General features: G+C 45.6%; 1 protein-coding gene across 3 annotated transcripts; it reads right to left on the bottom strand.

Moving 5' to 3' along the window:
* Positions 1-1,188: 1,188 nt before the first annotated feature.
* Positions 1,189-37,496, bottom strand: WDR89 (WD repeat domain 89). 3 transcript variants are annotated; one of them, XM_088471318.1, is made up of 2 exons: positions 37,373-37,496; positions 1,189-3,071 (listed from the first exon to the last, which is right to left on the bottom strand). In XM_088471318.1, the coding sequence occupies exon 2, from the start codon at positions 3,016-3,018 to the stop codon at positions 1,861-1,863; it is 1,158 nt and encodes a 385-aa protein (XP_088327444.1). In that variant the 5' UTR covers positions 3,019-3,071; positions 37,373-37,496; the 3' UTR covers positions 1,189-1,860. The 3 variants fall into 3 exon arrangements, with proteins under 3 accessions (XP_088327444.1, XP_088327446.1, XP_088327445.1); XM_088471320.1 differs by lacking the exon at positions 37,373-37,496 and adding an exon at positions 9,436-9,583; XM_088471319.1 differs by lacking the exon at positions 37,373-37,496 and adding an exon at positions 9,329-9,401.
* Between the last annotated feature and the right edge of the window lie 34,593 nt (positions 37,497-72,089).

Here is a 72,089-nt window from a genome sequence, read left to right on the forward strand (position 1 = left end):
TAACCGTAATAGGCCGCGCCATGGACAAACACTGCCGGCAAAGGCCCTCCGCGCTACCCTCCCCCTCCGCTAACGGTACTTTGCACGTGGTACACTGTAGCCGGAGGGGAAAATCACTTTCAGACATGATGGCACCACGTATGTGACCTCTCTCACCAATTAAGTATTAAATAGGCGAGAGACCACCCTGCAGCACCGCACCGCAAGGGCTTTAGCAGAAAGAACAGGGACAGTAATAAAGCTGACAGTTTAGAGAAGAAAAGTTACAGGCAGCGCTAGCACAGTCACATACAATGCAGAGAAATAACAATTCCTGCACTAACAGCGCTCACTCAACTACACAGACACAGGGCCTGGTAGGACACAGCGCTGCATACACAGACCTGAGCCACAGCGGAGGAGAGGTATGCGGGGGGACCCAGACCACGATGCTTCCTTCCAGACTTCCAGCAGCGTTCACCATGCGTTGCAGAGAAGATGGCCGCCGAGGAGCAGAGAGAAGCTGGCCTGGGGGAGGAGCGCTGACACAGGACCAGTCAGCACAGTGCAGAGAGGGCTGTGTGCAGCGGGGGAGGCGCCGGCTGTGAGACAGGGAAGGCGCGCTCCCCTGGCATGCATTTAACCCCTGGGACGCCGCAGCGCTACCGCTCTGCTGCGGTCCGCTGTCCCAGGGGGTAGTGGAAGCGCAGGTTGGTCGCCTGGCTCCACGCTGCAGCCAGTCCCCAGGGAGCCCCCTGCCTGGGAACTTAGGACCATGTGATCAGCGGGGACCCACCGCGGGACCCCGCTGCTTACCTCTGTCCCCCTTGAATCCGGCCATGGTCCGGAGCATCTGGGGTCACCGCTAGCTGTGACCCCAGACGCCCACTAGCATCCCCGGATCAGTACCGGCGTTCTGGTACCGGCGGGGTGTAGGGAAGACAGCATGGACGTCAGGACTGACTGTCCATGCTGTTCATCCAGATGTGCAGCCACAGCTGCATGAAGAAAAAGCTTCAGGGGCTCTTCTAGCCCCCACTCCAACAGGTGCACCCGACTCCGGCCGGGCACCAAACTAAACTGAGGTGCCTTGGCCCGGGGGCGGGGTATAGGAGGGGGACCTAGTGCATCCTGGGAGGCTGAAAGCTTAACTCTTTGGTGCCCTGCGACTGACGTCACACCTATACCCCAAGGTATCCTGTGGATACCCTATGGACCCTGAAGTAGAAAAAATGTTTATGCTATTTAGTATAGAGCACTAACCTATCATCTATGTTACAAAAATAAATGATCAAGTTAATGTTTCTCCTTCAAGTTATCATTGCAAGACCACTGTGTTGCGAATGTTTGCAGAGCATATCTTTGAACAGAGTATATCTTTGAACGTATACGCACTTGCAGAGCATATCACGCATTCGCACGCTTTGGGACCACTAAGGGGGATGCTTAGATGTATGCACCTCTGTCGCATTTCCACTTACAACTGAAGAGGCACAAATGGGGCGTTAATATGTAGACCATGTTTATGGACGTGTCAATGGAACTGCGCACTATGCAGAGTTGTGCAGAAGCGTAAATACACCTATTTTCAATTAGCCTTTTTTATTTTACAAGTGTGCACTTGTCCCTTGCAAGCAATGCAGGACTAATTAAGGCCAACATGCACTCAATTCTGCATTGGTACCTGGTTTTGGCAGGTGAACAAGACCTATGCAACAGCCACTTCTCACATTATGGTACCTCTTTCTCCATGCAATCATCTCATCTAGGTTTTAAGAAAACAAAACCCCATTTAAACTGTGTATAGTTTTGAATATATTGCCTTTTTAAATAAAACACTTGATGATGATAGCCCACTTAAAAAAAACTATTCTGGAAATCTCAGACAGTCTTTTTTTTCTTGGACGAGTAAGATTTGGTGTTGTGCACTCGAACACTCTGCTGCAAGGATGAAGACATTTTCATGTGGTCTTGCTTTTTTGGTGAGGAGTCCTTGACTTTCGGTTTCCATAACAGTAGCTGTGCATCTTCCCCACCAGTTAGCAAAGAGTCATCATCTACACTCCAGTAGAATGAACGCACAGTCGCAGTGTGACCACCATGTAGAGTTTTCAAATGTGTCACCTTATCAGAATCACAGTTTAGCAGGTCAATGTCACCGGTGTGAGAACCTCCAACAAGGAACAACACATCCCTTTTCTCATGGTAAAAGCCCCCAATAAAATAGTCAATGTTACAAGCACTGTTTTCCCTCATATCCTCCACTTTACAAAGAGTAATGGGTTCCTCTGTGTCCACCTGTGCAAGGTCCCACCAACTAAGGCCTTCATCATGCGTCAAGCAATACATCTGCTTATAATCCTTTCCTGCCCATCCAATAACATTTACAGAGGAGTCAGAATTGCAAGTGGAAGCTAATGCATCGTCTTCGTTATCTTTGTTTAGGTCAAACACATTAACAAGGCCGTCCGTGGAACCAGATGCTACCAGGCTTGGATTGGTTGGATGAAACCGCACTTGAGTGATGTCATCATAGTGAGTCTCTGAGTAAACTCCAAGAGGTTCTTTAGATTTTGTGTCCGAACTGTATCTTACATCCCAGAAGACCAAAAATGAGTCGTCTTCTACTTTTTCGGTGCCAGCACAGACAACAAGGTCATTACAGCTAATATCAAAGCTAATGAAAACATTCGATGGGTAGCCATTATATACCTGCACAGCTCCAGTGCCCATCACTCGGGCATCCCAAAGTTTTACTGTAGCATCACTGCATGCAGAAAACAACAGGTTGTTATTTGAGTGAGAGAACCGAACACCACTCAGCACAGCAGGATGTGCATTAAATTCTCTAAGGCAGGTCATAGTTTCCTTGGTGTATAATTTAATTGATTTATCGGAACACAGTACTGCAACTGTTTGATGGTTTTGCTCCTCCACCGATTTTGATTCATCAATGTCAAGTATGTAAGTTGTGCTGTCCAATACAGATGAACGTTTAGCTATGTGAAGATGCGAAAGCTGTAGTTCTAGTCCTTCCATGGTGAAACAAAAAAGTTTTTCTCTTCCTCTTTCTCAGAGCAGAGCAGTCAGACCTAAAATAGAATAAAAACCATTAGAAAGTATTGTGGTTTGTGTATAAAAGAAAACTCTCTCAAGAAAGCCAATTGGAGAGCATTATTATGAAATTACATTTTATAATGTCAGTGACGTGCAAGTTTCTACAGGCATGAGTACCCAGTTCATTGTTTAAAGCGAAACCCTCGCCTCTCTATGAACCAGGGGGGGTGGGGAGGTGTTAGCCATCTGTCCCTCCAAAACTAGCGTTTTAGTAAAAGTGTCAAATGCTAAATCAGCTCGTCTCACACACCTATATACGATCATTACTGACAATTATTTCAGAAATGGAACAATTGTGTTTTAACGTAAACGATTCTACTGCAACACAATATACGCACACTGAGCAGAAAAAGCATAATTTAGACCTATTTGTTGAGTGCTGCAGCTGATAAAATAAAAGCCAAAATGTAAGCAAACAAATATTACTCCCTGGAATCCCACTGTTAGTGTACAAAGATCAACAAGTAAACCTGCAAGTGCACAAATTTGCTGTAATCAGAAGACAGAGACTCCCCTTGAGTGCAGTGAAAAATATATATTGAATAATAGCTTAATGTGAGTTGTGAAATTAGGTTCATACATGAAATCACACAATTATATAATTATACCTGCAATGAAAAACTAGATTAGTAGTGTAGTTCACAATATGCCACATTTTTCCTTAGCATCAATTACTGGGGAATTAATCCAACAAAACTTTACTCTGAATTAGCCTATGCATACAGGCCAAGAACAAAAAGTACACTACATTATGAGTATATCAAATAAACCATGTTCTCTGCAAAAGCTTCCAAAGTGCACATTTGTGGATTAGTTGATTTCATGCTTAGTATCAGGTCTATAAAAATAATATAAATGGGTAATATATATATCAATTACAACCACCAATGGAACCAATGATGGCTCATCCACTGTAGGTGCTCTTTTCATAATTTTTGTAAACTCAGCAAGTTTCCTCCCTATGTTTTTTTTTTTTTAGTTATAGGTAGGCGTTAATGGCTCTGTGCACACAATTTAGTTTCTGGAAGGAGGGGAGGTTAAGTCAGACATGTTCCTTCCACACTTTGGTGTTTGTCTTTGATGTCTCGCCATAGCGATCAATGACCTTTATGCGGGTTTTCACCTCCTCCGAACAGACCAGAGGAGAAACCTAATTAACTCGTGTCCGGGTCCTTATTAAGAGTGCCACTATAAAACAAACAATGGCAGAGAAGAAGTGATTAAAACATTGACTGTTCAGGGACTGATTCAATTCTGCAAAAAGATTGGAATTGCCACAATAAAAGTCATGCACATCAGGTCTAATTTTTATGAAGTGTGCTCCCGCGATCCTCATAGTTCAATTGTAAACAGCAATTTGCACCAATGTTGCGCGTTAATTCTACGATGTGGGACCTGGGAGAAGTGCATGAAAGAATAGAGGAATCACTCCGATACCCCAAAAAATGGCAAATTAGATAGCAGACAGCTATAAGCGAAGTGGATGTAGGGGAAGGTGGGGCTAGTTGCTACAGAGACAAGTTGTAAAAATGAATCTAAAACCATGCCCACGTAACTCCACGGCTCGTGCGACTGGAAACAAGTTTGAACATGTTACCGTCAGTGTTCAGCGAAACAACGCTAACCCAGACGAGTTTATGTAATTGGTACCTAGACAAACTTGTTTTTTTTTGTTCCAAAGTAATATTTTTCACCTGGATTTGAATTTGTATCTTGGATTGTTAAAGGTAAGGGTCACAGACCATTAGTGTATTTATTATCATTGTTATAATCATGAATTGAAGCACGGAAATCGAACTATGGCCATTTTGGTTATCTGACGTCACTTGGGGCAATTTGTTACTCACTGACACTCCCATTAAAGATCAGCTAGAACTAGAGGCAAATTTAAGAAAAAAAAAAAAGGCAAAACTACAGAAAGTTAAGAAATCTTTACTCTGGAAAGAAAAACGGGTGTTTTTTTGCTGCCCGGTCAAAACCGGCAAGTGTGAAATAGGCCTTACAGTCTGTTGAAACCTGGCCAGGAGTGGGTCCAGTGTATTGCATGTCAAGGGTGGGCTCATAAACTAAAAGGTGATGCAGTAGCGTTTACTTGCACTAATTGCAAATCAGAAATCGTGAGTGATGTCTGTCATTGTCATCAGACTATATGCCAAATATAGGCCAAATGTGATTTTGTGATAAATGTACACATTTTCTAATGTATGCTTTTTATACTAAGATTTTTTTAATAGATTATTTTAGAAGTAACAATTTGCCCCAGCCGGGAGTAACAACTTACCCCTGTCGGGGAAAGATTGTTACAATTATTTTTGCTCTGAAAAATATGTTTTTCATTGTTAATATTAATTATTGGATGTAAATAGAAGAATACCATTTTGTTTGTAAATGTTTCTGTTTGGTTGTGATTAAACATTTTTGAGATATATGAATCTCTGTAATTTTATAACAACTAGCCCCACCTTTCCCCTACAGTACTTAAAAGGTGTGAAATAGTTGATTTTTAAATATTTTAAAAATTGTAAAAAAAAAAAAGGATACCCAGTAAGTTTTTTTCAGCAAAAGAAAGTTTCTCAGTATAAATATGTCTGTAAAGTGATTCTTCTGTGTTTTTCTCCAAGTTTGTAAGTGGATAGAAAAAACAAAAACACACTTTTGCTCCTATATAAAAGCTGACACAGCACTTTCCCATCAATACAACACATCAACTGACATGGCCATCATTTAAACCATTTATGAGTTTTAAAACTTTTTTTTAAAGAAAAATCCCCTGATTATTGACATGTTTTTATTGGCCAAATTAATATTTAAACCCCTCCATATGCATGATTATTAATTTGGAGGCGTTTTCCAGAGGTTCTGCACTGTATCCTGACATTTTTACCTTAAAGTAAGGACTTTCCCCACCTACTCTCCAGCTCAGGAGAGTAAGAAAAACAAACAAACAACATGTTTTCGCTCTGAAAATTGTCAGGGAGTTTGGAATTGAATTGCGAAAAATTGCAGAGATTACTTTTAGCTGCAATTTAATTTTGATTGGCCAAATACACGGCACATGGTGCTGAATTGAATCGGCCCCCTGAAGTGGGTCCAAAACCTGATAATGTATGAAATTTTGTGCACTGCTTCCAATAAATGATTTAATAAAGAAGGAAGTTAAAATTACAAGTGTTAGATTTGCAATCTAATGCTTGCATTAACAAAAAAAAAAAAAAAAGAAAAAAAGGTAAAATGAAAAAAATAAAAAAAAAGAAAAGTTAACTAAAAATGAATATAAATCCATTGCTATGATACCCCCTTAAACAGTGATGCCCGTTTGCCCTTACGGTAAATTCTGCCTAGTCAATAAATCTACTAAAGCTAGGCAATAATATTTGAAATGTATCACAGTTTACAGTTGAACTCTATGTTTATTACAGCTCTTAAATACCTGTTAGATTATATTCACTAAGTGTGCTTGATTAGCAGCTTTTTCATGTGAAATATGAGTAACGCAACCTTAGGAAACGGCCGGGCTCAGAGCCAGAGCCAGGTCAGCACTGGGTGACACTGAATCTAATGATAGACTCTCACAGTATGCATTACATATAACATTTCAGGTCTTTCTTTATCTGTTCTGCCTATCTAGTCTGAAGATTTCTGTGCCGTGCAGGTGACTAGAAGTGTATTCATCTATCAGGACTGATCTACAACTGATCTAAGAATAAGGAATATTAGCCATAATGTTCTCATTTGTGCCAATTCACTCATTGCAATTAACTGGACACAATGTCAAGTAAAAAAGTATTTTTACCCAGTGAAACAGGATCAAATAGTTTCTGTAGATGTATGAATAGAGATAAAAAAACAGGATGCAAAAGCAGGCTGTGTGTGACATTCAGATTTGTAAACCTGTGGCCAGGCAGATTAAGGATAATCCACATGTAGTGTGGAGATTAAACAGATATCCTATATTCCTAACTAAAGGAGAATTAACTATTACAACTGGAGAAGGTAGCATGGATTTCCATATATATATATATATATATATATATATATCTATATATATATATATATATATATATATATATATAGACACACACACATACATATATACATACAGTCAGGTGCATAAATATTGGGACATAGACAGAATGTTTCTATTTTGTCCTCTATTCACCACCACAATGGCTTTGAAATGAAACAAACAAGATGTGATTTAACTGCAGCCTTTCAGATTTAATTTGAGGGTAATTACATCCAAATCAGGTGAACGGTGTAGGTAGTGTTCCCTCTAGCTCCGGCGGCAGGCAGGGCGCCGGAGCTAGAGAGGGCAATGTTGTGCGCGCGCATCCGAAAAGGGGGCATGGTTATGAAAAGGGGGCGTGTCTATAAGACGCGTCCCCTTTTCGGCATACTTGGGGGCGTGCCCGACGCTTACGGACATGCCGGGCAGCCCCCAAGCGCTGCAGTAAGGGAGAATAGATGTCGGGCGCATGCGCCCGGCGTCTATTCTCCGGCGGTGACCGGGTCACCGCATGTTTGTCCACCCTTGGGACACTGCGTCCTGCGGGTGAGAACGACTCCCGCAGGCTGTTAGGGCAGGGCACTTTTTGCCCTCCTCCTGGAGGGCAGGGTGCTTTTTGCCCTCTAGAAGGAGGGCAGAGCGCCGAGCCCCGCTAAAACAGCCAAGCGGGAACGCTAGGTGTAGGAATTACAACGGTTTCTATATGTGCCTCCCACTTTTTAAGGGGCCAAAAGTAATGGGACTATCAACTCAAAAGCTATTTCATGGACAGGTGTGGGCTATTCCCTCGTTATTTCATTATCAATTAAGCAGGTAAAGGTCTGGAGTTGATTCTAGGTGTGACATTTGCATTTGGAATCAGTTGCTGTCGACTCTCAATATGAGATCTAAAGAGCTGTCACTATCAGTGAAGCAAGCCATCATTAGGCTGAAAAATCAAAACAAACCCATCAGAGAGATAGCAAAAACATTAGGTGTGGCCAAATCAACTGTTTGGAACATTCTTAAAAAGAACGCACCGGAGAGCTCAGCAACACCAAAAGACCTGGAAGACCACGGAAAACAACTGTGGTAGATGACAGAAGAATTATTTCCCTGGTGAAGAAAGACCCCTTCACAACATTTGGCCAAATCAAGAACACTCTCCAGGAGGTAGGTGTATATGTGTCAAAGTCAACAATCAAGAGAAGACTTCACAAGAGTGAATATAGAGGGTTCACCACAAGATGTAAACCATTGGTGAGCCACAAAACCAGGAAGACCAGATTAGAGTTTGCCAAACAACATCTAAAAAAGCCATTATAGTTCTGGAACAACATCCTATGGACAGATGAGACAAAGATCAACTTGTACCAGAGTGATGGGAAGAGAAGAGTATGGAGAAGGAAAGGAACTGCTCATGATCCAAAACATACCACCTCATCAGTGAAGCATGGTGGTGGTAGTGTCATGGCATAGGCATGTATGGCTGCCAATGGAACTGGTTCCCTTGTATTTATTGATGATGTGACTACTGACAAAAGTAGCAGAATGAATTCTGAAGTGTTTCGGGCAATATTATATGCTCATATTCAGTCAAATGCTTCAGAACTCATTGAACGGCGCTTCACAGTGCAGATGGACAATGACCCGAAGCATACTGCAAAAGCAACCAAAGAGTTTTTTAAGGCTAAAAAGTGGAATGTTATGCAATGGCCAAGTCAATCCCCTGACCTGAATCCGATTGAGCATGCATTTCACTTGATGAAGACAAAACTGAAGGGAAAATGCCCCAAGAACAAGCAGGAACTGAAGACATTTGCAGTAGAGGCGAGGCAGAGCATCACCGGGGATGAAACCCAGCGTCTGGTGATGTCAATGCGTTCCAGACTTCAGGCTGTAATTGCCTGCAAAGGATTTGCAACAAAGTATTAAAAAGTGAAAGTTAGATTTAGGATTGTTTAGTTTGTCCCATTACTTTTGGCCCCTTAAAAAGTGGGAGGCACATATAGAAACTGTTGTAATTCCTACACCATTCACCTGATTTGGATGTAATTACCATCAAATTAAATCTGAAAGTCTGCAGTTAAAGCACATCTTGTTTGTTTCATTTCAAAGCCATTGTGGTGGTGAATAGAGGCCAAGATATGAAAATTCTGTCAATGTCCCAATATTTATGCGCGCGTGTGTGTGTGTGTGTATTATATATATATACACATACACACATATATACACACACACACTTACTGGAATTTTGAGAAGCACGTTCTGAACAAGTATTTAACTTCCAAACGGCAGGCGCCATGTTCTTCCTTAATGGAACAGGAAATGGTTTGCAAGCTTCGTAGACAGACCTGTAAGATCTATTTGATTATCAGAGACAGGAAATAGCATATCTTCCTAATAAAAGCACACTTGGAATTCTCAAATGAAGGTGAATGATTCAGAGAGGCTTTTGTCATTTCCGTACAAATTCTTCTCTTAGAGGTCAGTCTGCACACAGTGAGTTTTTGGGTATATTCTAAAGAAAAATAAAATAAAGAGAAAATAAAAAAAATTTTCACCGTCTCATTTATAAAAGCAGGGATATCACATTACTTTCTAGTCTATACCAGTCTGATTTTTCCAATTCCAGTCAAGTTAATACAGATTTATGAGCTTTTGGGGTTTCCCCGAGAATGAAAAAAAAAAAAAAAAGCACCGATATCTACTTCCATATTACAAATACCCTTATTCATGCTTATTGAGCATAATGGACATTTCAAGAATGTGTGTCCTTTGACATGTACAGTGACATTATAGGGGTCAATTCAATTACCCGCGGCCTACCACTGGAAAGGCTGTGATGCCTTTGCGAGATATGTCTCAGTAGTTGATTTCTCAGCTTGTCTCCTATGGATGTGTGTGCAGAAAACAGGCTACAGTACACTGGGATCCAGTGATCATCAAGCAGTATGGTTCAGAATAAAGACAGATGCTGACTCACCCCATACAAAAACAAAGGTGTTAGATTTTAGGAAGGCTGACTTTCCAGGGATAGGAAGATGTGTAAGCGAATCTTTGGCAGAGTGAAGGAACTTGTAAGGAGTGTAGGAGAGGTGGGAAAATTTAAAAAGTGCAATATTAAAGGCAACAGACCTTTGTCTCAAAATGGTTAGGAAAACCACAAGGAAAAGAGGTTTGGAAAAGAGGTAGCAAGTATTGTGAATGCAAAAAAGATGGCCTTTAGGAAATACAAGCAGACGCAAAATAATGAAGACAAAGTTGTATCTTGTAAAACAGAAGGAAGCTAAGAAAGTAATCAGATGTGCAAAGGCAAAAGCTGAGGAGAAAATGGCAGAGTCAGTGAGTAAAGGGGGCAAATTTTTTTTTTTTTAAGTATATAAGCGAAAGGAGAAAAACAAAAAGGTGGAATAAAAAGACTAAAGACAGAAAGAGGGAAGGAGAGGGAGACAATGTATTAGCTGATCTTAATTATTTTTGTTCAGTATTCACTACTGAAAGAGAGGGCAAGGGACCACAGTTAAGTTGCAGGTGTAATCAGAAAAATTAGGTAGGAACAAGCACATTTACAGAAGAGAAAAGCCTAATGAAAGTCTCAAAACTGAAAGTGGATAAATCAATGGGGTCAGATGGGATACATCGAAGGATACTAAAAGAGCTTAATGGGGTGCTGGTAACACCATTAACAGAATTATTCAACCAGTCACTAGCTACTGGAGTAATTCCAGAGGACTGGAAAAGAGCAAACATTGTCCCACTGCACAAAAGTGGAAGCAAGGAAGAGCAAGCAACTACCGACCAGTGTGCCTTACATCAGTAGTAGGGAAATTGATGGAAATACTCTTAAAAGAATGAGTCGTAGATTATCTCAAATCTAGAAATTTGCAGGACCCCAAACAGCATGTATTTACTGGGGGGAGATCATGTCAAATAAATCTTGACTTTTTTGACTGGGTGATTAAGGAAATAAATAAAGGGGGGGCCATAGATATAGCTTATCTAGACTTTAGTAAGGGTTTTGACACTGTTCCACATCGCAGACTGTTAAAACGGGATTTTGGTACTTACCGATAAATCCCTTTCTCCGATTCCACAGGGGACACTGGAGGACTTCAAGAGACAGTGGGATATAGATGGTGCTGAGAGGAGCTTAGGCACTTTAAAATTTAAATGAAGTGTGACTAGCTTCTCCCCTCTATACCCCCCTATAGGCCAGTATTAGAACCGTGCCCGAGGGGAGCTGAGAAAAAAGATTGACAGAAGAGGAGGCGAAAGTACACAAAACAACTGAAAGTTGAAAACAAAAGGAAAGTAGAATGAAACGAGACGACAAACATGTCTCTAACATTCATAACATCACCCTAGACAAACATGTCGCCAACAGGCATAACAGGTGTGGAAGGAAGAACAGCGCTGGATGGGCATCCAGTGTCCCCTATGGAATCGGAGAAAGTGATTTATTGGTAAGTACAAAAATCCTGTTTTCTTCTTCATCCACTAGGGGACACTGGAGGACTTCAAGACAGTGGGGACGTCCCAGAGGTCCCATCACAGGTGGGAAAGCACTGAGAACCCTGCAAGACAGACAGACCATATTGCGCTGTAGAGGTCGCAAAGGTGTCAAGTATGCCGGCCCGACCAGGTAGCTGCTCGGCATAGAGATTCCATAGAAACACCTCCAGCAGCCGCCCACGAGGCACCCACTGAGCGAGTGGAATGTGCGGTAATGGAAGATGGAGGTTCTCTAGACGAGGCCATATAAGCCTGTCGGATGGTCAGACGAATCCATCAAGCCAGTGTGTTTGGAAGCTGGCCAACCCGGACGAGCAACATCATACAAAACAAAGAGTATCCATCTTGCAAATGGCTGCCGTCCTGTCTACATATATACGAAGAGCTCTAACCACATCCAAGGATCTAGAAGAAGGAGAATCCTGTAGAAGAACCAGAACTACAATAGGTTGATCGATGTGGGAGGCCGAAACCACATTAGGCAGAAAATCAATTTCTGGTGCGAAGCTCAGCTCTATCCTCATGAAATACCAAATATGGTGGACGACATGATAAAGCTCCCAGCTCCGACACTTCTGCTGGCTCTGGCTTCCGCCAGGAGGGTGTCACCTTCCATGAAAGATATTTCAATTCTACTGACTCCAAAGGCTCGAACAGAGAAGACTGTGAAACACAGGACGAAGTCCAAGTCCCATGGAGCTGTAGGAGGAACAAAGGGTGGTTTCAATCTAACCACACCCTGCAGAAAAGTCTGCACGTCCGGTAATAAGGCCAATTTCTTTTGGAAGAAACAGCGCGCTGAAATTTGTACCTTCAGAGATCCCAATTGAAGGCCAGCTGAGAGACTTGCTTGCAGAAAAAGCAGATATCGGGGAAGACTGAACTCCGTAGGATGCAAAACTCTAAGTTCACACCAGGATATATATGCCTTCCAAATACGATGGTAATGCTTAGAAGTAATTTCCTTCCTGGCTCTAAGCATCGTAGGAATCACCTTAGAAGGTATCACTTTATATCTTAGGATGGCCCTTTCAACAACCACACCGTCAAACGTAGCTGCTTTAAGTTTGGATAGACTAAAGGAGACCCTGTAGGAGTGGATCCTCTCTGAGTGGTAAGGGCCACGGATTGTCTACCAACAGGAGTTCAATGTTGGAGTACCAAGCTCTGAGAGGCCAGTCCGGAGCTATCAGCAGGACCTTGGCCTGTTCCCTCCTGATGCGTTGAAGGATTCGAGTGAGAAGGGGAAATGGAGAAAATAGATAAATGACGTGGAACCGCCATGGTGTTGACAGTGCATCCACAGCCACCGCTTGTGGATCCCTTGTTCGAGAGCAATAAAGGGGCAGTTGATGGTTCTGCCTGGATGCCATGAGGTCAACCTGCGGACAACCCCGCCATTGGACCAGCTGCTGAAACACCTGTGGATGTACAGCCTGACGACTGAGGTAATCTGCCTCCCAATTTTCGATGCCCGGTATGAAGATTGCTGAAATCGACCTTGTGTAGCTTTCCGCCCAGATAAGAATCCAGCTGACTTCCTTCATGGCTGCTCGACTACTGGTGCCTCCTTGTTTATGTATGCCACTGCTGTGGCGTTGTCGGACTGGACTCTGACTGCTCTGCCCCTCAGAAGGTGACCTGCTGTCTGTATTGCGTAGAAAACGGCTCTTAATTCCAATATGTTGATTGGAAGACTCAATTCCTGTGCTGTTCAGCGTCCCTGGAAGTGATGCTCTAGAATTACTGCCCCCCAGTCTCTTAGACTCGCATCCGTGGTAAGAAGCGTCCAATCCCACTTTCCGAATCTCTTTCCCTCCGTAAAGGTGAACTGAGTTTAACCACCACAGTAGGGATATCCAAGTGTTGGGTTGTAACCTGACTCGTTTGTGAAGAAACAGGTGAGATCCCGCCATTGCGATAGGAGATCTAGCTGAAAAGGTCTGGAGTGAAAACTAGCCTCAAAGGCTGCCACCATCTTCCCCAGAAGTCGGATACAGGAATGAACCGAAACCTGCCAACGTCGAAGTACCAACCACACTATCTCCTGAATGGAAGTTATCTTGTCCTGGGGAAGGAACACATGTTGAGACACTGTGTCCATGATCATTCCTAGAAATTGCAATCTCTGTGTCGTTTGCAGATGCGACTTGGGAAAATTCAGGATCCATCCATGAATGAGGAGGTTGTTCGTCACTGTGATGTCCTGTAATAGTTGATCCTTGGAATTCGCCTTCAGCAGTAGGTCGTCCAGGTACGGAATAATAAGTGATCCCTTGTTTCCGAAGGAGACTCATCACAGCCTTAACCTCTGTGAATACCCGTGGGGCTGAAGATAACTTGAAAGGCAAGGTCTGAAACTGGAAATGTGAATTCCGAATCTCAGGAAAGCCTGGTGAGGTGGCCAAATAGGAATGTGAAGGTATCCGTCCTTGATATCTAGAGATACCATGAACTCCCCCTCCTCCAAGCCTGCAATTACTGACTGAAGAGACTCCATCTTGAACTTGAAAATCTGTAAATATGGATTGAAATCCTTTAAGTTTAGAATGGGTCTGACCAAGCTGTCCGCCTTCGGAAAGACAAAAAGACTGGAGTAAAATCCTTTTTCACTTCTGATGACTGGGGACTTGGATTACCACTTTCATTGACAGAAGCCTGTCTATTGCTTTAGGTAAGACCACACCTCCTTCGTTGGAAACTAGCAAACCTGTGGTAAAAAAACAATTCGGGGGTTGAAGTTGGAAATCGAGCTTGTAGCCCCAAATAATAATCTTGGACCCAAGCGTCCGCACAGGTTTCCGTCCAGACCTCGCTGAAGTCCCGAAGATGCGCTCCCACTCTGGGGTCCCCCAGGTGAGAGGGAAGCCAGTCATTCACTGGGTTAAGAAGTGGACTTAACCTCCTGTAGACTCGAACCTGTGGTGGCTGCAGTTCTATCCTGAACTCTGGTACCATGGGACATTGATGATCCTCCTCTGAAACGACTGTGTGAACGACCCGGGACCCGAAAGGACCGAAACGAAGGTCCCGGGTAAGATTGTCTAGGTGGAGGAGCTGCAGTCGGTAGAAAAGTGGATTTACCTCCAGTAGCCTGAGATATCCATTTATCTAGTTCTGCCTCAAATTGTGCATTTCCAGTGAAAGGAAGTGCTTCCACAGCCTTTTTAGATTCTGCGTCAGCCTGCCAAGTTTTGAGCCACAGCACCCGGCATGCTGAAATTGCCAGAACTAAAGTTCTGGAGGCAATAGAACAAACATCCTTAGACGCTTCTCCAAGGTAAGCTGCCGCTTCTCCTATATGTTCTGCTAATGGAATGAGTTCCTCCATTGGCAGCTAATCTTTCATTCCGTCCGCCAACTGCTTAGCCCAAACTTCGATAGCCTTGTTAGTCCAGCAGCTAACGATCACTGGACGAAAAGTCACCCCTGCAGCGGTGTAAATTGACTTAAAAGAGTGCTCTCCAGTCTCTAAAAGGAAATGTCCTTTAAAGACTTGACTCCAGGAACAGGGAGCGTAGTCTTTTTTGACAGTCGCGATACAGATTAATCTACTGTAGGGGGAGTTTCACAAGCCTATTAGCCTAATATTTTTCTATTATCTGCAGGAAAAGGGTAAAAAGATAATAAACACTGGGACATCGAAACTTTTTATCTGGATGTTCCCAGGCTGTCGTTTGAAGGGAATCCAGCTCTTCCGATATTGGGAAAGCCGTAGCTTGTCTTTGTTTCTTAAGAAAGACAGACTCTTTTGCAGGACCTGAGTCTTCTTCCTGTATTTGCAATACCTGTCGTATTGCAGCAATCAAGGCTTCTATTCCCTCTGATACCGGTTCAGGATCAGACTCCAGAGGCACTTTAGGCGAATCTGGGGCATACTCGCCCTCTTCTAATTCCGGCATATCATTTTCCTCTGGGTCGTCCCAATGGAGGACTGAGGGTAACAGTGTCTTTTTAGAGACTTGCGGAGCGGACATCATTGTCATGGCTTTTTAAATTCCCTCCATAGAAACAGCTAGGGATCTCATCCAAGCTGGTTCCTCTGTAGCAGCTGACCTGTAAGCCTCTCTTTCTCTGCAAGAAGCCTCCAGTTCAGCCAAGAGAGAGGACATAACAGATTAAACCTGCGTCCAAGACGGTGGTTCTGACATCTCTGCAGATTGCTGTTCGGTATAACAACTGTCACACAATCTGGAGGTAGACTACTGTCCCTGTGTAAATTTTGCTCCACACTTTTTGCAGGTAAAATATGAGATATGGTAAGAACTTACCCTTGTTATCTCTATTTCTACGAAGTCCATAGGGTTCCACAGGATACCTTGGGGTATAGGTGTGACGTCAGTCGCAGGGCACCAAAGAGTTAAGCTTTCAGCCTCCCAGGATGCACTAGGTCCCCCTCCTATACCCCGCCCCCGGGCCAAGGTACCTCAGTTAGTTACCAAGCCATAGGCCGGAGGAGGAGAAGGAAGAGAGAGAACAAAGATCTGGACACATACAAGAATCACATTCTCACCAGAGGGAGACGGAAAACCGGTGACCAGAGCAAAGCCCATCTGCAGCACAGGTGCGACGGGGCGGGAGTCCTGTGGAACCCTATGGACTTCGTAGAAATAGAGATAACAAGGGTAAGTTCTTACCATATCTCATATTTTCTACTTCAGGGTCCATAGAGTATCCACAGGATACCTTGGGGATGTCCCAAAGCAGTATCCTTTAAGGGTGGGGACGCTCCTGTGCAGAAAGGAGAATCCGCCGCCCGAAGGAAGCATCCTGAGAGGCGAAGGTGTCAAACCTGTAATACCTCACGAAGGTATGGACAGAAGACCACGTAGCAGCCTTGCAGATCTGAACTGCCGAGGCACCACGTCGAGCTGCCCACGAAGGACCCACAGACCTAGTGGAATGAGCCTTCAGAGAAGGAGGGACCGGTAGGCCTTCATGAAGATAAGCTTCAGAAATAGCCATACGGATCCAGGCTGCCAAAGTTTGCTTTGAAGCAGGCCAACCCTTTTTACGGAAGCCAAAGAGGACAAACAAAGCGTCCGACTTCCTAAACGAAGAAGTGCGGTCAACATAAGTCCTTAAGGCCCGCACAACATCCAAAGAGGCCTCACCCACGGAAAGACCCGGTGAGTTAAAGGCCGGAACAACTATTTCCTCGTTAATATGAAACTGGGAAACAACTTTGGGAAGAAACTCGGGCCGAGTGCGGAGCACTGCCCTGTTCCCATAAAAAACCAAGAAAGGGGGTCTACAAGAAAGAGCCCCTAACTCAGAAACACGTCTGGCCGAAGCAATGGCCAGAAGGAAAACAGTCTTAGCTGTTAGCCATTTGAGATCCACTGAGCCCAGTGGTTCAAACGGCGGTCCTTGGAGAGCCCTCAGGACCACAGCCAAATCCCAAGGCGCCACAGGTGGAACAAAGGGCGGCTGAATGCGGAGAACACCCTGCATAAAGGTGCGCACATCCGGGATTGTAGCAATCCTACGGTGAAACCAGATAGATAGGGCCGAAACCTGTACCTTCAAAGAAGCAAGGCGAAGCCCATGATCTAGTCCCGCTTGCAGGAAGGCGAGAATCCGAGACAGACGAAACTCCCGCGGTGCATAACCTCTCGGTCGACACCACTGGAAGAACGTATGCCACACGCGATGGTATATCCTCGCGGAAGACGGTTTCCGAGCTCGTAACATGGTACGCACCACAGAGCTGGAAAACCCCCGGGACCTCAGCATGGCCGTCTCAACAGCCACGCCGTCAAAGACAGCCGAGTCAGGTCCGGGTGAAGGCAAGGACCCTGAGACAGAAGGTCCGGTCGTAGCGGCAACCGCAGAGGAATGTCCACGGACAGACCCTGAAGGTCTGAGAACCAGTGCCGTCTGGGCCACGCGGGAGCTATCAACAGGAGCGTCCCTCCTTCCTGTTTGAATTTCCGGATTACCCGTGGAAGAAGGGAGACCGGAGGGAACAGGTATGCGAACCGGAACGTCCACCGGACGGACAGAGCATCCACCAGAGACGCCCCTTCGTCTCTTGTGCGAGACCCGTACACCGGCAACTTGTTGTTGTGCCGGGACGCCATGAGGTCGATTTCTGGAAGACCCCACCTGTCCACCAGTAGTTGAAAAACGTCCGGGTGCAGGGACCATTCCCCCGGATGAACGTCCTGGCGACTTAGAAAGTCCGCCTCCCAATTGAGCACTCCCGGGATGAAGACCGCTGATATGGCCGGAAGATTGCGCTCCGCCCAAACCAGGATCCGAGAGACCTCTACGAGAGCCGCCCGACTGCGAGTTCCTCCTTGCCTGTTTATGTAGGCCACGGTGGTAGCATTGTCCGACTGGACCTGCACCGGGCGACCCTGGAGAAACCGCTGTGCCTGCTGGAGAGCATTGAAGACCGCACGGAGTTCCAAGATATTTATTGGAAGCTCCGCTTCTGTCGGCGTCCACCTGCCCTGGAACAAGTGTGGACCCGAAACTGCTCCCCAGCCCCGAAGACTGGCGTCCGTTGTCAACAGGACCCAATTTGGAACCCAGAACGGACGTCCCTTGTTGAGGTGGGTCGTCTGTAACCACCACGTAAGGGACAGGCGAACCTCCTGGGTGAGCACAATCGTCTGGGACTTCAGAGACTGAGTCAGCCCGTTCCACTTGGACAGGATCAGGTGCTGCAGAGGTCTGGAGTGAAACTGGGCGTATTCCACCATGTCGAACACCGACACCATGGAGCCCAGTAACCTCATCGCCGAGTGTAAGGACACCCGGCGGCTGTGCAGACAACTGCGCACCCTTGACTGTAAAGCAGAGATCTTGTCCTCCGTCACGAAGATCCTTTGCTGTCCCGAGTCCAATAAGGCTCCAAGATGCAGAATCCTCCGAGACGGGATTAGAGTGGACTTCTGCCAGTTGATTAGCCAGCCGTGCCGTTGCAGCAGTGCAATGGTCAGATCCAAGTGGCGTAACAGGAGCTCTGGAGATCCTGCCACCAATAACAGGTCGTCCAAATACGGCAACATGCGGACTCCCTGCAGCCGCAGAGAAACCGCCATGACCGCCATCACCTTGGTGAAAACACGTGGTGCTGTTGCCAGGCCAAAAGGTAACGCCCGAAACTGGAAGTGGTCGCTGCTGATTGCAAACCTGAGGAACTGTTGATGGCGCCAAAGAATAGGGACATGCAGGTAAGCGTCCTGTATGTCCAATGACACCAAGTAGTCCCCAGGTTCCAGCGCCAGAATGATGGACCGTAGGGTCTCCATCCGAAACTTCGGGACCCGCAAAGACTTGTTGAGTGCTTTGAGGTTGAGAATCGGACGATATGACCCATTGGGTTTCTGTACCAAAAATAGATTTGAATAGAAACCCTGGCCCCTCTGGGAGAATGGAACCGCCACTATAACTCCAGCCTGGAGCATAGTGTGCAATACCTTCCGCAGCTCCGTAGCCTTGTTCCGGTCTGATGGGAGACCCGTGGTGAAGAAGCGAGCCGGGGGTCTGTGCCGGAAGGAGAGGGCGTATCCGTGGGAAACCACCTCCAGAACCCAAGTGTCTGTCGTAGTGGTCGACCAACACTGGGCGAACTGTAGCAGGCGGCCTCCCACCCTGGGATCCCCCAAAGGGAGGCCCGGACCGTCAGGCCGCAGGCTTGTCATCTGGCTTGGGGGCCGGACGTCTGGTACTCCATGCCTGCTTCCGGGGCTTGACCGATTTCTTAGGGCCAGCCTGTCGAGGAAACGACTGTGGTTTGGGCCTGCCCTGGGCCCTAGATGACCGAAAGGACGATGGTCCCGAACCAGAAGGAGCAGCGGCCGACGGGAGACAGGCAGATTTGGCTGCCGCCAGCGTGGCCACAATCTTATCCAGATCCGGACCGAAGAGAACTTCTCCGGTAAACGGCAACGCTTCCAGACCTTTCTTGGAATCTGCGTCCGCCTTCCAGGATCGCAGCCACAAGGTGCGACGAGCAGCTACCGCTGCTGAAGAAATTCTAGACACCAGAGTACTAATGTCTAGAGCCGCCTCGTTGATGTAGGTGGCCGAATCACGGAGATTGCCAATCAACTCCGCCTGATCGGCCGGACAGTCGGATTCAAAAGAAGCCTCTAATGAATCCGCCCAGCGCTCCATCGCTCTGGCAACCCAGCAAATGGCCATAGCCGGCCGTGCTGCCCCCCCTGCAAGGGAATAAGCGGACTTCAGGCAGATTTCTACCTTGCGGTCCGTAGCATCCTTAAGGGAGGACATGGATGGCATCGGCAATGTGGCACTACGGACAAGACGGGTCACGTGAGAATCCACCTGTGGAGGGGATTCCCACTTCGCAAAATAATTATCCGCGAACGGATAAGCCACCGCCAGACGTCTCTGCGGCTGGTATCTTTTGCCAGGTTGTTTCCACGCCTCCTCTAAATGGTCCACCAACTGACCCGAAAGAGGAAAGACTGTGGCATCGCCCTTCACATCTTTGAAAAAGGCATACTTAGATTTAGCCGCTGGGGGAACTTCGTCCTCAATCACCAAGGCTGTGCGGACCGCCCGAATAAGTCCAGGAATATATACTTTGGACTTAGCATCAGCGTCCTTAGTATGGAGAGGTTCCTGATCGTAAGGATCTAGAATCTCCCCATCATCAGACGTCCCTTCGTCATCCTCATAAGGAGCGGACAGAGACGCCACCGGCCTTTTATGAGACCGCATCACAGACTCCCCTTGCAACACATCCGACAAGTGCTGTACAGAACTCGTCAGGGAGTTAACCCACGCTGGCTCCTGAGAACCCGGGAGCGGGGAAATAGGGAGACTGTGGGGTACCACCAATTGTCGTGGGAACCCCTGCATGGGTGACGACACCACAGACTGCTGGGACAAACCCATCGGAGTAAACGCGGGCTGCGGAGCTAACTGGCCCACTAAAGCTGTTAACGCCTGAGCGAAACAAGCCCAGGGCGGCTCCTGTACCGGTGCTGTAACCGGAATAGGCCGCGCCATGGACAAACACTGCCGGCAAAGGCCCTCCGCGCTACCCTCCCCCTCCGCTAACGGTACTTTGCACGTGGTACACTGTAGCCGGAGGGGAAAATCACTTTCAGACATGATGGCACCACGTATGTGACCTCTCTCACCAATTAAGTATTAAATAGGCGAGAGACCACCCTGCAGCACCGCAAGGGCTTTAGCAGAAAGAACAGGGACAGTAATAAAGCTGACAGTTTAGAGAAGAAAAGATTACAGGCAGCAGCGCTAGCACAGTCACATACAATGCAGAAAAATAACAATTCCTGCACTAACAGCGCTGATCACTCAACTACACAGACACAGGGCCTGGTAGGACACAGCGCTGCATACACAGACCTGACCACAGCGGAGGAGAGGTATGCGGGGGGACCCAGACCACGATGCTTCCGTCCAGCGCTTCCAGCAGCGTTCACCATGCGTTCTGGAGAAGATGGCCGCCGAGGAGCAGAGAGGAGGCTGGCCTGGGGGAGGAGCGCTGCCACAGGACCAGTCGGCAGCATGCAGAGAGGGCTGTGTGCAGCGGGGGAGGCGCCGGCTGTGAGACAGGGAAGGCGCGCTCCCCTGGCATGCATTTAACCCCTGGGACGCCGCAGCGCTACCGCTCTGCTGCGGTCCGCTGTCCCAGGGGGTAGTGGAAGCGCAGGTTGGTCGCCTGGCTCCACGCTGCAGCCAGTCCCCAGGGAGCCCCCTGCCTGGGGACTTAGGACCATGTGATCAGCGGGGACCCACCGCGGGACCCCGCTGCTTACCTCTGTCCCCCTTGAATCCGGCCATGGTCCGGAGCATCTGGGGTCACCGCTAGCTGTGACCCCAGACGCCCACCAGCATCCCTGGATCAGTACCGGCGTTCTGGTATCGGCGGGGTGTAGGGAAGACAGCATGGACGTCAGGACTGACTGTCCATGCTGTTCATCCAGTTGTGCAGCCACAGCTGCATGAAGAATAAGCTTCAGGGGCTCTTCTAGCCCCCACTCCAACAGGTGCACCTGACTCCGGCCGGGCACCAAACTAAACTGAGGTGCCTTGGCCCGGGGGCGGGGTATAGGAGGGGGACCTAGTGCATCCTGGGAGGCTGAAAGCTTAACTCTTTGGTGCCCTGCGACTGACGTCACACCTATACCCCAAGGTATCCTGTGGATACCCTATGGACCCTGAAGTAGAAATAACTTTTGCGAAGCCTTTGACCTGCCAGTCATGCTACATACAAACCCCACACAAACCACAATGAGGTGAAGTGAAAGGGGAGTAAACATAAACAGAATATACTGGGATACAGAGAGCCAGGAGATATGCACACTTGCCTAAAACAGAGCTCCTAGTAGTGCTTAAATGCCAGGCAAAGGTTTTAATGAGCATGTAACATCAGTGTTATGCTCCAATAGCTCTCTCCTCTACAGCAGCCTAAACCCCTTATTGTCCGTCTAGGCTGTCCAACGCTGCTGCCCTGAAATGGCCGCCCGCACACTGAAACGCTGGGGCTGTTGAGAAGCAGAAGGAGGAAGTCGGAGCTAAGCTCTGCCCCCTGTATGTAGCGCCGTTTTCGTTTTGAAAACTGGCGCTTCCCAGTATATGTATAGATATATACTGCCTTGTGTGCAGTATAATGCTGAGCCACCTGATCAGCGTAGCCCTTAGAGAAGCACTGGCTGCCCTGCTAGTCAGGGAGCCCAGTGTATACAGGAAGCCGCCTAACGGAGCATTAAGCTGGTCTCCCTGCTAGTCAGGGAGCCAGCCGTACATAGCCTGTGATATCGTTAAGCTGGCTGCTAGCATGAGCTGTACTATGCTAGGCTGGCTACCCTGCTAATCAGGGAGCTAGCGTGTACTCACTGTGGCTACTGCTGCCGGCGCGGCTTTGACTGTGGGCTGTCCGCGCTTCAAGCAGCAGCATGAGGTACCCCCCCTTAAGACGGAGGTCTCAGTAGTCAGGGACCCCAGGCTAAGTGCATGCACTTGCGAGTGGGTCCCCTCTTGCAGCATCCCTCGTAGCAGACAGGCAGTTGCAGTTACTGCCTGTCTGTCCTCAGTGTTCGAATAGGAATTTTTCTTTATTAAACTATATTAGCCCTTAAGAGTAGGAGAAGCCTTTTTCTGTAACCAGCTCCTCTTGGGCACAAACTAATACTGGCCTATAGGGGTGTATAGAGGGGAGGAGCTGGTCACACTTCATTTAAAATTTAAAGTGCCTAAGCTCCACTCAGCACCGTCTATACCCCACTGTCTTGAAGTCCTCCAGTGTCCCCTAGTGGATGAAGGAGAAATAAACTGGAAAGCATGGGATTGGATACAAAGATAGTTGAATTAATAAGATCATGGCTGCAGGATAGGAAACAGTGTTGTAGTAAACGGAGTGCAGTCTCAAGAGGGAAATGTTACCAGTGGAGTATCTCAGGGATCTGTACTTGGACCAGTACTTTTTAATATCTTTATTTGTGACATTGCAAATGGTATTGAAGGGAAACTATGCCTTTTTGCAGATTACACAAAGGTAGGCAACAGGGTAGACACACCAGGAGGGGTAAAACAAATGATTGATGTTCTAGGTAGACTAGAGGAATGGTCAAGAACGTGGCAACTACAGTTTAATGGCAAAAAATGCAAGATCATACATTTGGGTCTCAAAAATCCAAAGGCTAAATATAATATTAATGGCACTATACTGGAAACTACTGAAGAGGAAAGGGATCTAGGAGTCACTATTTCAGGTGACTTAAAGGCAAGCAAACATTGTAACAAAGCAATGAGGAAGGCAAGTCAGATGCTTGGTTGCATAGGGAGAGGAATCAGTAGCAGAAAGAAAGAAGTGATAATAACACTGTATAGGTCATTGGTATGTCCTCATCTCGAATACTGTGTTCAGTTCTGGAGGCCTTATCTCCAGAAGGATATTAATACATTAGAGACTGCACAAAGAAAGGCAACTAAAATGGTGCAAGGTCTACACTACAAAATGTACCATGGAATACTAAAAGATCTTAATATGTATAGTTTGGAGCAGAGAAGGGATAGGGGGGTCATGATAGAAATGTTCAAATATATAAAGGGTTTTAGCAAGGTAAAGGAAGGAGACATTCTTCAAAGAAAGAGAAGTATTAGAACAAGAGAACAGAAACTGGAGGGTGGTAGGTTCAGGGGAAATTTGAGGAAAAATTACTTCACAGAAAGGGTAGTGGACAAGTGGAATAGCCTCCCATCAGAGGTGGTAGAGGCTAAGACAGTAGATCAATTTAAACATGCATGGGATAGACATAAGGATAACCTTCAGAAGAAGTAAGGATCAACAAGGGTTGAGGTAACAATACGTTTAAAAATGGGGCAGACTAGATGGGCCAAGTGGTTCTTATCTGCCGTCAAATTCTATGTTTCTATGTTACAGTAACTGCCCTTATGCAAGTATAGTTGAATATGTTCCATAGTTACATATTGGATAGTGCCTGATATAAATGACATATTTGACAAATGGGGCAGGTTCAGTTACCCACAGGTTGTGTCGTGTGTTCTTTTCTTTCTAATAAAGTTCCTGGAGCTATTCAATTAGATACCCACAAGCAATCCCGAGGCAGCAGTTAATGCTCATCTCTGCTTGTACCCTCTGTAGGTGAGAAATAATGTTTTGTGGTCTGTGCGGTCATGTTCCACCATTAAACAAGAAAAAATGAAGAAATTTCTAGAGAAATCAGTGTGATGATCATCAAGTAATGCAGATATAGGTGTAAGAAAACTCTAGTATATGAGATATATATATAATATTATAGTATACAATATTAGTCTACTTACATCCACTGAATTTACAGCAGAGGAGTGATTCCCCATATACAGTACTTCCGATGCAACAATGTGTATGCAAAAACTCTTCTGCGTAATTTGTTCAGCAATGCTCAAGGACACAAAGGATTAAAACGGTGCAATAGCAGTATCAGAGAAGTGTTTCAAAAGCCAATATCTACAGTGTATATATTATAAAATTACTTTATGGTCCTGCTGAAGTAGATATTAGAAGTGTGTTCATGTACCCTGTTGCCGGAGACCCGGCCCACGTGGATAAAATGCTGGCTGCGGCTTTGAAGGGGTTAAACCTCGTACCGCGTCACCATCTTTAAACAGACCAATTGGGGTGCCAATGTGCCATTTTTTCAATGCTTGCCAACGTCCAGCACCATGGGATTTTTTTTCTATTACTGTATGTGGAATGAAGGAGTGTGTTAATTCCCGATGCACTGTACCGTTGGGACTGTGGGCCTGATTCAGACCCGGTCGCAAGCGCTGACCGCTCGCAACCGGGTCGATGGTAGCCCACAGCGCATGCGCACAACGGAGCCGGCTCCTTCGTGCGCATGCACGAGACCCGGCTAGCGACGGGCAATCCGTCGCTCCGGGTCTCGCACCAAAGGGGGCGAGCTGTTGATGTTGAGTGACAGCTCACCCCCTTTGGTTGGCGGGCCGGGGGGGGTGGCTGCCCAAACGGAGGCGTTCCCATGAGAACGCCTGCCGTTTGGGGGCGGCCCCACTGACATCACAAGTGATGTCAGTGGAGAGCTTCCGGCTCCGTTAGAGCCGAAAGCTCTCTGGGGCTTGCGATGAACGAGACCCTACCACAAGGGTCTCGTCGCAAGCCCGATGGTCGCGATGGTCTTGACCATCGCGACCATCATCATGGCCGCTCGCTATAGCTGTGGGTGGTTACCCACAGCTATGTGAGCGGCCAAGAGGCCGCTCCAAAAAAAAAAGCCCGGCCCTGATTCAGAGTGAGCGCTCCGTCAGAGCAAGCGGCTCTGAATCAGGCCCTGTATGCAAAGTGCCGATGCAGCAGAGCTCCAGAAGTAAGCAGTTCCAGGTGCCTGTGTAGGAGCCTGGGAGAAGTGGTTCCAGGTGCCAGAGTAAAAGCCTGGATGGAGAGAGCGGTTCCAGGTGATGGTGGTAGAAGTAATGATGATGGCAACGTTACTGATGGAGAGAGGGAATCCCTAGGAGTGGTGAAGTAAGCCCACTGAGGGACCAGTGACCACCCTCTATACGAGTGGAGTGTGGTCATCCGGTCACAGCTTAATTTTGTAAAACAATTATTTTCAGTTCTGTATACCTGTGCTTATTATGCATTATTAGAAACATCTTCACTGAATGTTATTGGCAATGGTTACATAGACAATTCGAATCTCCACATTAAAAAATATTAAATAAAATGTGTTAGCCTAAATAGGATCTGTACTTCTGTCTAAAATCAACCATCTAATGTCACTTACTAAGGGGTAGATTTACTAAGACGTCTTAAAAGGTAAAAAAAAAAAAAAAGGTGCTGTAAATTGCAACCAGATTCTAGTTGCCATTTTCTAGAATGTTCTAGATAATTTATAGATAGATTTATGTAATATCTAATGGAGCATACACACGGTCAGATTTGTCAGATCTGTCAGATGAACGATTTTACCAAAGATTTGAACGATTTTTGACTGCATTAAAATGAATGGAATCATCCAAGTCTGACTGCAAATACATCAGATGTCAGATATCATTATCTGACCATCGGGAATGCACATCTTTTGGAAGACACACTCATGAACAAAATTTGTACTAAACCTTAGCAACAATTTGGATATTTGCTTTCATGGTCTAACCGGATCAATGGCAATTACTGATTAGTTGATCTGGCTCAGTGCAAATACTGCTTGAAAATCTATTGTGAATAAAACTAAATTTCCTATGTTTGAATATTAAGGTGGGTGGGGGTGTTTGAATTATTTCTCTTGCCTGTAGCTCCCGTCTAAAGTGACCAGATGTAAATTTTATTGTTTTGGGCACCCATCAATTATCACCAATTTCTGCTCACACGGCATTTCAGCAGCTAATCCTATGCATTTTGGGCATGAGATCACGGCCGTCGCGGCCAGTGCGGGGCTAGTTACGCAAACAATTGAATAGCTCCTGACCGTTTGGACAGGAGCTATGGGTGCTCAAAAAACAACTGAATCGCCCCCTAGAAGTTATTATTTTTTTCTTTATTTCTGACTTTTGGGCCCCTTAGCAATGCTGCTGGATATAGCTGAATTACTTTTATAACTTTTTGTATACCACTTGTATGTAGTGTTCGATCTAGGTCGACGGACTTCGAGAAAGGGGGCGCGCTCGAAAAAGACATGCCCCTTTTTCATCACTCTTGTTGGCGTGCCTGGCACTTATGGACATGCCGGGCTACCCCCAAGCTCTCCCTTTTCTGTGAAGAGATGCCGGGCACATGCGCCCGGCATCTATTCACCAGCGGTGGTCGCAATACCGCAAATTTTCCCCACCCGCGGGACACTGCAGCTGCAGATGGCACCTAGCAGGCCGTTTTAGCAGGGGCAGGGTGCATTCTGCCCTTTTGAAATCGGACAGGGTGCGGTGCCCCGCTAAAACAGCCTAGAGGGAACGCTGGACAGGATAGATATTGCGCTGTAATAGCACGCTCAGTACTCAATGAAAAAACACATTTAGGCCTTAACAATGCAAGTTAAGATATTGCAGAATATCACTATTGTGTTACTGTATTATTATTATTATTATGTTACTTCTATAGCACCTGCATTTTCCGTTGCGCTTTACAATTGGGAACAAAATTGTAATAAAACAAGACTGGGTAATGACAAAAAGGCAAGAGGCCCTGCTTGCAATCTATAGAGAAATATGCATTGACACACAAAAATAAGTGCTACCTATTGCATATTGGCCCAACCAGATTGCAGAGGTTATTAGTAGACTGTATGATCCAGTCACATAGGAATGTTGGACTAAGGTCAAAAGGATGTGAAAAAGGAAGAAAATATGTAAAATTATGTGTGGACTGTATAGAGGGGGATGTAATTGGGTATGATAGCTTATGGAGGTGAGGTGTGTGGTTCTGGCTTATGATAAGCTGCCTGAAGAGCTGAGTTTTCAGGGAATGCTTGAAGGATTTGAGACTAGAGGAAAATCCTATTGTGTGATGGAGGGCTTTCCACAGAGTTGGTGTAGCCCGAAAAAAGCCCTGTAACCTATAATGGGAGCAGGTAATGAGTGTGAAATGCTGATTTTAAGCTGGGTACACACCTAAAAGATATATCTGCAGATGATGGTTGTTCAATCACACTGAACAACCATCATCTGTCATCTGGCCAGGGAGTGTATCGCACCACACTCCCCGTGACCTCTGCAGCAAGTGTACGGGCGGTCGGCTGACTGCCCCGTACACACAGCACGATGCCCCAACATAACTGCAGATATATTGGGTATCGGCTGTGCAGCACAGCCGACGCGATATCGTTCACAGACAGGTCGCTGGTACATACTTGCCGACACACACAAGATATATTTGTCAATCAATTAAATGGCCAATATATCTGCCTGTGTGTACCCAGCATAACAGGTCGAGTTGGGAGAGATTTTGAGATAAGCGAAACGATGTTGATGTAGCTTGCTTAATAGCCTTAGGTGTAAATATTTGTATTTTATATTGAAATCTGTAGAATACAGGTACAGATGTGTCTCCATACATGTAGCCTCAATACTCCATGCAGCACGACTTGCCTGGTGTGAGTGAGTCGTCAGGTCCTGTGCTATTCTGGGCATCTGTTTTTTCCTGAAAATGCATCCAAGTCGCAATGCAATGTAATTGATATGCAACACTTGTATATCTGTATGCACCTGAAACTTTATATGAACCACAGCGGAACTTAGAATGAAAAAACCTGCAGCCGCTACATTGACCCGGTCACTGCCGGTGAATAGATGCTATGCGCATGCGCCCGGCATCTATTCTACCTGTCAGCAGCGCTTGGGGGCTGCCCGGCGTGTCCGTAAGTGCCGGGCACGCCCCAAAGAGTGACGAAAAGGGGCACGAATCTTATAGACATGCCCCCTTTTCAATGACCACGCCCCCTTTTTGGATGCGCAACGCGTGCCGAGCTAGAGTGAACACTACTGATTATTGTGCAGCTCATACATCAATGTGTCTGAACCTGCGGTTGAACTGCCGTAGTCTTCTTTGTTTGGTCACAGAGAGTGGAAGATCTTCGTACGTTTCACCATGGCGGATGAGGAAGACGTGTCTGTGTCAGAGTGGTGGAAGCACTTCAAAGAGGGTAATACGCGAGTGACCGACGAATCGCGTTCTGGGAGACCGTCCACCACGGTTACAGATGTTAATATTGCCAAAGCTGTGGCGATGTTGCAAAATAACAGATTAACTTTACAGGAACTTTCGGCTTCACTTGGCATCTCATTCAAATGGGTTCAGCATATTGTGACAAAGGAACTGAAAATGCATTGTGTGTGTGCCAGGTGGGTACCCAGAAATCTCAAAGAAGAGCAGATGCGATGAGGAGTTGAATCATGCAAGAACACCATTCAAATGTTGGAGAGTATACCCGATTTCTAACATCGATTGTGACGTTTGGCCAATCGTGGATTCGTCATTATGATCCGGAATTCAAACAGTCCAGTGCATGGAACCACACAAATTCACCTCCGCCCAAAAAATTCTGTGCGATTCCTTTGGCGTGTAAAGTCATGCTTTTGTTCTTTGATGCACACGGTATGATCCTTCAGCACCGGGTTCCCCGTGGACAGACAAATAATGGTGACTACTATGCAAACGTCCTGAAAACCCATTTGCGTGGAGCTATGAGTAAGAAAAGACCAAATTTGCTGAAGAAACAGTGGTTATTGCTCCAAGACATTGTCCGACCACATGTTACTGCTGTTGCATTGGCAGCACTGACTGACATTAATGGGACAGCACTGGAACACCATCCATATAGCCTGGACTTAGCACCCTGTGATTTCTGGGCATTGCCAACCCTGAAAAAACAACTGCGCGGAAAGAAGTTCTCAGATGATGAAGTGAAAAATGACACAGCTGCAACACTAACGGTGATGTCACAAAACAGCCTACTGCACGTCTTTGTATCATTGAAACGCTGCAAAAGATGTATTGAATGTGAAGGACGCTACTCTGAAAAAGAATAATGTTCAGATCCCGTGGAGTCATCCGATTCTGAATAAAAAAATCTGTCATATTACTTTTCAATCAGCCCACTTATTTAATATGATTTGGAAATAGGTTGAAATTGGGAAATAAAAAAACAGTTTAGAGTCAAGTATGGTACCTAGGCAGCGGAGCTCGTGGCGTAGGGCTGATAGTCAAGTTATCAACAGTAATATCAGAGATATCAGGTTGGTAACTACTATTGGCCTGTGGAAATATTATTAATTTTGTTTTGGAAAGATTAAGTTTGAGCAGGCGAGATAACATCCAAGATGAAATAGAGGAAAGATTCAGTAACACGGGGACCTGGTGACAAAGCTTCCCGACTAACTATGAATTTCAAACTCGGTCCTCATGACCCCACACAGGTAACATTTCCCAGGTCACCCAGCAGGTGCACAGGTGTACTCATTACTCACTGACACATTTTAAAAGATCCACAGATGGAGATATTTATTTCACTTGTGACTGTGTGAGGGTTTGGGGTCCCGAGGACAGAGTTTGGGAACCTGGGCACTAGACGATATGTTGTCCGTTCCGGCGGATCAGACCGACATATCGCGCACATCCTCTAGTGAGTACCCGCTATGTTGCTGACGATGTGCGCTCCCGAGGGTCATCAGCGACATCCACCATCAGCCCTGCATGCAGGGCCTACGAGGAATGGCATTAGCTAAGGCCATGCTGCCGAATGCAGCATAGCCCCCGCTGTCGCTCCGATGCTGCCCGCATCGGCAAGTGTGTATGGAAACTCCCTTATCAGGTTTGAAAACGGACTGTACTTTTTACAGCTTACCAGTATCCCATAACCAACCTACTAAAGAACCAATACAACAAAGTGGGGACATCTTTTATCCAGAGGAGTGGAGCCGGCTCAGGGAGAACCACAGTTAATAGCTCCAGTGATTGTATTAAGGAGATTGCTTAAACTTTTTATTTTTATTTTTTTAAATACGGTACCTTGTTGCAATCAAGTTTTTCTGTTACTGACAAATTGCTGTTGGAGGAATTGTGTATTAGAAGGCACCCTAGCCCACATATGGTTGTTTTATTCTAAATGTAAGGAATACTGGATTGAAGAACATACGTTAATTCATTATGCTAACAGTCACCGTCTCCCCTTGTCTCCCCTTTACTCTCTTAATTAGTGCCATCCCAAAATTCCTAAACACTCAAGTCTTGATCCACAAAATTTTTAATCCAGCCAACTGATTAGCACAGGGATGGCCAAAACGTTGATCATGATCAACCCGGGATACACAACCGATCGATTGCGATGGATGTCAGGGAGCAGCCAGCAGCAGCCGATAAGAGTCAGGGAGATATTAATTGGCTGCTGCACCCAGGGCCGGCACAATGTGCTTAGCCAGACCTGCGCCGCAGGGAAGCACCGGGCTGGAGAGGCGCAGACGCTTCCTACTCTATTTGCCGGGCGCCTGCTGAGATTTTGTTACCTTTGTGCTGAGCGCGAGGAGCAGTAGGGCAGCGGCGGGTGCAAGAGCGGGGATTCAGGTAAGTACAGTGTTGTGTGTGTGTCTTTATGTGTGCACTACTACTAGGGGCACCACTATGTGGTGTAATGTGAATCAGGGGCACTATCTGCGGTGTAATGTGAATAAGATTGTGCTACTGTGTGGCATAATTTGAATTGGGGATACTATGTGTGATTTCGTCAGGACAGACCCTACGCCCCTTGCTGCGAGGTCACACCCTCTTTTTGCATGCCCATGTGCCCTTTTTCGAGCTCGGTAGATCATTAAATATTTTTTAGCTTTAAAAGTACATCACCAAATCCAAAAGTCTGGCCACCCCTGGTTTAGCGGCTCAATGGAAAAAACTAGACCCCTAACACAGCCCTTGTCATTGCATATGGGCAAACCACAACTTACATTACAAGCATCCTTCTCAAATACATTTCAAGCATTGTCTTCTTTGATCGGCTTTCATTAGTCCTTCGGACACAATGAAACAGTTTGATTATAAAGCTGGCCATACACGCTACAATTATCGGGGCGATCCGCCAGATATCTGCGGATCTCCCCGATAACTGTAGCGTGTGTGCGGGCGACCGAGGGTTAAATATTGCTCGGTCGGGCATGCCGGATTGTCCAGCATGCCCGTCTGATGCGATATTTAAGGGTAAACTGTCGGCCGCATCAGGCAGTGTATGCCCAGCAGCGGCCGACAGACATTTCCTGTGTTCCTTCCCATTGAAGGAACAGGGAAACGTCTCCTCTCCCGGGCCGGAGCGCAGGTGTAGGGCAGATACACTGTGAGAAATCTCACAGTGTATGCCGGCGACATCTGCGGCTGGCAGCTGCCAGATAAAATGTGTGTCAGTCTGACAGACATTTTATCTGGACGTGTATGCCCAGCTTAAGGGATAAATTTACTAAAGAGAGATTAATTTTAGAAGTGGACATGTTGCCCATAGCAACCAAACAGATTCTACTTAACATTTAATTAGCACCTTCTGGAAGATATTAGCTAGAATCTGATAGGTTGCGATGGGCAACATCTCCACTTTTAAAAACTTTCACTTTAGTAAATTTACCCCTAAAGCTGGCCATACACCTACACGACCAGCATAAGATCCGATTCATCATACGATTTCCCTATGATTCCCTGGAGCTCCCTGGCAGTCCTGGCAGCATGATTGTTGTTTTTCCTAGCACAGGGTCTGTCATAAGATCGATCCTGTGCCTCACAGGCTCATAAGGGAAACAGTCATTGAAATGACTTGAATTGCTGCACGATGGATCGCATGAACAAAATAAACGGCACAATCTGCACACGATACGATTTCCCTATGATTCCCTGGAGCACCCTGGCAGTCCCGGCAGCATGTTTGTTGTTTTTCTTAGCACAGGATCTGTTGTAAGATCGATCCTGTGTCTCACAGGCTCATAAGGGAAACAGTCATTGAAATGACTTGAATTGCTGCACATCTGATCATAAGATCCAATTATAGGAGCTGCGGGAGCGTGCATCGGATCTTATCTTACTAAAATAAGACACGATTTTCACAAGATCCATCTAATGACTCATTGAAAATCGGGCAATCGGCCCAAAATCGTGTAGGTGTATGGCCAGCATAAGAGTGCGACTAGTACCACCTTGCTCTTCGTTCCCTCCTCTCCCTTTTGATCCTCTTGCTCACACTCAAACAAGTTCTTTGCCACCACTTCTATCTTTCTGCTACCTTGCAGACTTTCCCTTTACACACTTGGATTTTAAATCTTCCAAATCACTGACTACTTCATGTTATATTCCCTGGCTTCACTAGTACCTATTATCTACCCCTTTCACACTGCCATTAAATAACCCGGGTTACTACACATGAACGAACAGCAACCCGGGTTACTGCACAGGGCCCAGTTGAAATAAACTGCGGCGAGCAACCCTGCATTTACACGAGTTCAACCCAGCTCGCGGTGCGGTGTGAACGGTGTGAATGCAGTAAAGCATCCTGAGACCATTCATGTGTGGGGTTGCTTCTCAGCCAAGGGAGTGGGCTCACTCACAATTTTGCCTAAGAACACAGCCATGAATAAAGAATGGTACCAAAACATCCTCCAAGAGCAACTTCTCCCAACCATCCAAGAACAGTTTGGTGAGAACAATGTCTTTTCCAGCATGATGGAGCACCTTGCCATAAAGCAAAAGTGATAACTAAGTGGCTCGGGGAACAAAACATTGAAATTTTGGATCCATGGCCAGGAAACTCCCCAGACCTTCATCCCATTGAGAACTTGTGGTCAATCCTCAAGAGGTGGGTGGACAAACAAAAACCCACAAATTCTGACAAACTCCAAGCATTGATTAGGCAAGAATGGGCGGCCATCAGTCAGTATGTGGCCCAGAAGTTGATTGACAGCATGCCAGGGAGAATTGCAGAGGTCTTGAAAAAGAAGGGTCAACACTGCAAATATTGTCTTTTTGCATAAACTTAATGTAATTGTAAAAAAAAGCCTTTGACTCTTATGAAATGCTTGTAATTTTACTTCAGTATACCATAGTAACATCTGACAAAAAGGTCTAAAAACACTGAAGCAGAAAACTTTGTGAAAACCAATACTTGTGCCATTCTCCAAACTTTTGGCCATGGCTGTATAGCACAATGATGAATGTGGGAATAAAAGAAATACTCATTAGACAGCGGACTTCTAACATATGTTTGGCTAATCTAATCTTGAAGTGAAATTTGTACTGTAATAGCACGCTTAGATTTTATGTGGGTAATGACACTATGGGGGAGGGAGGGCGATTCAATTATTTTTTGGAAATTTAGCTGCATTAATTATGGATTTCGCCCCCCTGACGTGGAAGCAGTAATCTGCCTTAAGAACGGTTCCCGGGCTGGTCAGCGGGTTCACTGTAACAGCGCTGTGCGCAGAACGGGAGAAGCTGCTTAACGTGGCTAATCTTGTGCATTCTCACGCGAAATAGGGTCGGTCACAGGAATTCACTGAATAGCACTTAGCCAGTAGCTAAATTCCCACATAAGAGGTAAATTTCCCCGAGTGTAATATAATCAGTGGCATGGGAGACAACATACCAGCACACTAGCACTTGGCAGCCACCAGCATTGTCTATTCCACCTTGTATCCCATAAAGGTATGCAGAACACACTGGTGATTTTGGGTCAAAGTATTCTACTGCAATGTGTGCAGCCGAACACTGCAGGGAACTGAATACAGGCATATATTATAAACTCGGGGGTTTGAAAAAGGTATCGGTCTATTGATACACATTTCAATTTTGTTAATAAATAAGCCCATCATGGAAAATTATATTATCAGGCTCATACAAATCACAGCTATAAAATGAAATTGTGAAATCCTATTGGTCCTATTATACATCATCTCTGGAGCAGCAGCGCTACCTGCTGGATACATGGAGCATGACACTCATAACTACATTTTAGGCATTGTTGGGGCCAAGGCAGATGCTAGATTTGGGGGGGAATATTTGCATCATGCACACTATTTGCTCTTTTAGATGGTCCCTCATATAGTTACACAGGGAGAATAAGAATTTATTATCTTTTCAGATTACATTTCTATTAGTGACTAAACAAATACAAAAAAAGGACAAGAAATCAGAGAGGCAAGCTGGATGCATAAACCATTTAATATAATGATTATTCCATAGGCCATGCTAGAAAACATTAACCTATACTGCAATTGTACACAAATATCCACAGTAATTCCTCAAAATGCATTATTTTATCAATGGGATCCAGTCATATGGTCAACACTGACCATGTCGCCATTCATAATGTCAACACCACTATGCCGATATTAGAATGTCAACATTCACCATGTAGTCAGTGACGCCATGTGAAATACCGACATTCTCAGAATGCCAAGTTAGACACTAGTGGGAGGAATTAGGGTTAGGGACAGAAAACTTAGGGAGGAATTCAATTCAGTACTCGCTTCCTCCCGGCACTATCAACAGCGCACTGAGTTGGATTCTGCCCTTACTCATACACCTGCACCGGAACTGCACGTCATGTGACCACTGGGACCCAGGAGATGGCGCTGGAACTACCAGGACCAAGTTAGTGACTGCCGGACAGGACCGGATTAAGCTCTGTGGGGGACCCTGGGCAACAAGCATGTGGGGGCCCCTATCAAGAAAAGAGATAAGAGAGATATACATACATACACATATAGTAGTTGTGCCCCTTCTGCAATGCCCCCTGTAGTTGTGCCCCTTCTGCTATGATCCCAGTAGTTGTGCCCCTTCTGCAATGCCCCCTGTAGTTGTGCCCCTTCTGCAATGCCCCCAGTAGTTGTGCCCCTTCTGCAATGCCCCCAGTAGTTGTGCCCCTTCTGCAATGCTCCCTGCAGTTGTGCCTTCTTCAATGCCCCCAGTAGTTGTGCCCCCTGTAGTCGTGCACCATAAAGTAGTGCCCACAGTACTAGCTCCCCCTCCCCGCCCACACCCGTGAAAAAAAAATACCTGTCATCGCTCCACGCAGTCAGGGCACCCAGGTCCCGCAGTCGCTGCTGCTGCATCTAACTGGATCCAGTAAAGGCGCACAGGCTCCTCTCATCGCGGGTGACGTCATGACGTCACCCGTGCAATGCATCACTGGGAACGCTGGCATCTGAAGTGATCAGAGGATTCAGAGGCCAGCGTTCCCAGTTACCTTCCAGTAAGTTGGTCACGATCTACATGCAGGAGCTCTGCGAGCTTCCAGTAGACCGCTACCAACCTTTTTAGCCGGACCTGACCTGACCTGGGGCATGTGGCCGGGGGGCGGGGATAGTATGTGGGGCCTGCTATGGTTGGGGGCCACGGGACAACCGCCCCTGACGCCCTGCCTTTAATCCGGCCCTGCCGCTGGACCACCTAGGACGTTATGTCGTCAATCTATCTTGTCGACATGTCATCCGTGTAGACATGAGGGGGGGTATTCATGAAGGCTTGGACAGAAAAAAATTGTCAGAAGAAAAATACCAATCAGCTCCTAACTGCCATGTTACAGGCTGTTTGAATAATAAGTTAGGAGCTGCTTGGTTGGTACTTTATCTCTCTCCAATCTTTCATGAATATCAACTACCCAACCCCCCCACGGTCAATGTTAACGTTGCAACTATAGCAGAGCCGGTCCTAGCCAAATTAGTGTCCTAGGCAAGATTTTGGGTGGTGCCCCCCCATAGGATCCTAAAAAAGTGTGTGGCCTCACAGGAGGGGAGTGGTCTCACTGTGCTGTGGCCCCTTCCCCATTGTGCTGCGCTCCCAGCACCCCTCACCCAGCACAGTACCCCTCACAGCACCCCTCTCCCATCACAGGACCCATCTCCCAGCACAGTACCCGCGCTAACCACTAGCCATCATCCCCGCAAACCGCCACTGCCCGCTCACTGTTTGCTGCTGCCAGGCCAGATTGGAGCTGTCAGATGACCTCCGAACATGGACGCTGCACAGTGACAGTAGCAGCTGCCATAGTATCTGCCCAGCCAGCAGGAGGTGCCCCGGCCGTACATGCCCTAAACAGCTGCCGGCCCTAGGCGGGCTTGGGTGCCCTTAGGCATTTGCTTAGTTTGTCTATGCCTAGGGCCAGCTCTGAACTATAGCGACAGTTAGGCAAAGTGGGAGATTTTAGGGTTAGGGATAGAATACTTACTGGAACACAGCACCTCATAACACCTGCGCCAAAACTGCACATTACATGACCGCCAGGACCTACAAGACGACACTGGAGCCGCCAGGACCACGTAACTGGCTGCTGGACAACTAGAGACGTTAGGTCGACATTCTATCTTTAAATGATGAATGTCGGTATGGTCACTATCAACATTCAAACCAGGTTGACCTGGTGAACATCGGGATGATAACTGTCACCCTAACATACCACACTCTTACTAAATAAATGTTTAATGCACTGACTGCACTGACTGCACACATCCCAGGAACACAATGCACCTAACTTCTGAGAGTCATTTCCATAGATGTGATCTGCTGGCTCCTAGGAGCAGACCCCTGTAATATACGTTATTTTACCTACTGCAGAATCACTTCAACATCACAAAGAAAGTGTAAAAATGAAGGGGACATAAGAAATGTCTGAATAAAACACCATGGACCTGCCTCGATGAGAACAGGATAAGGTTTAACCCCACTACATACAGTACTATGTTCCTGTGTATAAAACTATGTTTCTCCCTGTCAACATATTCTAAATGTGTGGACAAATATTGTAGAAGGAACCTATAGATGCTCTATGTACCCTGATGCAGAACACTCACCGCCTCACAGGACACACAGGTGAAAGCCGTCACCGGCTAACGAGACACAAAAGTTTGCACAGCTCAAACCACACGTGAATAGCGACGGCAGCCATGTTTCCTTGCTGCGCAGGCGCACTACGCCCTGTCGTTAGGGTAACGCCTCCCGCAACCTTCTTCATTGATCAATAACGGGAGGGAGGGAGGCGGCCGGCGGCCCCGCCCACATACGAGTGACGGCGGCCGTGTTCGTTCTTGCCTTGTACTAGTGACGATAATTCTGTAGTTACCGGCAGTAGAGCAGTACAAGCAGCTATGGCGGGCGTGGCACTGGCAGTCACTGTGTGTGTGCACGGTCTGACATAACTCACTACAGATATATGATGGCTGCCAATTGTAGCTTCATGCAAATGTTAATCAGAGTTCCGATAAAAAAAAAAAGTACACTTTCATAGAAAGAGACCACGGCAACAATACATGTAAAACGCCCCTAAATGCAATATATAGTGGCCCTTCTGTAAGGGGGCCCACACACTGGACGATGTTTTGCACGATTTCAGCACATCGGAACAACAAATCGTGCAAAATATGTGCAAATCGTGAGTGCCCGCTGACAATAGCGACGCCGATGTGTGTACTTGCGGGTCGTCCGTCGTATCTTCAGATCTTACCTACAGCACTTTTTAGCACCATATCGTGTCCTGGAGTGCCAGGGAGAGTTCAAGGGAAATGGTTGATGACATTGCATCTTTTGCGAGTCGTCCAGTGTGTGGGCACCTTAATGTCATGCGAGTTGCAAGCTAGGGCATGATTCTGAGGAGTTAGCTCGTAGATTTAAAGCTGCAATAATTTGAAAGGTAAAACCAACCTTATTGCCACTTTAAATCCATGGGCTAACTTGCCGTGATCGCACCCAAAACACAGGCTATTAAATTAGGGCCTTACCATCCATTCGGGCGCTAGAACGTTTTTAGGTTGGGAAGAGCCAAGATATAGTTTCATTTTGGCGCCCTTATAGATATACAATACCCCCAACTGACCCGATTCCAGCAGGACAGTCCCCTATGTCGGGTACTGTCCCACCCGCGTGTTCCGCGGGAGGTTAGGGACACTCAGGCACCGCTGCAGCTCTGCTAAGCAGAGAGCAGTGGTGCCGTGAAGCCAAGTAGATGCCGCAATTTAGTGCAGGGAGAGGGCTGTGGGCAACCCAGCAGCTGATGGAGTGGTCACAGGGCTGGCTGTGACAGGTAGACACAAGGGGGAAGATAGGACAAACGGAGCTGAGGGGAGGAACAACTGAAGTTGGAAGGTGAGAGGGGCACAGGTCTGGTACCAGCCCACAGTAACTAGCCCTACAATGGCCGGAGCCAGGTGCAGTGGAGGAGGAGGGCACCGGGAATGGGCAGAGAAGGTTTGTGGGGAGGGAAGAGGTGGAGCAGCCAGCAAGGTGATCATTTCTCTCCGCCCGGACACTGCCAATGGTAATCCATCCCAGACAGCGGCCGTACTGTGCCCCGCAATAAAATATTAAGGGGGGGAGGGAGCGTTCCGGTGCCTATGCATCAACTTACCATTAAAAAAATACTAACATAATGACAATTATACATGTAAGGGTTTGTATGAGAAGACATATCTTGTGATGTTTGACTTTCAGAATATCAGTGTGATTTTACATACACATATAGATTACTTATTGACATGTACAGGTTGAGTCTCCCGTAACCAACATGCTTAGGACCAGAACTATTTTGGATATCTGATTTTTCTGTGTTTTGAAATAATTGTATACCATAATGAGATATCTTGGGAATATATAGTAAGAAATCTGCTTACAAAGAACGTCTCATGACACCGTTCAGTTATGTCAGATGGCTTTTTACTCTTCTTCATAAATGTTATATATCACACTTGCACATCTGTGATGGCTACCTAACACTATCTATGCCACTCTCTGGCCCCTCTATCGTCCAAGCAGGTTTTTTTTCTAAGTGGTATTATATGTCGTACAGCATAATTTAAAGAGTTAGGGTGTGTATCCACTACTAGATCCCGGCACGATGACGACATCGTTATCGTACCGTCGTTTCCCTAGAGGTGCAGTGCCTACAACGACTGGTACATCAATCATCCCCGAACATGGTCAACCTGACGACGTCATCAGGTTTACCAGCATGTTCGGGCGATGATAGATGTCAAAAATGATCAGTGGGAGCATGCATTGCTGGTAGTTTTTCTCATTTAAATGCCTGATTTGCTGCCGATTACTGAGCGATTGCACGATTACGATGTCGTAATCGTGCAATCTCTCAGTAAGGTCGCGTAGTGGATATGCACCTTTAGACAGGAGATCTTACTAGCTTTATCCTCTGCGATCAGTGAGGGATGATGATATGACTGATTTTCCCCTTCTCAACTTGCAGGTAAAAGATCTATTTATTGGCACCAGTCATCTGATATAGAAATACCAGTGCTGTTTGAATATACTGGTTTTCTAGGTAAAAGATCTATTGGCACCAGTCATCTGATATAGAAATACCAGTGCTGTTTGAATATACTGATTCTCTAGGTAAAAGATCTATTGGCACCAGTCATCTGATATAGAAATACCAGTGCTATTTGAATATACTGATTTTCTATGTAAAAGATCTATTGGCACCAGTCATCTGATATAGAAATACCAGTGCTATTTGAATATACTGATTTTCTATGTAAAAGATCTATTGGCATCAGTCATCTGATATAGAAATACCAGTGCTGTTTGAATATACTGGTTTTCTAGGTATATTGTCATTAATTAATATCTTCATAATCCAGAGTGACTTAAGTTCTGAATAATATATTAACTCCTAGATACATGGGATGCTGTTTAGGGTCCGTTTGTTTTAGAATTTTATGACTTGCATTTTGTGTTGGAGGTTACAGGGGGGTGGTGTGCAAACAGTTTATACACGTGTGCTTCAATATATATTTAGTAGGGTACAGGCTGCAGGCCTGTTACAAGGCTGCATAGGTTTTTATTTCAAAGTGGTAATACATGCACAGCATAATTTAAAGAGTTATGCTGCATACATACGGGACAATTATCCTCAACGATAACGATATCGTTGAACGATATATCATTCATTTTTAGGCAGTGAACGATCAACCAACAATGTGCGTTCCCGCACGGACGATAAAGATATCTTTCATCGTCCATACATGCAGGCCAACTTGGACAATATCGTCAATTTTCCCTATTCAGAAATGTGGCAGGATGACTCACTGAAAGATATCTTTGAACGATCTATGAACAATATCTTTGAAAGATATCTTTCAAGTCGTTGGTGGTACAGATCATACCGTGTGTATGCACCTTTAGACAGGAGGAACACAGGAGTTAAAATAGAACTTTTTACAACTTTGAAACCATTTAAAAGGATCTTCTGAGCTTCTGGATACCCTGCAACTCAGCCACCAGCTTTCATTATAACCTGGACACACCTTTATCCAACACCCTGCTTAAGCATTGCAAGCAACTACCAGTTAGTTTGCTGCACTTTATTTTTGTATGTATGTTTAAATCATTCCTGTATCACTGTCAATTTATCTCTATGCCACTGTAGTATCTACCATTGTTTAACACAAGTATCTTTAAGAATGCTTTATCCTAAATTTAAAGTACTGCAACGTTAACAACTCCAAACTAATTTTGTTTATTATACTGTATACTATTGTAGTTGTGCCTTTAAATCTACCAGCACTGTTCTTCCTTTTATCTGATTTTTAGACATTTTAACTGTACTGTTCCTGTATCTCTCTCATCACTACTACTGCTCCCCCCCATCCACTTATCTACACTATGGGCTGTATTCAATTAGCCGCGATAAGCCGTTTTCAACGTAAAGTTTCCGCCGATGACATTTCGCTAGACGAAAACTTATCAGTTCCAAAGACAAATTATTAAATTCCAAAGACTTTTCGCCGGTGCGAAAAGTCTGCGTCTTGTAACCAGCGGAAAAGATTCGCCTCTGAATGCAGGCGAAAAAAAGCGCAGAATTGGGAGTTTGGGGTGCAAAGTTGCGGTAACACCCTTGCAGCCTTGGGACAGTCCCCCAAAGGTAAACTGCGTCAAAAAAAGTTTCAAAAAAACTTTACATCACCCCAAAATAGTACTTTCATTTTGGGGGCAAAAAAGTTCAAGGTTGGGGGACACAAAAAACTTAGCAGACTTTTCGCTGGCAATTGAAGACGGGCCTATGTCTCTCTTTTCTTCTGTTCCGCCCCTCACTCAGCAGCTACATAACTGTCTCCTCTACCATCAGTTCCCATCTCTTTCCTCCCTCCACATTCTCCTCCCCTCCTTCCTCTCCTCTGTCACCCTTCATCCCATCTAGTACTCTCCTCCGTATCTCCCACAACTCCATTATTATTTACTCCTATTCCCCCATGGTCCTGCTATTCCACCACTAAGCCCTGCACCCTCCCTCTTCTCCAAGTTACCTCTCCTCTTCACCCACGCCACACTAAACCTCCACCTTGCCCACCACCTGCTGTCACCCTTCCTCATTTTGAAGCCCACCACATACGCACACTAGCACACTATCCTTATCCCCTAACAATTTCCCTCTTTCTAACTCTGTCCCTCTCTCCTGTGTCCTCTGGAAACCCAGTTATGTCTATAATCAACTGGTCCCCATCCATGACAGCTTCATCTCCAACTCCTTGACTCTCCTAGCCATCACCAAATCCTGTATTTACCCATCTGACACCACTTCTCCTGCAACTATCTCCTTTGGGGGCCTCACAGTCTTTCACACTCCCTGGCCCGGAGGTTGCCACAGTGTTGGGGTACTTCTATTGTCTGGTCACCACCACCAACTCTTACATACTAAACTCTCCATTTTATTCTCTCCATTCAATGCTCATGACATTCACTTCTTCCAACTTCTTCGAGTAGCTACCTTTTTTCGTCCCCCTGGCCTTAGCTCAAAATTCCTTGAAAACTTTGTTCCCTGGCTCCTAATCTTCAAATGGGCTCTCGAGACCCCTTTCTTCCTCAAAGCTTTCCAACGCTCATCCTAACCCACTACTCCATGTTCCTTCCTGACAATCCAGCCCATTTGTGTCACCCCTGTTTGTTTGCCCCTCCCCTTTAGAATGTAAGCTCTCACAAGCAGGGCCCTCTTCCCTCACGTTCTTCTTCTTCCCTTATATTTTAATTTACAACAGCACCTAACACTTGGTTGCTGACACCCTGCATGCAGCACTGTTATGCAGCAATTGTTATAAATCATGTATTTATCCTGCATTGTTTGTACTATTAAACAAATGAGCACACAAGAACAACAGTTATGTACTTTGTAAGGTGCTGCGGAACCCTTGTGGCACCATATAAATAAAGGATAATAATAATAATAACAAAGGATTGTGCAATCCAGTGACTATCACACACAACACATCAGTCACACCCAGGTAGTACAGCTGTGTGTGAAACCTTTCCTGTAGAAATAAGGAGGATTCTTAACCCTATCTGCTCCTTTTCCTGGGGAATAAGTTCTGTACTGGACATCAGAATGTGGTAAAGTGCCCTCATTGCCACATAACCTTCCCCTTAGCTTTGTCATACTTGGAGAAGCGGACTCTTTACCTTGAAAAGATTTTCCATTTTCCAACTCCTCCTCTCTTAGCTTTGCCAACTCTGGAGAATCGTATCTCGGATGCAGTTTTGATTTTTCTATCACATCACTGTGTGGTCTGTTGAGGTGGGGTATGAAGACGGAAGGATCTGCGCAACCCAAGACAGGTCCTTCATGATGGAAGACTCTGCTGAGGAAATGCTTCCTTCACATGTGGGCTTGACCGGTTGACATGATAGTCTTGCTGTATTTGCTGTCTACCCAACTGACGTACTCAACAATTTACCTTTCCTACATACTTCATAAGGGCCTTGCCCATGTGCACACAGTTTGCCCCCTTTTGTGGGTAAATGGTGTCGAAACTGGATAATTGGCAAAATCAGCTTAAAATTAGATCGAAACGCCATCTTGCGAATGGCTGCAAGACACCATCTTGAAAATGAGATCAGCAAGACGCCATTTTGCGAATGGCCGCCCAGCGCCATTTTAGATAAACTCACAGTTAAGTACGTATGGCAATGCTATTATTAACATCAGGTGATCGCATATTTTACCATACCCCATACACACATTAATACACACAGTTGCGCTGTTAACATGTTGCACATTAGCGAATGCATAATATCCCACATGCGAACGCTGTTTATTAGTTTTGTGCATACGCATCTGCCCCAAGTTAACCAGCGTCTTTTCCCAAACCCCTAATACTTACACAATGCACACTCACATAAAAGGTTCCATAGGTTTAAAGTGTAAGATCCAAGTTTTATTCATTTATTACAAATGCTGTGAAATAAAGGCTATTTGGTATCCAAGGTTTAATACATGATAAGTAAGCCATGTTTGGTGTTATACTGATCTGCACTTTCTCAACAGCTTTCCGGTATCATCGGTGTGAAGATCGCAACATGCATTCTCAACTTATGGACCGTAGAAAGTTAAAGCACCAAAATGTACTTTGTAAAACCAACAGCCTAGATTTGCATGAGGTGGGAAAACAGAGATAACCAGCTGTCGGAGGCTGGTCTGTGTCCATTTGAATCAACCTGTTAAATGTCCTGTAACAGAAGCACCGTGATGGGGAACCAATGGGATCGCAACGAACTTCTCTATTGTATAGTCTATTTCTGTAAGGGTATAAATATGTGTGTTCTGACCCCAGTCTTCAGTCTTCATGCTGATGCTGCTGATGGAGGTTTCTTGTTGATTCCGGAATCTGGTCCCAGAGCGCGTGTGTATGTATAACTGTATCTTGGGTCTGTATAATTTCTTTGCACTAAATTGTACTTAGATCACAGCGTGTAACTATCTGTACTTTGCTTGAATAATACTTTGTGCTTTGGAAACACATGTTCAAGGTCTGAAGTCTTTATTTTACTGTATGACTGCTTACGCAAATCGCGTCAATTTTAGAAGGTATAAGCAGGTTTTTAGAAGGTATAGGCAGGAGCGTATAGAGGTTTAAATTCAGCATCCTTAGTTGGAGGCTCGTAGAGTGAGGTCACTTACCTATTCACACGATATACATACCGTTATCGATATATCACCAAAGGGTGGCTAGTGGCCACACGCAGTTTACCTGCAACCACTCGATGCTGAGAGGTCGCTAGCCGTTATCGTGTGAGTCAGGGTACGCTGAACTAGAATCCAGGGACAAGAAAGGAAAAAGTTTGTTTTCCTTTGTTGATAGAATTTCACGCTAAAAGAGGGTGCCACAGTATTGTGTACGCGGCTGAGTCGCATTTTTGCGCGCAGTAGAGACGCACTTTTGCATACGCAGCTAAGGGTAATTCATACGGTTGTGTAGTAGTCGCATTATTGTGTGTGCGACTAGTCGCACAATAGCGTATACGTACTTCCGGTTGTGCTGCCACGTGTTTAAACAAAGCTGTTGAGTTTACATCATCAATTGTTGCCAATAACTGGGTTAACGTGTATTTTTCTGCGCAGGAAAAAAGTGTGTAACTGTGAGTACTTGTTTAGGGTGTAACACGGGACCTAAATGTTAAGGGTTTCGTAGGACCCTTAAGTGCTAGGCGTAACGAACAGCCTAGTGACTCGGTAGCAGATTACCGTTTGCTTTACACAAGGCAGGTGTATGGGTTGTTATCTAGGGTTCGGCTCCCAGTGTGATTATAGTATTCAGTAATCAATGTGTGTGATCTGTTAGGCTTATTTGAACACGATAATTGAACCGCATAGTTTTGGTTAGACTATGATTGTGAACTGGTGAGAGGGTGGACGAAATCAACTGGAAAACAAAGGGTACTTTGCTGCCCCCTAGCAGTTGAAACGTAGTCAAAAAGGGATTGCTGAGTGGAAGCAGCCTTTACTCCCATAGGTGAGTGGAGGCGTCTAGAGGTCCTCCATAGGGTTCGCGGATACACCTTTTCAAAGGCGTCCGCAGGTAAGTTAAAGTATCTTGACTGTCTTTCACCAGTTTAAATTTTTATTGAAAAACATAGGAGTTGTCCCAAGATGGGAGACACACAAACAATAGAAATGTTAGACAATGATGTGCTGCTAATGGAAGCGCCGCTTGGATCGGCCCATCGTATTATGCATACTAAGTACAGTGCTTATGCAATAAGGTATTGTGACGTATGGTTTAAGATAACGATGAAGAGTGTTAGGCCGTTTCCCAGAATTGGTAGTTTTGATAAAGATGTATTGAATAATGTCCGGGATCACATCAGTCTGATGCGTTCTCGAGTGAAAAAGGTAAAACATAACGAATGTTTAAAGTTGTGGCAGCATGCAGGGGATGTGTGGCTTAAAAATGTGCAAGCGACACAAACTAGCGTTGCGAAAGCATTGCCAGAATGTACACCTGCGGCGTTAAATTGCAATGCATGCGAGCCGTAAAATGGCGCGCACGTGCGGCAAGGTAGCGTTGCAGAAGGTATTGACAGTAGTTCATGCGCACCACCACCACCTTATGTGGATGGGGGTGCAGGTACAGTTATTGAAAAAAACCCATAAAAATGTAACAAGTAATTTGTACCATCTCTTAAGTAACCATAAGGAAAATGTTTATGATGTGGATGATGAGCCTATTGTCATGTCTGCCATTTCCCATGCTGTGCACATGTTAGATGCTGCACCACGACAAGCACAAGTGGTGCCACCATCTCCATCAGTAACAGCGCGGGAAGTGTTAACATCCTCTGCACCCGTAGAGGAAGTTGTTAATACTATACATTGCAGCAATAGACTAAACCCCCAGCCAGGTAATAAGGTCAAAGGTAGCAGTGCGGCCGGTCTGCATCCCATCCGGACAATAACTGTTCCGAATGGGAATGCGGGTGCAAACGGAGTAGTGCCCACAAGGGATGTGGTAATGCATTGTCCTTGGCAGAGCTAAATTCCATCATGAATGATTTCCCCGATCCCAAAAAGGAACTAGCCAAATGTCAAAGATTTTTGAGAAATTTGGGTAGTTCTCACAAGCCAAACAATAAAGATTGGCGAGTGGTGTTAAGGGCCTGTCTACCACGCAATATCGACGTGACAAAATTTATCACGGATTGTGTATTGGATGGTGACATTCCCTTAATAGACCAAGTAAACCAAGGTAACATTTCCCGTATTATAACTCAATTGAGTGTATATTTTCCAGTAGTAGTTAACTGGAACAAAATTTTGACTATAAAACAAAAAGAGAGTGAATCTGCAGAAGACTATTGCGACCGTGCTCTGCAGGCTATCACCCAGTACACTGGGTTAGAAGATATTAAAGATAGCACTCACCACAGGGGGATGATAGTTACGGTACTTGTGGACGGTCTGAAAGAGAGTTTAAAAATTCGGGTTCAGACCTCACAGCCTGGCTGGCGGGGACTTACAATAGATACCCTCATAGAATCCGCCATAGAACATGAAAAAAACATCTCAAAGAAGAGAGAGACCCAGAGCGAGAAACTAATGGCTGTCAGTATTCAAACTCTAGAAGATAACATCACAGCCAGCAGACACACCTGCACCCACACACACATCTGCAGCTGAACAGTTACACGTCCTCACCAATCCCACACCACTGCAAACACAGGCCTACCCCACTTATCACACACAGCCACAAGTCCCATACTACCCACAAACTCCATACCCCCCACAATATCCTTACCCATACCCACCACCTTTCTCTCCTGCTCAACCCACACAACAATCCTTCCCACGAAAGTGTTTTAATTGCAACCAGCCAGAACATCTAAGTAAGAGCTGTACGGCAAAGAGGGTAGGACCCCCTAACCAGGGAGTAACTGGATATCCCCATAAAGGATATATGCAGAGACCAGCAAATATTCAACAGGCACCAGCTCCAATTGTGGCCGTTAATGCTTTATTGGAGAGGGGGAGCCAACGCTAGGGGTCAGGTCATACCTGTAGTCTACAGATAGTCAGGTTAACGGGAGGTACTAGGGAAGAGCCAGTCATGTTGGTTGATGTAGCTGGTACTAAGTATCCTTTTCTTGTAGACACAGGGGCGACCAGGTCAGTGATAAAATTTCCCATTAATTTACAGGTAACCAATGAGACAGTACCAGCCATGGGTGTAACGGGTAAAGTGCAACATTATCCTTTAACAAAATCCAAGAGGTTACTATTGGGCCGTTGCATACCAGGCATTCTTTCCTCCTGGCAGCAGCAGCTCCTACTAACCTACTGGGAAGGGATTTGTTATGTAAGATGGGATGTGTCATATATTGTACCCCTGATGGTGTATTTTTAGATATCCCAGAGAGAGTTGCGCACGAGGTGAGGGATATGTTGGACACTCCCCAAAGGATATCACTCTACCAGTTTAAAATCCATCTAAGGTAGATCAAATGCTATCCCAAATTCCAGATTCACTTTGGACCAAGGATGGACAGGACACTGGATTAATGGCACAAACGTAAGCCCCATAATGGTAGATTTAAAAGGCGGTAGGCAAGCTCCAAAAATTCCCCAGTACCCACTAAAACAGGAGGTAGAATTAGGTGTTTATCCAATAATTGAGTGATTATTACAACAGGGAATTTTAGTGTAGCCAACAGTCCCATCTTTCCGGTGAAGAAGAGTGGTGGGAGGGGTTATAGGCTGGTACAAGACCTTAGAGGTGTTAATAAGGTAGTAGAGAGCCAATTTCCCGTAGTGCCAAATCCAGCTGTCATTCTTATGCAGATCTCACCAATTGCAACCCATTTCACTGTCATTGACCTCTGTTCTGCTTTCTTCTCTGTGCCTCTTCTTCCTGACTGTCAGTACCTATCCGCTTTCACATACAGGAGTGTACAATACACATGGACACGATTGCCCCAAGGTTTCATAGACAGCCCCAGTATCTTCTCCCAGGCCCTGCACAACTGTTTACAATCTTTTCAACCTGCCAATGGGTCTGTTCTAATTCAATATGTAGACAATTTATTGCTCTGTTCTGATTCGTTTATGTCATGTTTAAATGATACTAAACTTTTGTTGCTTCACCTCTCGCACACAGGACACAAGGTTGCTAAGGACAAAATACAGCCGTGCCAATCCAGAGTAAAATATTTGGGACACTGCCTAACTCAGGGGTTACGACATCTCACAAATGACAGAATACAGGCCATACAGAACATGACACTGCCGCAGAACCAACAGCAAATTCGTACCTTCTTGGGAATGTGTGGATACTGTAGAATGTGGATCCCAGATTTTTCTATTTTGGCCTTGCAATTACAGGACTAAGTCTCTTCCTCAAAGCCCGATCGTGTCATACACACAGAGGAATCAGAGCAGGCTTTCCTTAATCTTAAGGATAGTCTGACAAAAGCACCTGCATTGGGAAGACCTGATTATGAAAAACCTTTTGATTTGTATTGTACGGAAGCCAATGGTTGTGCTGCAGGTGTCCTCACACAAAAACATGGTGATGCCAGTAGGCCCGTAGCATACTACAGTGACCAATTGGACACTGTGGCAAGATCACTCCCAACGTGTTTAAGAAGTGTGGCAGCAACGGCACTATTGGTGAGTAAAACTGAGGACGTAGTATTGGGCCATGATATGATTGTCTATACTCCCCATGCTGTATCTGCTCTGCTGAACTCTGCCCAAACCAGACATGTTTTTCTTCAGCCAGGTTTACCAAATAGGAACTAGCTCTAATTGCACCTGCAAACATCAGTGTTAAACGATGTAATACGCTGAATCCAGCAACGTATTTACCATATCTACAACATGATGTACAAAGGGTGGAAGGAGACGAGTTGCTGCCGGAAGTGAGTTCAGCGGACATAATGATACGCACGATTGTATGGAATATCTGAATCAGAGCTTTACTGCTAGAGCTGACATACGTGACACACCTATAGAGAATGTGGATGTGACATTTTACACGGACGGGAGTTGTCACAGACAAACAGACACAGGTGAATTATGTACAGGTTATGCTGTTGTAAATGACACAGACATCATAGAAGCTGAACCCCTTGGTCCTCCTCACTCAGCCCAGGTGGCAGAGTTAGTAGCACTAAAAAGAGCGTGTGAACTGGCAGCAGGCAAATCTGCTAACATTTACACTAACTCTAGGTATGCGTTCGGAGTGGTACACGATTTCGGAGCTCTGTGGTGTCTGAGAAATTTTATGACAGCAGCAAGCACACCAGTTGCACATTCCAGACATATAAAACAATTACTAAAAGCAATCCAGCTGCCCAAAATGGTGGCAGTAATTAAGTGTAAAGCCCATACATGTGAGGATGATCCGGTGTCACTGGGCAACAACAGAGCAGATGAAGCTGCAAAATGGGCAGCAGGGTTAAAACTGTTTTTACCAACGGAACATATTATGTCTTTTCAAACAATTGATATGTTGAAATTAATTGTGATGCAAAATTTGTGTTCAATCCAGGAAAAGTCAGTTTGGAAGTCCAAGGGATGTGGGCAAGAGTCCACCGGGCTCTGGAGGGATGGACAAGGTAAGCCAGTAGCCCCCAAGGCATATTACCACAGCCTGGCTGAGGCAGCACACAGTCTGACTCATCTGGGAAAGCAAGGTATGTGCAAATTGGTGAGAGCATACTGGTGTACACCGGGTTTTTCTTCACAAGCAGAAAAGAGAGCAATGTCCTGTCTGACCTGCTTGAGGAAGAACATAGGGAAAGCGATCCCTACCGAACCATCCCACATTCCACCGACTGATGGAACTTTCCAGGTAATACAAATTGATTTCATCCAATTACCATCCTGCAGGAATCTCAAGTATGTATTAGTGTGCACTGTCATGTTTTCCAGTTGGGTTGAGGCCTACCCAGCGGCCACTAATACTGCTGCGTTTACTGCCAAGAAAATAGTACAGGAGTTTGAATGCAGATACGGTATCCCTAAAATTATTGAGAGTGACAGGAGTACTCATTTCACAGGTGATGTTTTTCAAAATGTGTGTAAACTGATGGGTATTAATAGTCGACTTCACACCCCCTACCGACCGCAGGCCAGCGCCAAGGTAGAGAGGATGAACGGGACAATTAAAAATAAGTTAAGTAAAATCATGGCAGAGACTGGACTAGGATGGCCAGAAGCATTACCGTTGGTCCTACATAGTATAAGGACCACTCCTAGACCCTCTCTAAATCTGTCCCCCTTTGAAACACTGTTTGGTAGACAACCTCATTTGATTATAAGTCCACAAGAAGACTTGAAGGGTAACAACGAGGTAACTGTAAGGTATCTTATATCAATGAGTAAAGAGTTAAAACAGCAATAGCAGAAACTGAAATTGTTGTCCCATGATATGCCTGAAACTAACTGTCATGATGTTGAACCTGAAGAATATATTATGATCAGAAATTTCTTGCGTTCAGGTTGTTTGACTGATCGGTGGGAAGGCCCGTACCAGGTGTTACTGACAAGTACCACATCCTTGAAGGTGGCTGAGAGAGATACCTGGGTCCATTCCACTCACTGCAAAAAGGTCAACCAACTGGTGGAGAAACAAGGTGGAGACAAGGCTGATAACATGGACCTGTCGATCGCGAGCTTGTTCCGGGAGGATTGAAAGGTTATAGTGAGATACCTGAACTAAAAGAAATTTGCAGGTCTTTGTTGTGGCAATGGACTGGCCTGCTGTGTTCATTTTCATATTCTCTTCCAGAGTTTTCACCATTCTGGTTGGTTCGGGAATGTCCAGTTTCTGTGATGGGGGACCGATAGAGGAGATGGTAGCTGATGGCAGTGCTGATGGAGTGGAGTCAGAAGGAGGAGTGATATGCCAATCAGGGGAGTGTCTGACCAATCTTAGTACTGTTATTGTTAAGAGAGCTGTTATTCCGGATACTCAGGGACGGTGTGGAAGTTTATCGTCTGAAGATTCCTGTATTTGTTAGCTTTGTGGGTTCCTAGTTGATGAGAACTGTATCCAATGGTGCCAGCCTAAATATAACCCGTACTGGGGTGGGTATCCTTTAGAGGATTATCATAGCATGGTAGGCAAAGTATTAAACCAGACTGATTGTTGGGTGTGCTCACACGTGCCACAGGGTCAGCATACTGTAGGGTTGGTGCCATTTCCACTGAATATTAGGGAAATTTTACAATTGCAAAAAGGGAAAACATTGGATGGAAAATTCCTCTCATCCAAACCACCTCATTTCAAACTCCATCAATTCCAAGTAAATAGATCACTTTTGTGCTTAAGTTATGGGAAGTTACGGGGAATAATCAGACGATGACCTTCTCACTGAGAGCTGACAATGAGTCTATGAATCATGATCTGTTACGCTCAATTAGATCTAATGGGAGACATTTTAGGTATCGGTATACATTGAGTTCCACCAAAGAAATTATTGGTAAGGTACCAGATGGATATTGTGCTAAGATAATACAACCAGAAACTTGCATGTACCAGATGGAAGAGCCTGAGATAGGATTATTTGCAAGGGAAATGTGTTTAATGATAATGACGCATACTATTCCGTATGTTCTCCCCGATAATTTATATTTTATATGTGGAAGAAAAGCGTATAAGTGGCTCTCCCCGAGTTCCGAAGGTTTGTGTTACCTGGGAAGAGTAGTCCCAGAGGTTATGACCCTCACACATGTTGAAATGCTTGGTATTCATAAAAACACACCATCACCTTATCTTCACACGCAGTATGAACACAGAGGCAAAAGAAATATGATACCTGGTAACATGTATAAAGCCACTCAGTTAATTAGTGAGACAACTGGCTTTCAAGTTTTAGTAGCACTGGATCCCACCAGGATCGCTCGGGGTACATTAAATTTTAGATATATTCAGGATCTTACTAAATTGATAGATAATATCACCGAGATGTATGATGACACCTTCAGGTATACAGGTAGGGAATTGCAAGCGTACAAGAAAGAACTGGTGCAACACAGGCTAGTGTTAAATTATTTAACCGCTGTCACTGGAGGATACTGCATAACTTTGGCCACCCAATTTGGAGTGAAGTGTTGCACCTATGTCACCAATGATACCAGCGACCCCAAGGAGGTGATAGACCGGAAGATGAATGAAATTCTGCAGCTAAAATGGGAATTTCAGAAGAACCACAATGCTTCAGTGGCTGAAGTAGAGGAGAAGGTAGAGGAATGGGTTTCATGGTTGAACCCAGTGAAGTGGTTCTCAGGTCTAGGGGAGTGGGTCCAGGAAATGATCGCAAGCATAGGTAAACTCTTGATCCTCATACTGGTTGTCATCATAGTAATTGGCATATGTGCCTGGTGTGTTCCTACTGTGGTGAAGTGTGGAAAATGTAAAGATAAGGTAAAATGAAAGAACGAAATTATGATGGTGGTCAGTAATGACAATATGAATACTGAGGTAAATATAGAACTGCATTACAACCCTGAACTAGGTAATACCATCATATAACGTATTATATTTAGACATGCACAAAATGTATTATCAAAATGTTATTTTAAAAAAAAATAACACCTCAAATAATGTAAATCCTTATTCCCCCTCAAGACTGCCTTTATAGGATTGATGCATCCCCACATCATTCCCATGATCTTCCAAGATCCGCTGTGTGCGTATAATGGTAGTTTTATGTTCCCTCCCAGAGACACATTATTGAGGGATTAAGAATCACCTTGTGCCATCCCATAATAACATTAAATAATATATATAAATGTAAGCCTAAAATAAATTTTAAAATCAGAGAGTGTGATAGCATGTTGTTTGCTATCAAAGGGTGGACTGTCGAAATTGGCAAAATCAGCTTAAAATTAGATAGAAACGACGCCATCTTGTGAATGGCTGCAAGACTCCATCTTAAAAATGAGATCTGGAAGACGCCATTTTGCGAATGGCCACCCAGCGCCATTTTAGATAAACTCACACTTAAGTAGATATGGCGATGCTATTATTAACATCAGGCGATCGCATATTTTACCATACCCCATACACACATTAATACACACAGTTGCGCTGTTAACATGTCGCACAATAGCTTTAAAGTGTAAGATCCAAGTTTTATTCATTTATTACAAATGCTGTGAAATAAAGGCTATTTGGTATCTAAGGTTTAATACATAATAAATAAGCCGTGTTTGGTGTTATACTGATCTGCACTTTCTCAACAGCTTTCCGGTATCATCGGTGTGAAGATCGCAACATGCATTCTCAACTTATAGACTGTAGAAAGTTAAAGCACCAAAATGTACTTTGTAAAACCAACAGCCTAGATTTGCATGAGGCAGGAAAGCGTAGATAACCAGCTGTGGAGGCTGGTCTGTGTCCATTTGAATCAACCTGTTAAATGTCCTGTAACAGAAGCACCGTGATGGGGAACCAATGGGATCGCAACAAACCTCTCTATTGTATAGTCTATTTCTGTAAGGGTATAAATATGTGTGTTCTGACCCCAGTCTTCATGCTGATGCTGTTGATGGAGGTTTTTTGTTGATGCCGGAATTTGGTCCCAGAGCGTGTGTGTATGTATAACTGTATGTTGGGTCTGTATAATTTCTTTGAGCTAAATTGTACTAAGATCACAGCGTGTAACTATCTGTACTTTGCTTGAATAATACTTTGTGCTTTGGAAACACATGTTCAAGGTCTGAAGTCTTTATTTTACTGTATGACTGCGTACACAAATAGCGTCAATTTTAGAAGGTATAGGCAGGTTTTTAGAAGGTATAGGCAGGAGCGTATAGAGGTTTAAATTCAGTATCCTTAATGGACAAGCACCTTATCACCTGAATTAAGGGTGCGTGTGGCAGCTTGGGTACCGTAACTCCTCCTTTCCCACTCCTGTGCTTTCTTTAAGGGCTCTCTAATGGACCTGGGATTATAGGTAGTAGTACTTGGGCACCTCGGTACCCAGGTTTTGGGACCGTCCCTTGGCAGACTGTGCAGGCTTGGCAGTAACTCTTGACCGCCATGCAGATGCCCGGCCGGCAAAACCTTGGGCGCACACACTTGAAAGTTTTCTCCTCTCCCAAAGGCTTTGCCTTAGGGTGTATATGGGCTTCTGCCAACACCAATGGCACCAAGAGCTATTTATCTTCTCTTGTACCACCGCTAGCCTACACAGCAGGTCAATTTCTATCAAAAAGTATCATTCTTTCTCAGCGGGTCTCTCAACCTACCATACTCCATTCACTCTCACAATATTCTTGTAAGCACTCCCCAATGCACAATCATTTAATTGGATCTTTTCTTCAATTATTTTTTGACCAGGCATTCTTCTTTACATCTTCTGGAATGCAACGCTGGTCAGTTTTCAGCAACAGCCTGGATTCCAACTGTCTTCCCTGGTTCAGGGGTGTGAGTAACAGGACCAAGGATGGTCGGATGTCTGGCGATTCAGTTGCCGGCGTGTCCAGACCAATCTGGTCAAGTAGAATTTCCCAGAACAGGGAAAAAGTCTCATCCTGGGAGTGGTATGGCAGCCTTGGAGCTTTTGCTGCCACTACTTGCACCGTTTGTCCTCTCACAATCACAGGAAGACAAACACAGTCATATTCCTTGGTGCCCCCATGGATACAGAGCACTTTTACTGGCAGTGGCCAAACAGTTAGGTCTTCCAGAACTAGAGTGCTGGACACCAAGGTGACTTCACTGCCTGAATCCATCTCCGCCAACACCTCCTGTTGTTGTATCATGACAGGCACCCAGAACAGCAGTGGGCTACCCATGAAGACATAGTCTAGCAAATAAAGTACACGGGGCCTATTCACCCTACCGACCAATCCATCGCTACCTGACGGCTTGGGTAATTCCTCCTAAAGTTCTCCAGTTCACCACACTCAATGCACTCTTCTAGGGTCACCTTGCGGTCTGTGCCAACATCTTGTGCTGGTTTTGGCCTGACGACTGGCCTGACAACCTTTTCCGCTGTCTGGGCCATATTTCTCTGGCATAATAACAGTAAATGGCTATCGCCAGCTCTTCAAATGACTGCAGATCGCTCTGCAGAACCCATCTTTGCAGCTCCTGCTTTAGATTCCGCACACAATGGTCAATTGCCAGCATTTCCAAGATCTTGTCCGGCGGGTTTCACTCGGGCTCTAATCAACTCTTGGTTAACTTTGCCTTCCTGGGCCGTCCCCCCTATCCACTCCAGAATCGCGGCCTTTAGTTGCCGATAATTCGCCACCAGAGATTTGGACATATCCACATAGGCCCACTGTGCTTCGCCCATCAAATAAGGAGCTAATTTTGCTACCACTCCTCCATTGGCCATTTACGCAGAGTTCCCATCCTCTTAAAGGATAACAGAAAGATCTCAACATTGTCTGAGGGTGTCATTTTCTACATCAAGGCAGGCCCGTGTTCACCCAGTCATAGCTGCCTGAGCTCTGCCCACAACAATTTGTTGCCCTCCACCTGCGCCTGCCTAGCTTGCTGCATAGCGGCCACATTAGCTAAGGCACAGAGAATTTCCTGCATCTTGCTATCTGAGCCGACGGAGTAGCCAAATTAGGCCTCCTGTAACATACACCGACATGCCAATGTTTCTGACACTCATATAATTTTAGCTGCTAGTGGCTGTTGTAGAGGAACAATATCAAACAGAAAAAAAAACAAACAAAAAAAAAACTTACCCTTTAATTGGGTTTATACAGCCTACACATTGGAAGCAGCTTTTGCTTTCATTTACCCACATGGTGTTTTCAAAAGTATTTTCAATACAGCAAAACACTTTACTTGGCACTGCAGCTGTAGAACCAGGCCCGCGGCAGGCCCGAGTAATAGGGGGCGTGGCCTAATTGCGGGAGGCATGGCCAAGCCCCCGTTCCGGAAAATACAAATAAAAAAAAACAGTTTTGCAGCACCGCGAAGCCCCCTCAGCCCGGTGCAAAGCAAGGCGGGTGCAATCAGTGTGATCGCTCCCCCCGACAGGCATAGGAGACTGCTGTGGCTGCTGCTCAGCAGCCACGGGCAGCCTCCACTGCAGCTCAGCACACGCTGTGTGCTGGGCTGCTGTGAGGGAGGGGGGGCGGCGCCAGACCCGGGCCCCCGCCGGGTCCCTCAGGAAGCCCGGGCCCGGGTAATCTGTACCCGCTCCCCCCCCTCTCGGCGCCCCTGTGTAGAACAACAATTACCAACATGTATCACAACAACGGTCTCTTTAATTTATTTAGCAAAAGGAATCTGCCACGTTGATGAGACAGATTCAACACTTATTTTTCTTTCTATCTTCAGCAGAAACACATTTGGATTTAACGAGCCAGAGAAACACATTTGGTGCTTTCAGCCATATAAACACCCTCTCTCTGCTGGTACAAACTCACAAACAGTTGTTTTTGTGCTGCAACGTACTTACCAACCATTGCTTTTTGCTTGCAAATATTCACACTGTGTAAACACTTAATTCTCTTCAAGGACACAGCATAAGCATTACGCATTTGCACTTTGCATAACTTTTCCACACAAATAAACCGATTTTTACAGGAGGAAGTATCCCACGAATAGCACTTTCTAATAAATCTGCTTACAAAGAACAACTCTTGACACTGTTTAGTTATGTCAGATGGCTTTTTACTCTTTTTCACAAATGTTATACACTAAAGTTTCATATATAACATAAAAATAAATTATAGCAATTGTATATTGTATCCTAGCCACGGTGCTCACAATAAATACCTATATTATATAAAAAAAAGAAAGTTTCTCTGGATGTTAGTATCGTACGGTACCATATCAAAACAGAGGGCCTGATTCAGACCCGGACGCTAAAAAGCGTTTGCTCGTAGCTGCCGATGGTTCACATTGTGCGCATGCGCGAGCCAGTCACTGCGATCAGGAATCATGCGCTCGTAGCACAAAGACTGAGCGCTACCTTGAGTGACAGATAGTGCCGTTTGTGGGTGGTGACAGGGGAAGGTGCTTGTGAACGGGGGAGTGGTGGTGCGAACGCAGGCATGTCTGGGCATCAAAACGGCATTTAAAGGGCGTCCATCATTAGCATGGAGGCGTAATTGTACACGTCACCGGTTATATTTCAGTCAGCACTGATCGCAGTGCTTGCGGCAGGGTAGGGGCTACCTCAAGCGCTGCGTGCAGCTCCGATGGCTCTCAATGTTACCGATTATTCATACACGTCCTGGGGATGACATGTGTTAAGAAAGGAAAGTTGTCAACCGCTCACTGTCGTCACTCTCTAAGACATAGAGGACGTCCTTACGCCACACAGTGCGATCGCTGAATTTGCATACCCGACCCCTTTTGGCCGCGAGCAACATCACTTCTTAATAGAACTCCCATCTTAGTAAATTTACCCCCAGATGTCATTACAGCCACACTTATACCCATTTTCCACCAAAAACCCGCGTCTGACCTGGGTTTTTGGACATGGTTCCAACCCAGGTCAGACCCCGTTTACACTGCACCTTTGATCCGGGTAATTCCTCGGTCAGCCCCGTTCACACTGAACCTGGGTCTGCCCTGCTAAACTTGTGAGGTCATAAAAAGTGGGAGGTGACTGCTCCACAGCCACCAATCAGCTCATTTTAGGCATGACCCAGGTCGGATAACATGGGTCACGCCATTACACATAACCAGGTTAATGCTGGGTTTTCCCGGGAAGCGTTTCAGTGGAAAAGGGTCTCTAAAAAGTAACCCGGGTCAAGTGACCTGGGAATCCAACCCAGGTAGCTACCAGGGTTGTTGCAGCAGTGGAAAAGGGGTATAAGATAGAGAAATCCTCAGCCGATCAGCATCTTATCGGTGGCTGTTACATACCATCACAACAGATAGTCCCATACATTCCTCTGGATCACCTCAATATATAGTGTGACACCTGAGTTTGATCAGCTGATTACAGAGTTTTCCATGGACTTAGGTGTCACAAGCAGGCACAGCGTGGTAGTCTGGAATTACTTGGAGTCAAATCACCATGGCACAGAGGTCACACATGCATGGAGCAGTAGCAATGCATTTTGGTCACTTCTGTGGCCTTTTTCAGGTAGTCAAAGCGTGACTGAACATGGCATCCGGGTCCGAGAGCACTGGGGTCCTGGTTGGTCTAGGATAGCAGATGGGGAGTCACCGGCGCCGGCTGCTAGTGTCCCAACTCCCAGCATCTCCTCTCTCCCCTCAACAGCTACAAGTGCAGGCGGCTGCGGCTCCCCTAGGGGTGTGCGTGCCAACCTGAGAGAAAATTTAAAGAAACAGACGTGCCAAACGTGATGAGAATTGAACTCTTCCCTATAAAAGGGAGTCTCTGGGCACTAGGAAGGTGCCAGCGTATAGGTTCCCAAACCGTACTCCAGCATTGCCAGTGATTACTACTGCTCGTTTCTGACCTTGGCTATGTTTGTGACCTGATTCCGTCTCCTCCCTGGTCCTGCGCTAGGTATTCCTGTTTTGGCCTTGGCTCTCCTCCGTGACCTGCTTACGTCTGCTCTCTGGTACCATCTTGTCCGTTTGATTCTGACCTGGCTTGTCGACTATGTGGTACGCCTGCATTGTACTCCGCTCTAATCCAGAGTACACCAGCACCTGTACAGGGGAACCAAGTCTGAGGGCCGCGACCAGCGTGTCGGACGCAGCTACATCCCTGATGATTACTGCCGGCACTTTACACTTCTCTCCTCAGTACTAGGTCTCGCCAATCCCGAGGTATGGACTAGCATCCGTCCGTGAGTTGTGACAGGTAGTGCAGCTGTGTGTGAAACATTTCCTGTAGAAATCAGGAGGAATCTTAACCCTATCTTCCCCTTTTCCTGGGGAATGGGTTCTGTCCTGGAATTCAGAATATAGCAAAGTATCCTCTTTGCCACATAGCATATATTAATATTCACTGAGATTTTATTAGGGCAGGGCACTAATCACTGAGGACTGCGCTTTTTCATTTTGAAGGGCACATTTTACCTTTGTATCCTAAAAGTGGCGTGGTTTAGCACGGAGGGAGCGTGGTCTCATAGCAAGACCCATTTCTATTACTCTGGGGGTGTGCCCAGCATTTGTCCACCCCACATGCCCCTCAGACCACGTGCCTCATCAATGTCACTCAAACCACCCAACATGACCCATCAATGCCCCTTAAACTACCTCACATGCCCTCTGCAAAGAGTTAGATACTTGCAGGAGGAGTGATCGCCGATCAGTCTGTTCCCATAAGGATAAGCTGGTCCACTAAGCTGGTATTTTAATGGCTGCTCTTCTCTGACGTCTCCTTGTATCTAGACACAGACAGGATGCCTGCTCCCCGTCTGTCCTTTGTAGCCATCCACAGAGCCCAACCACTCAGCCGCTTCCAGTCCCTATGAGCTGATCATGGCCGTGCCTCAGTGGCATCTCCTCTAGTCCTGCTACCCTAAGACAGACAGGAGGATGGGGTTGCTTTGGCGGGCCGAGGCAAACCGAGCCCTACTGTCTGTCTTCAGATACTTCTGCAACCAATCACAGACAGACTTCAAGCTTGAGCGGGGATGGACTAAGTTCACCAAAGGCGGGTCATAAGTGGGCACGTTGAGGGTCAGCATGGTGCATCCAAAAGGGCAGTGCACATTTTGACAGTTTCAAATCGGGGACTGTGCGGCACCCCACTAAAACAGCCTAGCAGGAACTCCACAAGACCTCTGAAAGCATCCTGTGGTATCTGGCACCAAGACTTGGTAGGTGGTACGTGTCAAAGTAACATCCACATGAATTCCAGGATCTAAGGTTTCCCAGCAGAACATTGCCCAGAGCATCACGCTGCCTCTGTCAGATATGCCTTCTACCCATAGTGCATCCTGGTGCCATCTCTTCCCCAGGTAAACAACGCACATGCACCTGGCCGTCCACATGATGAAAAATAAAACATGATTCATCAGACCAGGCCACCTTCTTCCATTGCTTCATGGTCCAGTTCTGATGCTCACGTGCCCATTGTAGGTGCTTTTAGCAGTGGACAGGGGTCAGCATGGGCACTCTGGCCGGTCTGCGGCTATGCAGCCCCTTACGCAGAAAGCTGCGATGCACTGTGTTCTGTCACCTGTCTATCATAACCAGCATTAACCTTTTCAGCAATTTGTGCTACACTAGCTCTTCTGTGGGATGGGACCAGATAGGCTAGTCTTTGCTCCGCATACACATCAATGAGACTTGGGTGTCTATGATCCTGTCACCGATTCACCAGTTGTCCTTCCTTGGACCACTTTTGGTAGGTACTAACCACTGCATACCGGGAGCAACTGACAAGACCTGCCATTTTCGAGATGCTCTGACCCAGTCATCTAGCCATCGCAACTCGGCCCTTGTCAAAGTCGCTTGGAGTTTTATGCTTGACCATTTTTCCTACTTCCAACACATCAACTTCAAGAACTGAGTGTTCACTTGAACATAGTGACAAGGTGGTTTGAGCATCTCAGAAACTTTTGATCTCCTGAATTGTTTATTAAACAGCAGTCTGTAGAGTTTACAAAGAGTAATGGACAAAAAAAACATCCAGAAGGGAGATGTATCAAGGCATTGCTAAACATGCTGCCCAGTGTCAGAAAGCTCTGTCAGTCGCAGGCCATGGGTCCTCCAACAAGATAATTACCAAAACACACAGCTAAAAACACCCAAGAATGGATAACAACAATACATTGGACTATTCTGAAGTGGCCTTGTCACGAGTCCTAAGCGGAATCAACACTGAGTAGTTGGATTATGAAAAGATGATGGTTGGGGTACCCCTTGCAGGAAGATGACAGATGCAGCCTCTGGGCTGTGTAGCAGCCTTGAGGGCTGGTGGAAGATGCAGCCACTGGGCTGTGTGGCAGCCTTGAGGGCTGGAAGCAGATACAATCTCTGAACTACGTAGCAGATGACGCAGAATTACGTTCGGCATAGACGTTGGGGTGCGACTTGTGCCACCGAGATGACACAAGCGGCAGTGTAGTTGGTAATGTACACTGGAGATGCTGGGTAAGAGATGACAAGCGGCAGGAGACACTTAGATGAGAGCTGTGCCGCCGAGTTGACACAAGCGGCAGATGACGCTGGAGTGCGACTTGTGCCATCGGGATGACAAGCGGCAGGATGCTGGAGTGCGACACAAGTGGCAGAAGACACTAGGCACAGACCAGTGCCGCCGAGTTGACACTAGCGGCAAAGATACTGGAAACAGGCAGGCTGAGGTTCAGGACACTCGACCAACACGATGCAAGCACCAGAACCGGAAACATGTGGAACGCTATCACCGGCATCCGAGCAATGCATCAGCAGGGCAGAAAAAGGAGGAGACACCAATCCCATTCCAGCAGGGATGAGGTACCGCCTAAAGGGAGGACTTCATGAGCTGACAGCATGGCGTCTCTGTCTCCCGTCACCGACCTGAGAGAACCACCATCCAACAGGACGCGGCTGCGGCTTGTGACAGGCCTATATGAGTCCTGATCTGAATCCTATCGAACATATATGAAAAGAGCTAAAACATGCAGTCTGGAGCAGGCAGCCATCAAATCTGAGACAGCTGGGACAATCTTCCTGCTGACAGGTGCAGAAGTCTCATTGGGAACTACAAAAATTGCTTGATGGCAGTGATTGCCTCTAAAGACTGTGCAACAAAATATTACAAGGATCCCATCATTTTTGTCAATGCCATTTTCAGTTGCTTTATTATTTTAAATAATTCTGTTGAATCAATAATTAAATGCAATGTCTGACTTCTATTAAATACAGAACACACAATGATGGTGCCAATTACTTTTGTCAATTTCAAGTTATTTCAGAGAAAAATATGGGTTGTTCTTTTTTTTCATGGAAGGGTGCCAACAAATTTGTTCATGTCTGTATATACACAATATACTCTATACACTTATGTGCCAGAAAAATGAAGACAGATGTATTTAATGCAGGGAAGGGGGGGGGGGGGGGGGAAGGAGGGTGTTACATTTTATGGTAACTTACGTAATTGAAGTATTATATATAGGTATATAACTATGCAATCCTCGTATAATTCGCAGTGAAGATGAATGATATGTATAAAAATGTAGGCAACTTTGAATATGCAACAATTTTAAGAGTGTAATGCGACTACACAACACCAGGGAGGACATCCAGCATACAACGCTGCTGTGGCCGTCAAAAAACTCTGAATGAAGCATATTTTAAGTGCTGTGAACCCCCTCTTACTCTTCTTTTCTCAGTAGACTAGAAGTACACAAAACAACAGGGCTTGGCTGCAACTTGGGCACCCACAGTTTTTGGGATTAAGGCTCTTGTGTCACGACCAGGGTTTCTCGGCATGGTGGTCGACGGGTATTACCTGCGAGGTCACTGTGGCGGGGGGTGTCTGGCGGTGGTGCTGGTGTGTGGCGAGGGGCATTGGCTGTGCGTAGTTCTGCACGGGCATGCTGTCACGTTGGGCTGGTGAGGTCTGGCAGTGCTTCCGTTCCGTATGGCATGGGCGCCGCCATCTTGCCTCCGGTCACATGACCTAATCGCCCAATCTTGGTTTGTCACATGCTCTCTCTGGCCAGTCACGACACAGAACTTGGTATTTAGGGAGGTTCAGAGCCTCACTTCATTGCCAGTGCAACGTGTTTCTCAGCATAGCTGAGAGTTCCCTGTGCTCACCACCTGTTCCTGTGAAACACTACCTGCCTGCCTGCTCCAACCCCGCTGGACTACCCTGCATCCTCCATTACCTTCCACTTGCCTGAGTACCTGAGTCCTGCTGTTCACCCTGCACCTTGCCTCCACTGACACTCTGCTGGATATTTCTTCCTCAGCCTGCATTCTTCATTAATCAGTCACCACCTGGACATTTTCTATTAACCAGTCACTACCTGGACATTTTCCATTGCTTGTCACTAACTGGACTTTCTATTTGCCTCACTACAGCTCCCAAGTGCACTTTAGTGCTATACCCGGACTTTCTGTTTATAACATTCATGTCTGTTAAGCCACTCATTAACAACTCCACATTTATTTTTAAACCTGCTTCAGTGTCTGCTCCTATTACCACCCCGGGTCCACAATAAAACCAGAACCTCACATCTTGTGGGTTCTTTTTTGGTATGCTTTTGCTCATGGTGCAAAGGATGGGAGCATTCATACCCTCCCCTCAACTATTTATCCCTACTCCTTGTAATCCCTTTACCTGTATTTGTTTATCTAAAACAGGTTTTCTTTTTTTTGGTTTTATATATATGTAGATTTCAATTAGCCCTCATATAACAACAAAGTAGTAAGTCTGCCTCTGTTTTTCTGTCCCATAGGTAGACATGGCAACGCTATGCTGGTTATTGTGAAGCTCATACATCGATGTGTTTGAACCTGCGGTTGGACTGCCGTAGTCTTCTTTGTTTGGTCACAGCGAGTGGAAGATCTTTGGTCGTTTTGTCATGGCGGATGAGGAAGACGTGTCTGTGAGATTGTCAGAGATGTGTGATTGAATTTTGTGTTAAACTTGTAAAAAGCTGAATTGAAACTCATGAAATGTTACGGCAAGCATACGGTGTAGAAACAATTAGCCGTGCAGCAGTATTTTGGTGGTGGAAGCACTTCAAAGAGGGTAATACACCAGTGACTGATGAAGCGCAATCTGGGAGATCATCCACCCTGGTTACAGATGTCAATATTGCCAAAACTGCAGAGATGTTGCAAAATGTCAAAAGGTTAACTGTACGTGAACTTTCCGCATCACTTGGCATCTCATTCAATCGGGTTCAGCATATTGTGACAAAGGAACTGAAAATGCATTGTGTGTGCCAGGTGGGTACCCAGAAATCTCACAGAAGATCAGATGCGACGACGAGTTGAATCGGGCAAGAAAACCGTTCAAGGGGAGGATACGATTTATTGACATCAATTGTGACGTGTGACTAATCTGTGGATTTGTCATTATGATCCAGTATCCAAACAACAGTTCAGTGTATGGAAACACGCAAATTCATCTCCGCCCAAAAAATTCTGTGCGATTCCTTTGGCGTGTAAAGTCATGCTTTTGTTCTTTGATGCACACGGTATGATCCTTCAGCACCGGGTTCCCCGTGGACAGACAAATAATGGTGACTACTAAACGTCCTGAAAACCCATTTGCGTGGAGCTATGAGTAAGAAAAGACCACATTTGCTGAAGAAACAGTGGTTATTGCTCCAAGACATTGTCCGACCACATGTTACTGCTGTTGCATTGGCAGCACTGACTGAAATGAATGGGACAGCACTGGCACACCCTCCATATAGCCCGGACTTAGCGCCCTGTGATTTCTGGGCATTGCCAACCCTGAAAAAACAACTGTGCGGAAAGAAGTTCTCAACAGATGATGAAGTGAAAAATGCCGCAGCTGCAGCACTAACAGTGATGTCACAGAACAGTCTACTGCACGTCTTTGTATCGTTGTTGAAACGCTGCAAAAGATGTATAGAATGTGAAGGACGCTACTATGAAAAAGAAAAATGTTCAGATCCTATGGAGTCATCGGATTCTGAATAAAAAAATCTGTCTCATTACTTTTCAATCAGCCCTTATAGTAATCAGTTAAAGTATTCAGATGTTTTTATTTGACCCATACTTTGTCTCTCTGGATTTGTTTTTCTGTGTCCCTTGCTCTCTTGAACATTTTCAAAAAATAAATATTAAAAATAAAATATATAGCACTTCACTACACATAGAAGGTAAAACAAGATAACGGGGCCCATTTGAAACGCGATCAGGGCATGCCAGTAACGCCCCTGATCACATTCCAAAAAGCAATCTCTTTGGCCAGATGTATCATCCGGGAGATGGGCTCCTGAAATGAGCCCGTCCCTGCGATGTCGCCAGAGAGCGGCCAGCCACTACAGGGGCTGGTGCGCATGCACCATAGGCTACAGCGGCTAATGTCATCTTCAGATGGCGTTATCTGCCGAGGCCAATATCTGGAATGCATCGCATTCCGAATATTGGTACATTTGACAGCATCGCTTCCCCCATAGAAACCTATGGGGGAGGCGGCTCCCAGCAGCAATGGAGATCACAGCAGGTATCAGAGATACCCGCTATGGTCCCTCCTTAATACATCTGGGGGATACTTAGTATTTGAGCTAAACCTCCAAAAACAGGTGTTTAGGGGAATTTTACCTCAAATACATTTTGATAAATGGGCCCCAACATATTTTCAGGTAAGCCAGAAGCATAACAAAGTATTTTCTCTTTCATAAGAGCTTTCAATAACACCATCATGAAAACATTAAGGGAACATTTGATCGTTTCTTAAACCTGCAGTGTAAAAAAATAAAACTTATGGTAGACTTACAATAACTTTTTCTTTGAGGTCCATAGGGTCCACAGGGATACCATGGGGATAATGTGGTTGGAGTGATCAAGGCACCAAACAGTGAAGCTTTAAGCTTCCAGGATGCCTCAGGTCCTCCTCCACGTATACCCTGGCCTCGGCCACAGGCATTCAGTTCTGTAAACAAGCCAAGGCAGGAGAAGGAAGAACAATCGTACACCAGAAACACGCACAGAAAATGAGGGAATTCCGTGCCCGAAAGAAAAATTACCCAATGCAGGCAGGTGCATCAGGGTGGGTGCCCTGTGGACCTCGAAGAAAAAGAGTTATCAATGGTAAGTCTACCATAACTCTTATTTTCTTCAAGTTTCATAGGGATCCACAGGGATACCATGGGGATGTCCTAAAGCAGTTACACTAAGGGTGGGGACCTACAGAAAGGTCTGAAGACTGAAAAGCTGGAACCACAATCCCTTCATTCACATGAAAATGGGACACTACTTTAGGAAGGTATTCCTCCATACGAAGAACAGATCTATCCTGGTAAAAAATCAATAATGGAGAGCGACAAGAGCACGCTGCCAAATCAGAGACTCTGCATGCAGAAGAGATAGCGAGGAGAGAGTGTGTCTTTGCTGGCAATCATTTCAAATCTACAGAGTCCAGAGGTTCAAATGTGAGAGCCTGTAGCCCTTTCAGATCCAAAGACAAATCCCACTGTGTTACGGGTGGGACAAAAAGGAGGCTGAACTCAAGAGAACGCCCTGAAAGAAAATTCTAACAACCGGTAAAGAAGCAATCCTTCTCTGTAACCAGACTGACAGCGCAGAAACCTGCACTCTCAAGGAGACCAAGGTCTAATCCAGGCTGGAGAAAATCCAGTACCTGGAAAACCCTAAACACCTTAGGAGTCATATTTTCTGTGGGAACATGATTGACCAAAAGAAAGCCAAACTCTATAATAGATGCGGGCAGAGGAAGGCTTTCGTGCCCTAAGCATCGTTTGAATCACAGAGCTGGACAAACCTTTGACTCTTAAGATGGAAGATTCAAGAGCCACGACGTCAAAGACAGGCGAGGTAAGTCCAGATGCAGGCAGGGACCCTGCGTTAACAGATCTGGCCATAGAGGAAGAGGATATGGACTGTCTATGGATAGATTCCGTATGTCTGTGAACCAATGACGTCTGGGCCAAGCAGGAGCCACTAGTATTTGCTGTTCCGCCTTCCTGCATGAATTTTCTGAGAAACCTTGGGAAGAGGGAAATCAGAGGAAAGAGATACGTCAAGCTTGAAGTCCCATTTTACTGCCAGTGCGTCCACGAAGACTGCTGAGGGATCTCTGGTCCTGGAACCGTATCTGGGGACCTTGTGGTTGTGACGTGATGCCATGAGGTCCATGTCTGGTAGGCCCCATTTGTTCACCAGGAGTTGAAAAACTCCCGAGTGGAGAGACCACTCTCCGACATGTATGTCCTGACGACTTAGGAAGTCCGCTTCCCAATTGAGGACTCCCGGGATGAATATTGCCGAGATCGCCGGAAGATGACCCTTCTGCTCAAATCAGAATGTTTTTCACTTCCCTCATGGCTGCATGACTTCTCGTGTCTCCCTGATGATTGAGATAGGCTACTGTGGTCAGGTTGTCGGTATATATGGAGGAGGACCTGAGGCATCCTGGGAGCTGAAAGCTTAACTGTTTCGTGCCTGGATCACTCCAACCACATTATCCCCATGGTATCCCTGTGGATCCCTATGGACCCTGAAGAAGAAAAGTATTTACAGTAGATATGAGTTAAACATTACACAGATGAATTAGATAAATATTTTCTTTTTTCATTTAGAACAGAGGCTACCAAACAGTTCAGGTTTTAGAGATATCCAGGGTTGAGGACAGGTGCTTAAATTAAATTGATTGAGGTACTAATTAAGTCACCTGTGGTCAAGCATGGATATTCTTAAAACCTGGACTGTGCCTTGAGGACTAATTTTGCGAACCTCTGATTTAGAAGCCACAAAGATAAATATTCCAAGAGATGCCAGTAATTGTAAACAGATTCCCAATAACAGCCAAAAGTACTGTAAAACAAAAAGGTCTTTGAAATTAGCGTTCCCAATTCTGTAAAACTCAGAAATTGTTGTGTACCCAAAAACCTTGATTTTACATATAGCCCTATGACAGGTGAGCCCATGCATTTGCACACCTCATTTTAGCCCTTCATCCTTATGATAGAAGAGGAACAGCATAGTGGCACGGTGGTTAGCATTACTACCTCAGAACACATGGGTGATTTGTTCTACTCCACACACAACCCTATATATGTGGAGTTTGTATGGTCTTTCATGTTTGTGTAGGGTTCCACCAGGTTCACACTTGAAAGACATGCTGGCATGTTCATAGGATTCGGACAACTTAATCTTAGTTTGTGTGTGATAGGGAATATACACCGATCAGCCATAACATTAAAACCACTGATGGGTGAAACGAACAACATTGATTATCTCGTTCCAATTGCACCTGTCAAGGGTGGGATATATTAGACTGCAAGTTTTTGAAGTTAATGTGTTGGAAGCTGGATAAATGAGCAAGTGTAAGCTATCTGAGCAACTTTGACAATGACCAAATTGTGATGGCTGGACAGCTGGGTCAGTGCATCTTCAAAACAGCAAGTCTTGTGGGGTGGTCCCAGTGTGCAGTGGTTAGTACCTACCAACAGCGGTCCAAGCAAGGACAACCAGTAAACCGGCAACAAAGTCACGGGTGCCCAAAGCCCATTGATACGCATGGGAAACCATGTATAGTGGCTAACCCAGTCTAAAGTTCTGCTTTGAGTGCCCAAACAGCTGACTTATCGCACATTTCTGCTCACCACTTCAGTAGGCTGTCAGCAGAAGTGTGTACCCGCGGCTACACATTGTCCCCACACAGGAAATTAATAAAACACATTAATTATTGCCCCAGCCCCACAAAGACGACTTACCTGAGCTCCTGCTCACTCAGCAGCTGACGGCACCGACTACCCAATGGGGTGGCCCATGACAGATATTTAAGGTGTTGACTTGGCCTCCAAATTCCCCAAATCTCAATAGATGGAGCAACTGTGGGATGTGACGGAAAAAACAAGTCTGAGCTATGGAGGCCCCACCTCACAGAAACTGCTGCTAATATTAGATACCACAGGGCATGCAGAGGTCTTGTGGGGTCCATGCCTCAATGGGTCAGAGCGGTTTCAACGGCACCTAATATTAGGCAGGTGGTTTTAATGTTATGGCTTATCAGTGTAGATTGTAAGCTCCAATTACTAAAATTCTCTAATGAAAATATACACAATATGTAGGGCAGAGGTTCCCAAACACTGTCCTCAAGACTCCCCAACAGTTCAGGTTTTAGAGATATCCATGGTTTAGCACAGGTGACTTAATTAGTACCTCAGTCAATGTGATTTAACCACCTGTGCTCAACCATTGATAGCTCGAATACCTGAACTGTTGGGGTGCCTTGAGAACTGCGTTTGGAAGCCTCTGGTGTAGGGGCTATATACATAACTGTGCAAGTTGTCCTTGTTTGCAGGACAGGAGTGTAAATTAAGCATTCCCATGGTGTTCTTTTCTACCTCAGAATCTAATATATACGAGGTGCAAATAACAAGTATCTAATCAAATTAGCAGCAAGGTGAAATTAAGAAGGGGGTGACAATGTTGTAGATCTTTCCAACAATGATCATTTATAATAGACTGCAACAATTTCTATGATTGGCTCCGTTGAAGCTGCACTCACCAAAAGGAGTCAGCTGAGTGTTGCTGGCCATACACCAGGACGATATCATTCCAAACAGTCAACAGGTTGCCTGGTTGGAATGATTATTATTTGCACCCACATACTGGACAATTATCATTTGTTTGCTCCAACAAAAAACAGGCCTAGTTGGGAAAATCAAACGTTTGATTTTTCAAAACTAAACAATAAGTAGGCAGACACTGGCCGGCAAGAGTCTGCCTACTTTTTTTTTTACCATCCTCACCTCCATCACAAGGGCAGGCTGCGGCAGTACATGATTGGCAGGCTGCCCGTCATCCCAGGACCTCTGGCAGCAGCTACGTAGCAGGAGGAGTATCAGGGGCAGGCAGCGGCAGTCAGTGCCAGGCTGCCCTTGTAATTGGCAGCAGAGCGGGAGAATGATCTGTCGGCCTACTTCAGTAACACCACAAGATGGACAGAAGTTGCCTGGTCTGATGAAAAAGTTGGATGAGCTGTGTGGAGCACCATTTTAGTTGCACAGACAAGTTAGACGGTTGGAGGAAAGTCGGTCTAGTGTATGGCCAGCTTTAGCGGATGGGAACTCCCAGTATTGTACAGAACTTACTGTAAGTTGCCTCATTATACCTATGCTACTACCGCCCTTGAGGATAGGCATTTGAAAATCAACACCTAGATGTACATTTATAGTTGTAGTTGTTCTCTCTCCAATATTTTTGCCATGGCTCAGGTTAAATATTATTTTACTAAATTGCTTTCTTGATAGGGATCTTTTGTGTTGGATTCGCTGCAATTCCAGAGGAATAGGAGTATGATAGGAGACTTCTAACGTGCAATTTATATTAGAATAACCATGTTACTCAGTAACTGCTGCCTTCTGTCTTTAACTGCAGTAACCGCTGCCAACAGTAAGCAGCAAAACAGGGATAGGAGGGAAAATGAAGCAGCTCAGAACGGCTCATTGGAATATCTCAAAGCAGCCAAGAAAGCTGGGAAACATCTCGGATATTGCCAGCTGTTGCACAGACAATGCCCTTCTGTTCATGGAGGAGTTGTCCCAGATATTTACAAAGGGGCCTAGTTATAAAGTATAACGTATGAAAAATGAAAAGCAGAGTTCATACATTAGATTTCAACTAGTGCACTATGGGCCTGATTCAGTACGAAACGCAACTGCGATTACACACGTAGTCTCACTGCGATGGCATGCTAATCCATTGCGAACACTATGCCGTCACAGCACAGACGCTCACCTTACCTTACACACACCAGTAATACTTAGCAAGACTGCAAAACCATCGGTAACCGAGCACAATCGGAGCCTCAGGTACACTTGCACAAGGTCAGACCTTACTCAGAAATAGCTAAGCTCAGCGCACGCAGTGAGAGCACAAGCTGCGTATGGCATCGCAGAGATAATTTATGCACGCCTCTGCAATGGCGTTCAAACACACTGGCACGCCTGCGTTTTGCCGACCACCCACCCTCCCCCATCCCCAAATGGTACTTCCTGTCAATCACTCTGCGATGGGTCTGCGTATGCATACGCAGAATGCAACAATAAACCGATTGTGTGCGTAATCGCAGTTGCGATCTTTGCTGAATCAGGCTCTATGTTGTGTGCAGTTTGTATGTTCTCCCTGTTTTTCTGGGTGTCCTCCCAAAGTCCAAAAACATTATAGGTTACTTGTCTGGTGACATAATGGATCTTAAGAGATATGGTGGGTGTGTTTGGTTAGGGAACTAAGGGGTCTATTTACTAAGCCTTGGAGGGGGTATAAAGTGGATGGAGATAAAGTACCAAACAATCAGCTCCTCTCACTTTACAGGCTGTTTGAAAAATGAGTTAGGAGCTGATTGGTTGGTACTTTATCTCCATCCACTTTCTCTCTCTCCAAGGCTTAGTACATAGACCTCTTAAGCCAGATACACAATAGACAATATGTTGTCCGATCCGGCGACATATCGTCCACATCGGCCAGTGTGCACCAGGTATGTCGCTGACTATGCGCACCTAGTCAGTGACATCGTTGTCGGACCTGCAACGCATGCAGGTCAGACGAGGCGATATAGTCAGTGGGCGCCATGCTGCTGAATGCGGCATGGCCCCAGCTGTCGCTCAGTCACTGCCAGCAGTCATCGGCAAATGAGTATGCACTTGCAGATGCCAGCACCCCCGCCAGGGCCAGCCGCGGACGACATTGTGCTGAGTATACATCGTTTAGCTTAAGGTACAGAGGGTAAGATCTATGCAAGGGCTGGCTTGTGAGCCACACCCAACTAGGCCAGTTATAGCCTTGATTGGCTGCTTCCAATCATAGCTATAAAAGGCCTAGTTGGTGCTGGTGTGGGAACTTGCAGGAGAATTGGGGTCCCTTGACGGTGGGCTCCAAGCTTAAAAGTTTTGATCAAAATATGAACAAAATCCCAACACATTTAGTTTACTTCACTGAAATTGCACTTTTTTGGCTGTTTTGGAAATATCGTCTTTGCCAACAGAGGAGAAATAAGGAATAATAATGTTAATTTCAGGAAATTCTAAAAAAAAAAAAAATTTTGAAGGCGTACTGTATAAATTACAGACTGTCCCTAATTAGCCATTTCCAATATCTGGAAGTTTGAGGGTCATAAAAAGGCACTGGAGACATTAGATTTTCTTTTATTGACTTTAATTCAAGCAGTCATACAAACAAAACCCAAAATACAAACAAAAAGTGTAAACAATTATTATTT

This window comes from Taudactylus pleione, unplaced genomic scaffold (genome assembly GCF_031769625.1).
Source record: "Taudactylus pleione unplaced genomic scaffold, aTauple2 ptg000113l, whole genome shotgun sequence".
NCBI lineage: Eukaryota > Metazoa > Chordata > Amphibia > Anura > Myobatrachidae > Taudactylus > Taudactylus pleione.

Coding starts and splice junctions, on each gene's coding strand:
- WDR89 (XM_088471318.1), bottom strand. CDS start 3,018: ATGGAAGGACTAGAACTACAGCTTTCGCATCTTCACATAGCTAAACGT.